Below are 72,089 nucleotides of genomic sequence, written 5' to 3' on the forward strand. Positions count from 1 at the left end.
ACCTCACCATTACCCCAAATTCCTCCAAGATCTTTGTCTTTTTTTTCTTTTTAAAAAAGTTTTTATCGATGTGTTTTATTTTCACATTTCTGACATTTACAACTTACCTTTCCCTCCCAAACCTCACCACAACCATGAAAGTGTTTTGTAACAAAATAAAGCCGTTAAATACAGTAATACAGTGAACTCATTTGAAAGTACATGTAACATTTCACATCTGAACTACCACACAGCTCCAATTCTTCTATTTTTAAAAATTAATAGAGATCTATTTTCTACTCTCCACTTCACTGGAGAAAAAGAAAAAAATTCTTACAGCATATATACATAGTCAAGCAAACAAAACGAATTCTGTCAATTACTGTATGCAAAAACAGATACGTCTCATTTTGTATTCTAAACACATCAGCTCTCTGTAATAGCACGTTTCATCATGAGTCATCAGGAAACATGAATAGTTCTAACAGCTTCAAAGTTGTTTTTTACAAGGGCTGTTACTGTATAAATTATTACAAATTGCTATTTTCCCCACAGACTGTTAGTTCCTTGAAGGAAATGCTTTTTCATTTTTGTCTCTATCCCCAGCACCAGCACCATGTCTAGTACATAGTAAGTGCTTATTAAATGCTTATTAAGTACCTACCATGTTCAAGATATTGAAGGAGACATCAACTATAAAATGGGGATAACGCCAGTGGTACCTTCACAGGATTGCTAAGAGGCTCAAAGCGGCTTTATTTACCTAAAAACACAATATAAATGTGAATTTTTCTCCTATACTTAAAGAGCTGACAGTTACACAATTATCTTACTTTTTTTTGCTACTAACTAGATATCTTTTTGTTTTGGGGGGTAAGTTGAGCTTCAAATTGGTTTTATTTTCAGTCTCTTCTAAGACATCATCTGTGCACTCCCCAAATAAAGTTACCTTTTCCCCTTATATGTCACTCATGATTAGAACAGGATACTGGATTTATAAGTCAGTATGCATGGAGTCATAGTGACTCATTGAGGAAATTTTCATTCTTTTTGTCCTTCATGATAGTCCTTTAAGCTCCTCTAAGCAAGATCCAGAACACACAACCTTTTCATGTCTGTTTCTATCTAATTTTGACATTCGTAATCTGTGTTGGAGACAAAGACCCTTAAGGCACATTCTCTGACGTGGCAGCCCACAGTGAAGGGAACGAAATTTCCCAAAGATTACAGACTTGCAAGGGGATTCTTGACTTTCAATTAAGTTATAGTAATCTAAGTCTAAAAGTATTTATCTGTATGTTTTGAGTCACTTGAAGACTATATGACTGGCCATGTTCTGGGAGCCAATAATCAGCCTTGGAGAACCTCAGGTAACTCAGTCCTGCTAGACCAGGTTCTGATCTGATCAGATAAATGACACACTGGGAAAATTATACCTAAAACTCATCGGAAGGCAATTGTCTATGAATTGGTTATTTGTTGATTCTGTGTTATCTATAAAACAAAACCAGCTGTTTCTCAAGGAGGAAAAAAACTTAATTACCTCAGAATACAGTGGAGGTAGTAGATGAACATGAGCACTGTAAGAGTTGGGGAAACACCTCCCTAGAGAAAGTAACTACAGAGGTCAAAGAAACAGGGTTAAGGAGGCATGTTAATAGATACCTTTAGGCCATGCTTTTTCATATCCCTCCCTCTTTTCCTGTTAACAACAGCAATAAGCCTGACTGAGTCTGTCTTGAAGGAGGACTTCACTGTCTTAAGAGATTTACTCCCAACATAGGATATTCTGATTAAGACCTGACCACAGAGAAAAATATTGTTACATGGCAACAAACCTGATATTTAGTAATTTCTGTAACCCTCAAAGTTTTTGCACACTTCCCCATTTTCTTTTCTATTGATGAATGCTGCTGATTAACTTTGTACTCTAAGAAAGCCTAAAACACTATAAAAACCCAGTGTGTACCCTAAGAAGTTGAAATTGCTACTAGTCCAAGCAGCCCTCCTTAGTACACCAATAAATTTATTTCCCTTTCAGTCTGGCTTCTCACTTTTTGACCTCCCAATCTTGCACACTTCATGGTATACAAGATACTCCCTATGATCTCATGGAAGCCAGGCTGCAAGTTTCCCCAGTGGTACTCTTGCTAAATATATGTATGAGGAGTATGGATCATATACTGCAAATATTAGGGGAAATGGCATTTATTAAGAAGGAATAATGAAAAATGTCAGTGACTTCTTAAGGGATCACTATCTTTCCCAGTCCTAAAAAGAATTGGGGAATAAAGAAACAGAAGACCTTTCTAATGGAAGGCACATGGAAGCAGGAAAGAGATGAGGGAAACTACACTCCAGAAAAAGTCCCCTCCCCACACCTAGCACTCCTCTAGTACCTCTGTGCTCATCCCTCCATTGAACCTGAGGAGGAAGGGGCAGGTTGAAGAATTACTTGGCACTGGTGCAGCCTCCTTTGTCTTTCCCCATAGCAAATAAGACTAAGACTAAGACTTCCTCAAAACAAGGATTTATCCCTCCCCAATTCCTGGTTCAGATAACAACACCCAGAGCAGGAAACCATCTCTGTTTATTTTTCCTAAAAGAGATACCAACTTAGGACAACTGCAAAGAATTTCTCTAAGCCTAAGATGTTCCCAGTTAAATGCTGCTCCATAGTTCATCAACCTTACTGACAAAACCACTCTGAAAAACCTGTAAGGACACGACAAGGACAGAAATACATCTCTGTAGTACATCTACAATTAGAATTCTTACAACTTCTAAAGTCTAAAGAGTCTAGGCAAGCTTTGATTATTCGTATGCTTTCTGGTGGCCATGACTGGTCAGAAAAATATGTATCCTATGAGGAATTCTGTATCAGGTATCTAGTGACTAAGGGAGCACAGTTTAACTACTCTTCAAACTTTTCACTGTCCCTATTCTCCCCATTCCCAGAACTCAAGTGGAAAGCATTAGGACTAAAACTTGAACTGGCCAAATTATGGCACAACTTTTTTCCCTAGTAGAATGTGCTCCAAACTGTCCTTATCATATTCTAACCTACCTCTTGAGAATCAAATTGTTTCCCTAGGAAATAGCTCCGAGCGGGCCAAGGAAGCTCTACCTTTGGTTCTTACCAGTATCCAGACTCTGCTCCAGCGCATTCTGCAGTAACTATTTTGTGGGAAGCTTTCCCAATTTTGTTTAATTCTCAGTCACCTGTCGTCAGGCCCCACCCAGGAGCCCACTCTACTCTTTGAAACCAAGGTATTGGGATTTTTAGGACAAACACTTGCCAAAGGAGCTTAGATGGAAAGGGCTTCATCAGGTACTGTTGACTGCTTCCACTACTGTCAAACTTAGAGATACTGATAACTAGGTCCACATTTTCCAGTGCAAGCAAGTCATCTCTCCAGAGCTTACCCATCAGACCATTCAAAGGGCAAAACACTCAGAAAGAAGCTTCGCCTGAAGCAGACAACTTCCAAGTAGACAAAACTCTTCATGGATAGATGATGGGCCATAACATGGACACCGTGTCTTTCTGCGCACTGTATGTTCTACTTTACAGGCTTTCTACAGGTAATTCCACTAGATCAAAATAATGTGGCAGCTCTTGCCAGTCATGGTTCTACTCAAGAACTTCAGTTCTACTCAAGGTTGCATTAAGACATGTAAAATATTCAGAACAAGTAACAGTTTCATTATATTTTATCTTGGTAAAGTCATATTTAGAGGACATTCTGGAAAAAGATGAGGAAACATTCTAGTAGAGGGTAAGTAGGTAAGAAGACTGGAAAACATCCAGACAAGGACTGGTTAAGGAATGAGGCATGTAGTCAGGAGAATTAAAGCAGCTATAGAAAAGCTACAGAAGGAACATGATTATCTTTCTAATACTGACAGGTTATTATATAGATGAGGGATTCGAGTTGTTTAGTTTGGCCCCATTTGACAGAACTAAGAGAAATGGATGGACACTGCAGACAGCCAAGTTTAAACTTGTTGCACATAAAAAATTCTCTTTTATTTTATTTTATTTTTCATTTTTAACATAGTTCGTATCACATAAAACAATTCCAACTTTTGGTCAGGTGATACTTCTTTTTAAAGCATTTACAATATAGACTACAAAAGAATTTTTTTTAAAACATTAACCAACTGAGGCACAAATAATAGTTATGCATGCTAACTTCACAAGTCCTTGACCTAACTGTCTCCACAGTATTACTAAGAATTAAAGGACCCTAACTTATTGTTGTTGGTCTAAAGTCCTAAGCCTAATAGCTTAATTTTAGACTTAACCTCGGATGTTCCCCTACCAACAATCTATAATTTAATAGATCTGGTATTAAGCTTACAAACCTTTTGACCATAGGAAATTACCAGTAAGAGTAGGGACATTGCAGGGAACCAGTACCTCCCCAACTTCATGTCTATTCCAGGTAGGAGTAGATTGTCAACCTGCATTCAGTTAGGCTTAAAGTCTGCCAGGTGTCAGTGGGGAAAATGAGTCAGGAGAATCCTACCTCAGCCCAGGCTGAATAGCCACTCTCCCACCCTTCCCATGAGATCACCTTTTTCAGTTCATACCAGCATCTCACAGGTTTACCTGCATCATGGATTGGAGGCTCAGACCACCTTTCTTGCTATCTATACCTGGAGCACATAAAAAATTCTTAAGAAGAGTTGGAATGGACTACCTTGGGAGATAGTGGGTTCACTCTTATTAGAGATTTTCATGAAGATGGAAAACTTACTTGTTAGGGATGCTGATCCCTGGTTGGGTAGATAGGACTGGATAGCCTTTAAAGTAGTGGCTAGCTCTTTGGTTCTGTAGTTCTGTTATGAAGCTTGTTTTACTTGGCCCTAGACAACAGAGCTAAGAACAGAGTGCAAACTGTAATCTGATAGTCTATGATTCTGAAAAGGACAAAGAAATCTGAATAAAAATGATGCGTCGTTGCATTGACAAGGTTTCTCTTCATTGCACTTTCTTTTATGCTAGGATGTGCTCTCAGATTAAAACTTTTCTGACCATCGATACTTTCAATAATGTTTCTTTCCAATATGAATTCTCTAATGTTGAGTAGCATGTGCCCTCTGGGTGAATGCTTTACCACAGTCATTACATTTATAGGGCTTCTCTCCAGAATGAATTCTATGATGTCGAGTCAGGTCTGCCTGCTTGGCAAAGGCTTTGTGACACTCATTACATTTGTATGGTTTCTCCCCAGAGGGAATTTTCTGATGTTGATTTAAGTTTCCCCCGCTTAGCAAAGGCTTTTTCACATACATTACATTTATGGGGCTTCTCTCCAGAATGAATTCTTTGATGAAGATTAAGTTGTGAAAGGTAGCTATAGTCTTTTCCACATTCATTACATCTAAATGGTTTAAATCCAATGTGAATATACTGATGTTGAGTAAGGTTTGACTGCTTGGTAAAGGCTTTCCCACATTCATTACATTTAAAGGGTTTCTCTCTAAAATGAGTTTGCTGATGTTGAGTAAGGCTTGACCTCTTAGTAAAGACTTTACTACATTCATTACATTTATAATGATCTGGATTCTCTTCAGCGAACTTTCTGATGTTCATCAATGTTTACCCACTTGTTAAAAGTTTTCCTACATTCATTACATGTACAGGGTTTCTCTCCAGAATGAAGGTCATAATGAAGGTTAAGTTGTGAAATGTGGCTAAAAGCTTTCCCAAATTCATTATACAGAAAAAGTCTCTTTCCTGTGCAGGTTCTTTGACACTTAATTAGCTCTGTATTTTCTTTGAAGTTCTTTCCATAGGTATTATATTTACAGAAATTTTTTACTACAGGACCCTATTCTGTATCTAGGATTGGTCTTAGGTTGAAACTTCTCCCAAACTCATTACTCTCAAAGCCTGTCTCATTACTGGAGATTTCCTCATGTAGGGCAGTTTTTTGCTTCAAATGCTTGTGGTGGTCTTGCTGTCTCACTAATCTCCTGTAACAGTGAAAAACTTCTCTCAGTTTGAAGTTCCAGGAACCATATTTTCTGGGTCTTTCCATTACAGCTCCCTGAGGTGGTCCCTCCACAGATGTTTCCCACTTTCCAAATGACGCCTTGGCTGCAGGACTGATGTCTGGATCTGAAAGAAGTTTAAAAACATAAACATCCCCTGTGGTAGAAGGAAACTGTTGTAGTGGGAGTGGAAGAACAAAATGAGGAAAAAAATACCTATGATGAAATAGTTCACATTTCTATAGCTGCTTTAAGGTTAACAATATACTTTTCTCAAAATAACCCTGTGAAACAGGTAGTAAAAATCATTATAATCACCAGTTTCTAGATGAGTAATGTAAGATTCGCTCAGACCTTGTCAACAGGTCCTAGAAGTTTTGAAAAATTTCTTGGATCAACATTTCCAAAGTGTTTTCTCTCTGACTGACAAAATGAGCTGTTGCTTGTAATGAATTCCTATCTGCTAGTTTTTCATTTATTCAAATAGAAAAGTACCTCTTGGGACTTCACTTTCTAGCATCCATGGCACTTCCCCATGTTCCAACTGGGAGATCACATCTGGTTTGGAAGCTGAAAGTCCTGTTCATGGAAAAGAAAAATGAAATGGATATTTGTGTGGTAGAAAAAATCATTCCAAAATACAATCCAAGAATCTACATTTTTAGAGGAGAGAAGATGCTAATTAACCACAATTTAAAGGACTTCAAGGGCATTCAGTGTTATATCCCAAAGAAATATGGGAGGATGGACCATAGGGCTGAGAATACAAATCTCCCATTTGTGGAAATATTGCATTGGGTTTTTGGCAGAAGATCTAGACACAAAAGGGCAAAAGAAGAGAAAAGGACAGTATCCAGGTTAGTATTTGGGGAAAGAAACTATTTTCAGTTCTATAATACAAAAGGTTTAAGATTCTCTGGCTTCACTAAAAAATAAACTCCATTTAATACTTTCGAAAGTCCATGGTCTTTAAAAATCATTGGTTCTGAGTCATAAGGGGGAAATTTACCAAGAAAAACCAAGTTCCTATAGTTCTCCAGCAACACATCTCTGTACAGGTCCTGTTCAAAAGGGTCCAGCTGTACCAATTCTTCCCAAGTGAAGTCTGGAACAACATCCTTGAATGTGACTGATTCCTGAAACAAATACATTTCTGCTTGTCCAGGACCAGCTAGTTTCCCACATTACTCATAAGGGTGAGGCTGGAAGCACTGAATAAATGAATGAAGTATAAGACACTGATAAAACAGCAAAGTAATAACATATAATCTGTAATCTACTAGATATAGTTACCATATGCATCACTTATGTCAGAAATGGGGCTGGGGGTGGGAAGTACAACAGAAGAATGTGATACGCCTCTTGCTTTTGTGGAACTGAAAATTTTATTGAGAAGCCCTGAATCCTGTTAGACAGCAGGAACTCACCTTTAATAATTAGTCTCACCATTCTTGTTCAGGGACACCCATGGAACACACAGTGTGCTGTTAATTTGCTCAAGGCCATCCTTATTACTTGTTTTCAAAGGAGAGAGGGTGAATTTTAAATGAGATATTCACTAAAACCCAAAGAATAAATTAAACTCACCCTAAGATGGATGTAGTTAACACTAACATTAATCTCGCTCCAAATATTAATTTCCAATTAAATACAACAAAGTTACAACTGTCAAATATTAATCCAAGATTATTTGTTATCCAATAGAATCATTCATACCTCCAATGTTATCAGTCTAATGACAAAATATTCTATATGGTCATTAAAATAACTTCTTACCCATAATTCCTCTCCTACCAACAAGATGTTTTCCTCAAATTTTCCCATTTCTGTCAGGATTAATACATAATAGTGAAGAATATAGACTCAAAAATAATAACACTCCCCATCCCATGCCACCAAAATATAAGGATGAGATCAAAAAGCATGGCTGCTGTATGAGTAAAGAATGAGTCTCTAGTCATTTCTTTCCTTCTGTACATTCCTCCTCAAATTCCAGTCATTCCCAGTACAAATATGTCCTTCAGCTGCCTCCACCTAAACTCTTGTTCTATCCAACTCACCTGAAACAAATGATGAATATGTAATCTCCTATATCCTCCCCTCTGTTGCTGCTTTCCTCTGTGTCCTGTGCCATCTCCACTACTAGGAATTCTGATCAACTACAAACGTTTTCCTCATCTGTTTCCATATTATGGCTGTCCCCAAACCTTACCATATTCTTCAATGCCCTCTCCGGGATTAATCTCAACTTTTTTCCAGACCACCAAATATAATGGAAAAATAAATCTATTCTTTGTCGCTTGGCACCAGGTCTAGGTCACTTCAAAAACCTTCAGAGAGCAAAAATATCATCCATACATACATCCCTTACATAAGAGCAGGCTGCACCCAGACACAGCACTCAATTTGTGTCCAAATATCTCCACAAATCCTCCAAAGAGAACCTATGTAACAGGCTGAAGGATTTCCACTGCTAATGGTAGGATTTCATGCAAACAGCAAAATCTGGGATATCTTCTATGCTTCCCCTATTGCAAAAAGAAAATGGGTATCAAATTGAATAAAGATACTCCAAAGTCTGGGGATTAAGTCAGAAAATGCCCATTATAGAGAAACAGAAATTAGCCTTTCCCAATAAATCAATAAATAAGCATTTACCAAATTCCACCAGGATGGGGTCTTCTAAGTGACACAGTGCACGGACCTGGAGCCAACAAGACTCATCTTCCTGAATTCAGATCTGGCCTTCAATACATACTAGCTGTGTGACCCTGGGCAAGTCACTTAACCTTGTTGGCCTCAGTTCTTCATTTGTAAACTAAGCTAGAGAATGAAATGGTAAACTATTCCAGTAAACTTTGCCAAGAAAACCCCAAAATGGAGTCACAAAGAGTCAGACGTGACTGAAACAACTGAACAACAAATGTGCCAGACACTGATCACCTCAATAGAAGTCTGGCTCTCCTTAAATCACAACACATTCTCCAATGTCTTTATTGTGGAAGAGCCTCAATTTCTCCTACTCCCCCCAGACACAATGGTATCCCTGGCAAACCTATCCGTGTGTCAAGGAGATAAGTATTTCCTGACTGAAAGACTTTCTGGGACCTTCTGGCCTCCTCATAATGGGAATTATTACGTTAGTTAAAACTTCTCCAAGAAATTGTGAAAGACAAAGTCAATATCTTCCCTTTATTATTCACCTTTCAGAGGTCCTTCACATAAATCATTTGAGTTGCTGTACCTCCAAGCAGTATCTTCTTATCTCAGTTTTAGTTCTATATTCACTCCCTTCTAGCTAGAAAAGCTCAACAAATCCTTGCTGACAATAAATATAACAATGTGACTTTACAGTTCCTCAACTTCACTAATTTCCTTTGCAAATCGTGAAAAAAAAGACTATAATTTATGATGTGATGTTCCCTATTTATGGCCCGCACAGGAGAGTATAATGGAAAGTGCATTGGACTGGTAGAGAGATGAGCTGGGTTCTAGGTTTCAGTTCTGCTACTAATTATCTAAGTGATCTAGCATTTACTTTACTTCTCTGGATACCTATTTCTTCATCCATAAAAGGAAAGTGTTAGAATAGATGATCCCCTAAAGCCTCTACCAGTTCAAAAAGTCCAAGAACCAAATTTTTTAAAATATCTATCAATGACCCCTGATGGAGAAAAACCACTTTTGAACTTTGGCTTAATTCACTAGCTGGATAAGCTCACTCTTTTATCCTTTACCATCAACTATATGCACGTGAGTTACCTTATCTACCTGAAGCCTCGAGAAAAATCAACCACTAAACTCCTATTTAGCTCTCAAAAGATATAGGATCACCTATTTAGAAAAGGAAGGAACCTTAGAAATAATCTAGTACATTCCCTTACTTTATAGCTGGGAAAACAGTCTCAGAACAGTTAAGTGACTTGATTAGGATTATATAGGTAATAACAGAGCCTGGAAGAACCCAGGTCCTCTAACTCAAAATCCAGCACTCCTTTCTACTGAACAATGCTAGAGAGGTTGAGTCCCAAATATATATGCTGAATAGCAAATTTCTGCTTTTTCTCCAATTCCCTGTTTCCATCTGTCTACAAAACACCTCTATTTAGAAAGCCCAACACTAAGGGAGACTATATAACTTATCTAAGGTCAGACAGATAGGAAGTATCAGAACCAGGACTCAAAACTCAGAGCTTTTAACTCAAAAATCAGGGTTCTTTATATGGCAAACTGAAATTAGGAGAAATCTGCAAGTTATGACAGACAATGAGAGAAAGGTCATGTGTATGTATGACAGAATAACTATAGTAATACATTTTATTCAAACACCTCTGTGAAATCAACAATTTATAACCCCAGCTTTGAAAATTCCCAACCCCATCCAAGCCCGCACATCCCATGCTACTACTGGTCACATCATGGAATCTGAAAGTTGGAAGGAACCTCAGCAACCAATCTATATTTCTAATCTATATTTGGAACGAGTCCCACTCTAACACACATGACACAGGGTCCTCCAGTCTCTGCTTGCAGCTGTCTGGGGAGCTAACATCCACCACTTCTCAGGGCAGCTCATTACGTTCATGGTTGGCTCTAATTGTTAGGGAGTTTTTCCTGACTTCATGACTAAATCTGCCTCTTTTCAACAAGTCCCCTCTGCTCTTGGTTCTGCCCTTTGAAGATGAGTTGAATTTGATGTTAATACAATCAGATGGATTCATAACTAGTTTTATGGCCTTATTTAACATTAATAGTTCACAGTTAAAAATTAATAATAATAGTTAATAGTTCATTGTCAACTTGGTGGGAGTGGAGCACCCCATGAGTCTCTTCTGGGCCCTGTGATGTTGAATATTTTTACCAGTGACTTAATGGGCCTAACACATGGAGCCTGTGATCATATGAAGCCTGTGGTCACATGGAGAAACATGAAGGTTAAAAATTGTCCTTACATGTAATTGGAAAAAATAAAATACTATAAAAAATTGGGGGTGAGAGGAAGGCTGGTAACAGAAGTTCAATGACAAAAATAAGAATTAGTGCTTGTTTATGAATTTCAAGGACAATATTATCAGTACTGAATATATACACCAAATGTCATAGTTCAATGATTCTCAACAAAACTGCAAATTCCTTAAAAGTGGCAACCATCTCACGTTCCCCTGTTACATATTCCATCATGGCTGACAAATTGCTAGATTCTCAGTAAACAGATAACCATCAGGATGATTTGTCTGAACAGTATCAGAAATCACTTTCCATATTCCCTGCTCATTCTCCAAGGGCTAGCAATATCACTGCTTTGGGTAGCATAGCCCTAGATTGGCTAGTCTTAGACAAGTAGACATAGTTGAAGTTTCAGGAATCCATGACATTCAGGGATGTAACTTCAGATTTTACGTGGAACGGATGGACTCAATTAGACCCTGTTCAGCAGGATCTCTACATGGATGTGCTGCTGGAAAACTATAAGAATTTAGCTTTTCTTCATAAATTTTCTTATGACTCAAAATCTTTAGTTTTTTTAACGTTTTTTAAACAAATTTTTCCAAGGCTGTGGAACTTATGAAGTATGTAGCCAAGTTTTATTTTAGTGTATATAAACCAAAGAAAATCCTAAACCATTTGAGCAAATTAATTGGGTATTTCTTCCTTGTATTCCCAAGTGAAAGCTCCTTGTCCTGGTAGAATTTAAGATATAACAACTTCACTACCCCATTACTACTTTTGGTGCAATTCTTTCTTTATCTTTGTCTTCTGTGTCAAGATTATTCTGCTGAGACTCCAGTGGAAGTACCTCTTTCCTTCAGCTTAAATGAACTTTGTGCCCTAGTCTCCTAATATTTTACATGGGGAAACAGTAAAGAACACGTCAGAAATCCTTTGACCTATTAATATGTTCTGTCTTACCTAAGGCAACATGACATAGTGGCTAGAGAGCCACCAGGAAGACCTGGGTTCCAAGAGACCTTGTTTCTGTGACATAGAGCTGTTCCTGGAGTAAGTCATAACTTCTTACCTTCCTAGGCAGCTCTCTAAGATAATGAAAATATACGGTAAATGTGCTGACTTGCACAGGTATAAGAAGTTTTATCATGTGAGAATTCCCTGAACCAATAAAATCACAGGTTCAGTCTCTCTCCCTCTTCCATAAATATGAAAGGGATCACAAACCCATAGGATAATATGTGTAGAGCTAGAAGAGGCTTCAGTGGCCATCTAAGCCTAAATGGATTGCATTGTGGAGTAACTTCTCCCCAGAACAAATATACATGTTGCTTTTCCTTTCCACAAACAGGAATTTTCAATTTCTAAACGAGATGATATTTTTTCACTTGGGGCATGGGAAAGTGCCATGGATTTTGGAGATCAAATCGCCAAGAAGATTATATTTATGTAAATAAAGACTAGAAGATGGAAATTTATTATTATTACAGGGAATATAGCAGCAGATCTGTCAGGGAGAAACTCCAACTGAAATGTTAGTGCAAGAAGCTCTGCTCAAAACTTTTCGGGCCAAAGGTCTGAAGTTTACTCTCTTAAATTTCTACATATTGTTATAACCAAAATCAAGGTAAACTTGAGGCACACATTTTCCAATAAACAGGGTCTCAGTGCCCTCAGCAAAGCTAAGACCCTAAACAAGGGAGACAGCATGCAGAAGGAGCATTCAGAATAGATGGCAGAATTCTAAATGGGGGAAAACATTGTAATAGGTTACAGTTTGTAGCATCATAGATGTGAGGAACAATATATTTGACTGGAAACTGGGAATTGAATTGGCTAGCAAACAACCTCTCCTTCATCCTGTCGCTAAGAATGTTCATTATTTGAATCTACCTGCAAGGACAGTTTATCAATAATGGACCAGATTTGATAACAGACTAGATTTCCTAAAGTCCACTTGCATCCTTTAAGAATAACAGATTTCTTTGAGGCAAGAATAGAAGAGTGATTAGTAGGAAAACTGAACTTCTAAACTTAACTCAGAAACAATAGGTGCGTTACAGAAAAGCTGAATTTTCAAACTTAACTCTGAGACAAATGAGCCATAGCTTGGGAAGTTACAAAAATGTCAGCAATAATACAGAATGAAATCAATGACAAAAAAAGAGGAGACAGGCAGGGAAACTAACCAGAAGCCTATTGACATAAGCATGAAGTGAAGAAGACCTGCATCATGAAGTGATGACTGTGTCAAAGGAGGGAAGAGGGTGAATACAAGATATGTGGTGAAGGGAGAATTGGCAATACTTGATAATAATTTGGGGAGTGACTGAGATATCTAGGATGACACCTGGACTGTGAGCATGGGTAACTAGGAGGATGATGATGCCCTCCACAGTCATAGGAAAATTAAGAAGAGGGAAGAACTTGTTAAGAGAAGGTGATGAGTTTGACATAGACAGTATTTTAATATAGTGATAATCATTTAAGTTTTTCTGGTTCAGCTTTGTTTGATATGGGTTTTTTTTTCATGTCTTTGTGCTTGTTTTAAAATATTCATCCTGTTGTTTTTAATCCTGAAGTCATATTCCATCCACAAGTCACCTGCAATTTATTCAGTGTTCTCAAAGCAAATGAACTCTTAGGATGTTGTTTTGTATTAAAAAAAAAAAAATTCCCCATTGCAAATAATCAACACTCTATACACAGGTATCTTTAGAACCTTTTTTTTGGTCCTTTTTAAAACGTCGCAGAGGCAGCACATTGTAGTGGTAAACGGTCACAAGAAATGGATGACTTCACATGTATAACTGATACATCGCTTGCCTTCCCAACAGATGGGGGAGGAGCGGGAGAAAGGAAGAGATTTGGGAACTCAATTTAAAAAAAAATGTAAAATGGTTAACGTGGAAATGTTTTGCGTGACCTCGCAGCTATAATCGATATCCAATTGCGTGCCTTCTCAGGAAGGGCTGGGGGGGTGAGGGGGAGAGAATTTGAACTCAACATTTTAAAAAGATTCTCCAAAAATGTACATGTACTTGGAAAATATTTAACGAAATAAAAGTATATTTTAAAATGAATGCAAAAATAAGGATGCAGATAGATAAATGAACGAATGGGCGAATAAAAGAAGAAATCCCACTTCTCACTCCTAATAACTGTGCCACCCGTGGATGTCTCCACTCCTCTGAGCCCTGGTTTCCCTTTGTAAAACGGGGACAAAAATGCCATATTTTTGTTAGTTTTGCACTAACAAAAATTACCATATTAAAGCAGAAAGAGACTTTAGAGATCAGCTGGGACAAGTTCGTCACGAAGAAACTGAGGTTTAGCGGGGTAAAGTAGAATCACGAACTAAGGTGAGAAGCAGGAGCAAAGAACCTGGACCCAAAGTGCTTTCTGAGCGCTTCAGAAGACAGCCTGAAGGGGTCGTGTCCCGAGGCACTCTGGGAATCGTAGTTCCGAGAGCGTGCGTGCCCCGGGGAACTTTGGGAAAAGAAGCTTGGAGAGAGAGTCTGCGCCAGCCGTGGTCACGGACGCGCATGGTTGCGTGCGCATCAGCGTCGCCGTGATTGGGGCAGTTCCCTCCGAAGGGGCGCGGGGATTGCTTCCGGTGTAGTGGGAGGGATTCCCAGGCGCTGCAGCGTGGGAGGGGCAGATGGAAAGGGAAGTTAGAAAACTGTGGTAATTAATGAGAAGCATTTTTGTGGCGCTTTACTTTGCGCAGCGCCGCACTTATTCGCATTGGACCCCACAGCAGTCCGTGTGTGGTAGATACCGTTGTCGTCATTTCGTAGATGAGGAAGCTGAGGCCTAAAGGTAAGTGACTCGCGCAGGGTCTGCATTGGAATTCAGGTCCGAAGAGAGGGAAGAGACGGGGCGCAGATCTGACGGAAGTCGATTTGCTTCGCTCAGAACTAGAGTGTACCTTGTCTTGCGTGCTTCCTTGGAGGCTTAAAGCCTAGACTTTAACCTGAAATAATGGTTGTTTGAGGGATGCATAGAAAGCCAGACATCGCTTTTAAATCAATACCTCCTGAGCTTCAAACACACTTGGGTTTTGTGTGTCTCTGTAGTGCACGGCACGAGGGAGATCTGGACCTGGAATTAGAGCTGGAAGGGGCTGCTGGTATTGCCAGACCATTTAGTGGCCTTAAAACGATCCTCCAAAGGGGGCTTCCATTTTTTTCAAGGCATTTTTTACTTAGGAACGACAAAACTTATTTTTTTCTGGTAAAAGAGATCAGCTTCCCCACTGTCAGTGGGTTTTTAAATTATTAAGGACGGTTTCAAACATACGCCCTATATCCTGTGTGCAGTTATTGAGCACGTTGTGTATTGGTTCATTTGATTGTCTAGCAGATGTTTGCAAGTTGATTCAAGAACCCTTGGCTTTTTGTGGCGTGTGTGCGTGTGTGTTGTGTGGCACGAACGTTGCCACCCCCATTTATCCAACAGACATTTTTGGAGTTCCTGTTTGTGCACAAGGCCATATCTGCCTTGTGCTGTGGCAGATTTAAAGAAGAAAAACTTAGTGTTTCTGTCTTTGTGGAATTTACAGCCCAGGAAAAACATGTATTTTTTCATCTGTGAGCTAGGTTAGTGTGATGGGATGCAGAACTAGTGTTTGTCTGTGTGTGTAGTTTTACACAGAGGCGACATGGTATATAGTGTAAAGCAGGAGTGTTGAACTCACATAGAAGCAAGAAAGCCACAAATTAACTTACCTGTTTTGTACTGGATTTTTATATATTTTGTTAAATATTGTCCAGTTACATCTTAATCTGTTTCCATCACTTGGGTGAATTTGACATCTGTAGTGTAAAGAACACTGGACTAGGAATCATGAGATCTATGTTCCAGTCCTGCTGCTGCTTACTTGTTACTATGTAACTTTTAGTCAGATAATCTATATGAATTTTAGTTTCTTCAACTGTGTAATGCATGTAATAAGATTTCTGTTGCTTATCTCACAAGGGTTGTTGTGGAGATAGGTAAAATGTAATGGAGAATGTGAAATATAGTATCAATCAGTCAGTTAACCAACATTTATTAAGTACTTAGAACAAATTCAAACATGTAGGGGATACCATAAACATCAGTAAGTATAAAATACGTATAAAGTAAGGACAAAATGTATACAATATATAAGTAAAAAAATATGTGTAAATACAAAGTAATTTCTAGGGGGAGGCACTAGCATCTGGAGCAGAGAAGTGAATCAGAAAAGGTCTTATGTATGAGATAGCATTTGAGCTGAGTTTTGAGAGATGGTGGGGATACTTAGCAGGTAAGGGAATACATTCCAGGAGGGACTGCCTGTCACCTGTGAGAAACATCAAGTACTCTGAGTGGTCTTGGAGTATGAAGTAGGTGAAGAGGAGTAATATGTAATGAGTATGGAAAGGTAGATTGGGGCCACATTGTGAAGGGCTTTAAAGGTCAAGCTAAGAATTTGCATTATCAAAGAGGTCATAGGAAGCCACTGGAACTTTTTGAGCTTGAGCTTACCTCTTCCAAACGTCCTTATTTCTTTTGAAAGCACTACTATTCTTATTATATCCTCGGGGTTAGTCTGTCTCTTCCTGTCAATTTAACTCATCTTACTTATCCATATAGTTGCTGAATTTTTCCATTTCTTCTGCCACATCTCTCATAACTAACTACTTCTTAACTGTCACACTTGACCGCACCTTATATTATTACAGTATTCCTCTCTTTCACTGCAACTTTAAGAATCCTTTTCTTCCATCAGGATGCAGTTAAGAAACTACCTTCTATACAACTCCCTCCAACTGCCACTGCCCTCCTTCTCAAACTACCTTGTACTTAACATACTTTTGTATTATCTTTATATTTTTTCTCTACTTAATTAGATAATGTACTTGTCTCTTCCATTAGAATATAAGCTCCATGCAAATAAGGATGTTTTATTCATTATATTGTGTCTACAGTACCTGGCACATACAAGGAAGTATTTGTTGACTATTGGTTTCCTTTACTAACCATGATGTATTTCTTTCCACATTAGTTCTCATGAATGTATGCAGATGTCCAGCCTGAATCCAAAGAGAATTGACTTCTGTCTGCGAATGCAACTCTGAAGCCCAGTGTTATGGTACCAGATGGAGAGATGTTAGCATCTTATTCATAAGATGACCTCCATCCCTCTGGCCCCCCATATTCCGGATATACATGAACAAGATAGCTTACTAAAAGGTTCTCCCAAGGGACAGATGACCATTCTAAGAAGAGAGAAATTCAGCCCTGAGGCTTCTCGGCAGAACTTCAGATGTTTTCCATACCCACAGAAAGCTGGACCCCGTGAGGCTGTGAACCAGCTTTGGGAGTTGTGCCTTCAGTGGCTGAGGCCAGAGATTCACACAAAAGAGCAGATCCTGGAGCTCCTGGTGCTGGAGCAATTCCTGACCATCTTGCCCAGTGAGATCAGGATTTGGGTGAAGTCACAGCACCCGGAGAACATTGAGGAGGTGGTCACCTTGGTGGAGGATTTAACTCAAATGCTTGATGAGGAAGGTGAGACCTATGGAAGGATAGAGGGAAAGAGCAAAGTTTCTTCAGGGTATGAGAATAGAAAACCCGAGAAAGGGTCCTTGGGAAGAATAATAATGAAAGAGGGAAATATCAGAGGTGAAAGAAAGTCTTTGGAATTTTCAGGATGAGAAAGGATGTTCTACATATTCTCTGGAGACAGCAAATGTGAACCTTTTAAATACTGATGTTGTTTCTGTGTCTTGCATCATCCAGCCCACTCCATTCCTTGTAATTTTATTTTATGCAAAGTATGTGGTCCTTTAGTAAGAGAGCATTCTCCATAGACTGTTCTTATGAGGGAACACATATAAGAGGTGGTCAAAAATATTCCTTCCTACAAAACTCTCACAAGGATTCCTTCCAAGGAACTGTGACAATCTATGCATAGATCAATAACTGAGCAGTGGGCTCAACAGTAATATTTTTTAGGTACAATATGTTTTCATCCTGTAAGGCCCTTATGAGGTAAATAAGACAGATGTAATTATTCCTAGTTTTACATATGAGAAAATGAAAGAAAATGATCATTTGACTTGTTTAGTGCTGGAGTGTAAGTAAGCTTGGTTTTGGTCCTAGATTCCTAACTCTCATCCTGCCCCACAGACTACATTTTTCTGGATGATCAATACAAAATACTAATTGTATTTTGGTAAAATTGTAAATTGGTAAATTTGTTCATCCCACATTCTCTATAATCAAGAGTTCTTATTAAATGTAGAAGATTCTATGACAAAGACATTGTATTGAAGGTAGAATTGTGAAATCAACTGTTTGTAGGCTCCTAAACAAAATTCTGACCCTGTGGTCACAGGTACAAAGTCAGAGCTCCAAGTGATCTTGCCATTCTCTCTGAATTTTTCAAAGGCTACATCTGTTCTCATTCTCACCCTTTTTTCTTCCTAGCTTCAAGTTCTCAAGATCTTATTCTTCTCCCAGAGGGAAACATAGAGAAGGAAAAGTCTACTGTGTTCCCAGTAGCCAGATTTCAGGTGAGTTGGAGTATCCTTTCTCTTTCCTAAAATACCATCTTGATTCTCAGTGTAATAATAGCTAGCATTTACTATGTGCCAGATCCTGTGCTAAGCACTTACAAATATTATGTCACCTGATTATCACAGCAGTGCTGGGAAGTAGGTTTTGTTATTATCCCTGTTTTTATTGAGACAAATGTGTGTGTGTGTTCGTTCTTCGTTGCCGAAGAAAACCATGCCATCAGAGAAATAATGACATGACTTGCACTTGACTTTGTTTTGAGGGAGGGAGGGCTGTGCAGGTCACTAGTCTCACTTTCTCCTCCAGAGCCATCTGACTCCAGTGACCAGATATTCATCAGGATGACTGGAGATGACCCAGGATGAGGCAATTGGGGTTAAGTGACTTGCCCAAGGTCACACAGCTAGTGAATGTCAAGTGTCTGAGGTGAGATTTGAACTCAGGTCCTCTTGACTCCTGCACTGGTGCTCTATCCACTGCACCACCTAGCTGCTCCATTGAGACAAATAGAGGTTAAGTGACATGCCCAAATAAATTGTCTAAGGCCAGATTTGAACTCAGGTCTTGCTGACTCTACATCCAGTATTCTATCGACTGGACCACTTTGCTGCCTAAAGTATAGAAAGTTTTCTTTGATTTCTTACATTCATTTTTTGTTAAAGTACAACAGTATATTTTCTAAATATTAATGATGTTCCAAATAGAATAATTTTTTAAAATCCTCAAACTAAGTAGACATAATCCCGTAAAACACATTCATATACTGGCCATGTTCAAATATTCATGTCTGATTCTCTGCTTTAAGTCTTTTACCTCTCTGGCAGTAGGTGGGTGCATAGTTCATTTTTAGTTCTCTGTACTCATGTTCTATCATTGCATTAATTATAATTTTAAAGTCTCTGAAAGTTGCTTTTCTCTATAATTTCATTTTATAAGTTGTTCATCTCACTGCACTCTATAGCAAATCATAGACATCTTCTTAATTTGTTCTGAAATTGTCCGTTTTGTCATTTTTCATGGCCAAATAATGTTATTGCAATTATATACCATAGTTTTTTTAGCCATCACGTCATTGGTGTGCATCCCCTACTTTGCAGTTTTTCACTATTGTGAAAAGAGCTATGATTAACATTTCTTTTTAAAACAAAATTATTTATTTATTTTTAGTTTTCAATATTCACTTCCATAGCTTTTGAGTTTTAAAATTTCTCCACCTCCTTTCCCTCCCCTCTCCCCAAGATGGAGCACAATCTGATGTAGGCTCTATAAATACATTCCTATTAAACATATTTTCTCATTAGTCATGTTATAAAAAGGATTAGAACCAAAGGATTACAACAAGAAAGGAAAAAAGAGAGCAAATAGTATGCTTCGATCTGCATTCAGACTCCATAGGTCCTTTTCTGGTTGTGGACAGCATTCTCCATCATGAGTCTTTGGCACTGTCTTAGATCCTGGCATTGCTGAGGAGAGCTCAGTCTGTCAAGGTTAGTCACCAACAATGTGGCAGTCACTGTGTGCAGTGCTGCACATTTACAGTACTCTTGACTCTGCTCATTTCTCTCAGCATCAGTTCATATAAATCTTTCCAAGTGTTTCTGAAGTCTGCCTGCTCATCATTTCTTAAGTACAATAGTATTTATTCCATTACATTCATATATCACAACTTGTTCAGCCATTCCCCATTTTATGCGTATCCTCTCAATCTCCACTTCTTGGCCAACACAAAAAGAGCTCTTATAAATATTTTTATACATGTGGGTCCTTTTCCCATTTTTATGATCTCTTTGGGATACAGACCTACCAAGTGGTATTGTGGGGTCAAAGGGTATGCACATTTTTATAGCTCTTTGAGCATAGTTCCAAATTGCTCTTCATAATGGTTGGATCAGTTCACAATTCCATCAGCAATGCATTAGTGTTCCAATTTTTCCACATCTTCTCCAGTATTTATAATTTTCCTGTTTTGTCATGTCAGCCAATCTGACAGGTATAATGTAATACCTAAGAGTTGTTTTGATTTGCATTTGCATTTCTGTAATCAGTGGTGACTTAGAGTATTTTTTCTTATGATTGTAGATAGCTTTAATTTCTTCATCTGAAAACTGCCTGTTCATATCCTTTGACTATTTGTCAATTGGGGAATGACTTGTATTCTTATAAATTACTTAGTTCTCTATATATTTTAGAAATGAGCCCTTTATCGGAGACACTGGATGTAAAAATTATTCTTTCCCAATTTTCTGCTTCCCTCCTAATCTTGGTTGCATTGGCTTTATTTGTGTAAGCATTTCTTTACATATGGATCTTTTTCCTCTTTAAATTATGTAGGTGCAGGGATGAGGAACCTGTGACCTTGAAGCTACATGTGGCCTTCTAGGTCCTTGGATATGGATCTTCTGACCGAGTCCAAATTTTACAGAATAAATCCTTTTATTAAAGTGATTTGTTCTGTGAAGTTTGATAAAATTACTTCACAGATTTTTCCTCAGTTACCTGTTTTTCTTCTGATTTTAATTATATTATATTTATGCTAAAATTTTTAAACTTTATCAAAATTGTCCATTTCATTTTCTGTGATCCTCTATCACTTATTCAATCATTCTTTCTCTATAGATTGATTTCTTCCTTACTCCTCTAAAATTTGCTTATGATGTGCACTTTTACGTCTAAGTCATGAATCTATTTAGAGTTTATCTTGGTATATGGTGTGAAATGTTGGTCTGTACCCAGCAGCGTGCCAGATTGCTTTTCAGTTTTCTAGCAGTTTTTGCCAAATAGTGAGTCCTCATCCCAGTAATTATGGTCTTTGGAGATGCCTTTTTTTTTTTTTAATACTCTGCTATTATATTGACATGCTTCTCTGTGTTGCGTACCTAATTTTTCCCCTATTCAGCCTATATGTATTTTAAGTAGTTTCAAATTGTTTTGACAATTACTGCTTTGTAGTGTAGCTTGAGATCTGGTACTGATCTTCCTTCCTTCCTTCTCATTTTTCTTATCAATTCCTTTGAGTTTCTTGATCTTCTGTACCTCCAGCTTAATGGCATTATTATTTTTTTCTAGCCCTATAAGTTGATTTTTTTGAAATTTTGAAATATGACACTGAATAAGTAAATTAATTTAGCATTGTCATTTTCTGATATTCAGCCTACCATAAGCAATTAACATTTTACCAATTATTTATGTCTTTTTTATCCCTCCAAATCTTATTTTATATTTGGATTCATACCATTTTCTGGGTGTATCTTGGTAGACATACTATCATGTATTTTATACCACCTATAGTTATTTTTAATGGAATTTCTCTTTTCATCTCTTCCTGTTGAGTTTTATTGATAATTATGCAAGGATCTGAAGATTTATATGAATTTATTTTATATCCTACAACTTTGCTAAATTTATTGTTTCAATTTATTGGTTGACTACAGTTTCTAAGAAAAATCATATAATTTGCAAAAAGTGATAATTTGGGGGTTTTTTGCCTATACTTACTCCTTTGATTTCTTTTTCTTGTCCTATTACTATAGCAAGCATTTCTAGGACTATGTTAAATAGTAAAAAGTGAAATCTTTTGTTTTCATACTAGGCATTTTCCCTCCATAGAACACTCTTTTACCCCCAGAACCCTTTCTTGTAACAATTAAGCAAAGCCAATCAATACTGCAATTGTGTCTGAGGATGTATATGCAGTTATTTACATCTGCAATCTGCTTTACCGATCAAAGGAATATCAGTTTTTCAGAATTGATTGGTTTTTGCCATTATTAATCTGTTTGATTATCTTTTAGTGTTGTTTACATTTATGATTGTAGTCATTATATGGACCGTTCACTTTGCTATTTCATTGCTTGTAAGTTATTTTCTCTATATTCAGAGATTATTGATTAATTGATTCTTGTGTTTGTCATTACTTATAATGCAATAGCATTCCATTACATTAATGCATCATACTTTGTTTAGCCATTCTTCTCTTTGGGATATATGCCCAGAAGTGATATTGCTGGAATTTTTATTATATTGCTAAAGCATAAGGATGGACAATGAATCTCTTGGCAATTTTTTTATTTGAAAAAAATACAAAATGAGAAAAGGAAAAAAAGTTGCCTTGTCCACAACAGAACTTAGGAAAGGATTCAGTAAAAAAACAATGAATTTCCTTTCCAAGAAAACCTATATAATAAATATTATACATTGTTTTCAAAGCTGCCCAGGTTTCTTTGCTTCCTTGTTTGTTCTCTTTTGTTCTCTCTGTGCACTTTTTACTTTTTTCCTTTCTTTCCACCCTCTCTCTAAGGAAGACTACAATTAAACATGGAGATATATACATATGCTTATTTCTACTTGTCACCTCTTCCTCTGAAGGTGAATAGCATCTTTCTTCATAAGTCAAGTCTTTCCATGTTTTTCTAAATCAGCTAGCTCATCATTTCCTGTACCACAGCAATATTCCAACCCAATCACATCCTCTCTGAAAGATTGTCTTCCCCAATTTTCTGCATTCCTTCTATTCTTGGCTACATAGGCCCTATTTATACAAGAAAATGTTAATTTAAATAATCAAAATTATCCATTTTATACTTCAGCAATGCTTTCACCTTATAATATAGTTTAAGATCTGATGCAGCTAAATCTACTTCCTTTACATCTTTTTTCCTGTTTTTTTTTAATTCCTGACCTTTTGTTCTTCCAAATGAACTTTGTTATTTTTTCTAACTCAGTAAAATAATTTTTTAGTAATTTAATTGGGATGACATTGAATAGATAGATTAGGTAAAATTGAACTTTAAAAATTATCCTGGTTTTACCTACCTATAAACAATAAACACTACTTAAGTTATTTAGATCTCAGTTTATTTATATAAAAAGTTTTATGTTTGAATTCATATAATTCTCATGTCTGTTTTGGCAGGCACATACCATCTAGATATTTTAAATGGGCTAAAACAATAATAATAGTAATACTGAAATAGTGTATTTTCTCTTTTGAATAAATCTTTTTTAACTTTTAACTTTGACTGAGATCATGAATACTATCTCTGCTTTTTTTACATAATAAATTCTACTGCCCTTTATCTTTGTATCTCATTTTTATAATGTTTTCTGAAAGCAACATATTGTTGAATTCATATTTTTAATCTGCTGTTTCCATTTTATGGATAAATTCATACCTTTCACATTCTAAACTATATTTACTTGTGTATTTTCCTCCCTCCTATTTTTCCTCACTATCCTTCTCACCCTATTTACCCGGTCTCTCCTCACTCTTCTGCTTTACTTCCAACCACTACTTTGCCCTTATCCTCTCTCCCTGTCCTATCCCCTTGCCCTCTTATTTCTTTTTGAACATTTTATACCCTTCTAGATATATATGTTGTTCCCTCTTTAACTTATTCCCAGTGAGAGTAAGGTTCTAGTACTACCTGCCCTCTCCCCTACTAGCTTCTTCTGTAACAGTTTTTCCTTTTGTGCCTCATTTGTATGAGAGATCCTTTTTCTCTCTCCCTGCACCATTTTATTTTTTTGAGAATCACCCCATCATATGCTGCTTAGCCCAATTTTTTCTTTCAAACTCCCTAAATAGTGATGACAATCATCAGAGTACTGCTAATATTTTCACATATAAGAAGTAAACAATTTGACCTTTTTGAGTCCTTTATAACTGGTCTTTAACGTTTACCTTATATTTCTCATGGATGTTATATGTACAGTTTTCCCTTAAATTCTGGGGGGTTTTTTTTGACTAATATTTGAAAGTCTTTCAGTTCATTAAATGTCCTTTTTTTCCCATTCAGGATTATACTGAATTTTGCTGAATAAGGTACCCTGAATCATAACCCCAGCTCTTTTGCTCTACGGAATATAGTATTACTATGGTCCTTCAATGCAGTAGCTGCTAGGTTTTGTATAATTCTTATTGTGGCTCTGTTATATTTAAATTGGGTTGGTTTTTGTTGTTGTTCCAATATTTTCTCTTTAACCTCTCCTCTTCTTCAGCTCCTTGCTGTCCCAACTCCAGAAATCTATGGAGTTTAAGAAAGCAGTGGATTTCAGTGGAATTCACTGAAGAATTTTGTGACTGAAGTTTTAAAATAGTAAAGATTCAACAATGTGTGGTGTCTAATAAGTTACTTAGGAAGAGACCATATATTTGTAATATTTGCTTCAAGCATTTTGAAACACCATCAGATTTAGCCAGACATCTTATTCATGCTGCTCAAAAGCCATTTGAGTGCCATGTGTGTTATAAAACTTGTAGGCAACTAGTTCATCTGGAAAGACATCAACTAACTCACAAGCTGCCATTTAAGCATGGTATTTGTGAATGACACTTTAAAAATGTAATTACCTTCTTGAAACATCAGCACCTCCACAATGAAACCTACCAGAGTGATGTAAAGGAAGTCAAAAAATTGGTGGAATCCAAGTAAGAGAAACCAAGTTATGGAGTATACCTTTCTTTTTCAACAGAAGAGAGATGGGTATTACACCTATCCTCCAAGTCAGATCATGTGTATGACACTGCAAGGAGAAGAAAGAAAATCCATGCATATGATATCTGCAGCAAGATGTTTCCATCCCACTCATGGAAAGGAACTTACTTATTCATATTAGCCAGAAACCTTTTAAATGTTCTCTTTGCAGTAAGTCATTTAGACGGTCAGCTCATTTGAAAATCCATCAACTAACACATACAGAAGAGAGAACTTTTCAGTGTTGTTTCTGTCAAAAGGGATTTAAAATTCAGAGTAAACTTTAAAGTATAAACAAATGCATACCAGAAAAAAAAATTTCCAGACTATTTCATTCAAGAAAAAGACTCTTTGAAACTTGGCCATGATATTCCTATAAGTTGCCCTCCTGATATCTTTTTAGGTCGTAATTGGTAGATTTTTTTCTGTTTCTGCTTTGCCTTATTGTTCTAGGTCTTCAGGACAATTTTCCTTGATAATTTCTTTTAATACTGTATCAAGATTTTTTTTTGTTGTAATTTCCAAGTAGCCCAGCCATTCTTAAATTATTTCTCCTTGATCTGTTCTTCACATCAGCTGTTTTTCTGATGTTTCACTTTCTCTTATTTTTTCATTCTTTTCATGTTGTTTTATGATTTCTTGCTATCTTAGAACATTATTAGCTTCCCCTTGCCCAATTCTAGTTTCCAAGGAATCATTTTCTTCCTTAAGTTTTTGATTCTCTATTTCAAGTTTGTTGACTTTCTTTTTATAAATTTTCTTGGATTGTTCTTTTTTTTTCCTAATTTTTCCTCCATCTCTCTTATTTGACTTTAAAAAGTCCTTTTTTAAGTTCTTCTAAGAACTTTTTGTGCTTAAGACCAGTTGACATTTCTTATTGAAAAAGGGGTGGTTTTTTTTATCTCCATTATCTTTCTATGAATGTGAAACCAGATCTTCTCTATCCCCGTAGTAACTATCTGTGGTTGGGGTCTTTCTCCATTGCTTATTCATTTTTATTTGTTTGTTTGTTTGTTTGTTTTATTTTGTCTTTAGCAGCGATTAGTGTAATTAAGTTCCAGTCCCTGGGAACCATGTCCCAAGCCTCACGTTCTTCTTACTGTTATTTTCTGAGGTCTGTCTTAGCCAGCCTTAGGTTTCTCCTTTCCACTCCTAAGTCATGGCTAGGGTCCCCCAGCCACTCTGCCCTGCAAATGATCTTGCACCCCGCTGTCCCTCCATGGCTGCAAACTGCCATAGTCCTCTCTGCTATGGAGCTGGAGCCAGAGACTATGCTCTCCTACTGTTGTTGTTTTTGTTATGTAAATGATGACATGACTTGCACTTGACTTTGTTTTAGAGTGAGGGAAGGCTGTGCAAGGTCACCATATCAAATTTGCAGGTTACTCAAAAAATAAAGGAAAGGCACAGGGTGAATATAATTAGCTTCAGCATCAACAGTAATAGCTAACTGTAAGCAAAAAAAGAGATGTACCAGCCATGTAAGAAGAGAGAATTAATCGAATCAGTATCTCAAAATTTCACTCAAATCAAATTCAATTGCATGTCATGTTACCATCTCCCTGAAGTCCTGGTCTTCTTTGAGAATGAAGGATAAACCACAACCTCAGAGCTGTCATTCATTTCTATGAAATTTCAGAAGAACTAGTGGAAAGCCTCTGATATGTATCAATGCTTTTTATAGATGCTTTTAGGATTTCTGGAGGGATTTGGACAAGTATTACACAGATAGAGAAAGGGTATATAGATGGTTTGCAATCTGCACTATTGTTAAGGAGTGAAATCAGTGAGATAACAGTTGCATTAGAGTTTGAAGAATCATCTTCTGGAGTAACATTAAAAAGTAGGAGTAGGATGTAAGACTCACAAAGAAGTGGGTAGAGTAGAAAAATGGAGAGCCCATGCTTAAGGAATCTAATAAACTCAAATTTGCTTTTTTGTGGTGATAGCTTGATGTCATCAGTTCAGAGAGAGTAATATAGCTTTATAGCATTTACAGGGAATGAAGGTAAATGGAGAGAGGATAATAGGTCAGTGGCTTACACCTGGTACTAGGGAAAAAAGGCAGAATAACTTTCTTATTCTCTTTGGGGTAGTGGGAGAAATCGAGGTTCTCCTAGGAGAAAAGCATTGTATACAGTAGTACAGTTAGATAGAGCCATGCTTCCCCTGAGGCGGTGAGGATAAGGTCAGTGATGAAGGCATTTTACCCCCTTTAGACTAGGAATTCCATAAGCACAGTGAAAGGGGATAATAGAAAAGAGGTGGTGGCGGAGAGCCTGTATATTTATCACTTGTACCAGATGATCTAACTAGATCAAGTTTGAGTGAAATTTTCTTCAGAAGTGGAGGCTATATTTCATTCCTCTTTAAATTTACCACCAAGTCTGATAAAAAGTGAAATAGGGTGAAATAATAACAATACCTAGCATTTACATAGTTCTTCAATCAGCAAATGACTTGGGTTTCTTTTGTATTCTGAATAATGTTAGTATCATCCTCTGCGCACTCCATTCATTTCCTCAGTGCTGCCAACCTTCCCTAAGACTGAGGAGCTAGTCTTCAGAGACACAAATGTGTTTGATGTTTCAGCAATCAGTGACATTCAAAGATGTGGATCCAGATTTCACCTGGGAAGAGTGGGCTCAGCTGGCTCCTATTCAGCAAGACCTCTACAAGGAAGTGCTTCTGGAGAACTATAGGAACCTGGTTTTTATTGGTAAATCCTCTCCATATGACTCAGAGTTTCTATTTAAGGGTTTTTTATGTCCTGCTTCTCTGAAGAATATGGGATATAAGAAGTATCTGAGTTTTGTCTTAAGTTTCAAAACTGGAGATTCTTAATTCCCTCTTAAACTTTTAGATTTTTAAGTCTTTGTCTTGTAGAACTAAAAATGAGGCAGTGTTATTACCTTATTGCTATTCCTGATACTGCCATTTGCCCATCCTGTGCTTCCCTGTGTCTAGGAGTTTTTGCTAACATTCCAATACAAATACCTCTCAAGGTGGGGTACTTGTGGCCTTCTTGCAGACAGGGCAAATGATTTAAGTACCTTTCTGAACCTAAATCAGTTCCATGATCTGTTCTCAATACATTATGTAAACACAATGCCAAATACTCTTCAGAAGTCATTTAAACTATTCTAGGCTTTAGCATATTATCTCTTTAATGATTATGATGAGCCTTGAATTGAATTCTGGAAGGACTCTTTTCCCCTCAGCATAATCCATTTTGCTTTTTTTCCCCCTTGGCAGGACTTTCAGTTCCCAAACCAGATGTGATCTCCCAGTTGGAACGTGGGGAAATGCCATGGATACTGGAGAGTGAAGCCACAAGAGCCATCTGTCCATGTGAGTTAATGAAAAACTAACAGATGGATATTTTCTACAAGCAGTCATTAAGGAAGTCAATCAGGGAGAAAGCATCTTTGAAATTTTGACCCAAGAAGTGCTTTCTTAATGTTTTAGGACAGTGGGAAAGAGTTGAGACTAATTGGCTTGATGCCTGTATATTTTATTGTCATCATATATTGTGTGTCCATTGTCTCCATTTGCTCAATTCCCATTCCTTTCTTAATTTCCTTGAATTTCCTTCAGCTCTCAGTACTTGGTGGAAACTGATTTTATAAATTATTTTTCATTTCTTTTACTTAAATATAGAGGTTTTTCATGGGCTTCATATTCAGTCTGTCTTCCTCATTTGATGGGGTTGAGCAAAATCACAAAATACCAGAATAGAAAGGGATCCAGAGACCCCCTAGTCCAACCTTCACTTGAATAGGAAGGGCAGCTAGATGGCAAAGTGAATAGAGGGCTGGGCCTGGAGTCAGGAAGACCTGAACTCAAATCCAGCCTCAGATATTTTCTAGCTTTGTGATCCTGGGCAAGTCATTTAATCTCTGTTTACCTCTGTTTCTTTATCTGTAAAATGGAGATAATAACACTTAACTTTCCAGGATTGTTGTGAGAGTCAAATAAGTTAATAATTATAGAGCACTTGGCATTTTGCCTAGCACATAATAGACTCTATATAAGTGTTAGTTATTATTACTGAATAAGAAACCTGGCTATGATAGGTAATATGTAACTATTCAGTATATGCTTAAAGATCTCATGTACTACACCAAGTAAAGAGGTTTCTCTTTATTTTTTGGCCAAATATTAGTGCTATAATAAGGTAATTTGGAAAGGACCAGGTGTGAAATAAAGAGATTTTAAATTTAGATTCTATCCCGCTTCCACCTGTGATGTCTGTTTGCTATTTTGTCAGAATTTCCTGTTAAGCCTATGTCCTTGTTTATTCTTTCTTCTTTATTCCAAGTTTGTCTTGAATAGTACAAATGAGGATAACTCCTAGCATTTTAGTTTTCCAAAGCTCTTTCTTTTGTAGTATATAATACAGAATCTATATTTGCAGTTGTGGGAAAGAGCTCTGAGGTCAGTTTGGGAGACTTGTATTCTGATCTCATTTGCTTATTGGCCATAGAGAAAAATCATTTGACTTCTTTGAGCCTTGGTTTAGTCACCTAAAGAATACTGATAATTATATTGGTACTACTGCCCTCACAGTTGTAACTATGAGTTATTTCTGAACAGACATTTTTCCCCTATTCATTTCCACAATTTTCTTCTAGTATAGGAGATATTTTTTTTCATTTATTTCAGATTTTGACATTGAACCTGAAGTAAAGGAACCACTTCCAAAGTTGGAAACTTCTGTAGGAAAACCATCTCAGAGAAGAATAAGAGAAAGACCCATAAGACTTAATTTTTGGAAGTCCAGATTAGGAGAAGACTTTAACTTTCAAGGTCCATTAATGACAGAGCAGGGCCAACAAGAGAATCATTTGAAGCAAATCATGATCATACATGAGGAAACACTAAGTAAGGAAAAAAACTCTGAAAGTAATGAGTTTGGGAGACACTTCAGTTTGAGATCAATCCAAATTACACAACAGAAAGTTCCCATAGTAAATAGTGTCTGTAAATATAATATGCATGGAAAGTGGTTCAAAGATGATTCACAACTAACTAAATGCCCCAAAATCTACACAGGACAGAAATCTTTTACATATAATGAATTTAAGAAACCCTTCAGACATATTTCAGAGTTGAAACTTCACTATACCCATCATTCTGGAGAGAAATCCTATAAGTGTAATGAATGTGGAAAAGCCTTTACCAAGTGGGCAAACCTTACTCGACATCAGAGAATTCATTCTGGAGAGAAGCCTTATAAATGTGATGAATGTGGGAAAGCTTTCACACAAAGGACACACCTTACACAACATCAGCTTACTCATTTTGGAGAGAAACCATTTAAGTGTAATCAATGTGGAAGAGCCTTTTTCCAGAGGACACACCTTACTCAACATCAGCTTACTCATATTGAGGAGAAACCATTTAAGTGTAATGAATGTGGGAAAGCCTATAGTTCCATTTCACAACTTAATCTTCATCAAAGAATTCATTCTGGAGAGAGATCCTATAAATGTAATGAATGTGGAAAAGCCTTTACCAAGTGGGCAAACCTTACTCGACATCAGAGAATTCATTCTGGAGAGAAGCCCTATAAATGTAATGAATGTGGAAAAGCCTTCTCACAGAGAGTGCACCTTACTCAGCATCACCTTATTCATATTGGAGAAAAACCATTTAAATGTAATGAATGTGATAAAGCTTTCATCCAGGTCTCACAGCTTAATCTTCATCAAGTAATTCATTCCGGAGAAAAGCCTTATAAATGCAATGAATGTGGGAAAGCCTTCACTCAACGGACAATTCTAACTCAACATCAGAAAATTCATTCTGGTGAGAAACCCTTTAAATGTAATGAATGTGGGAAAGCCTTTACCAAGCGGTCAAACCTTACTCAACATCAGCATACTCATATTGGAGAGAAACCATTTAAGTGCAATGAATGTGAGAAAGCCTATAGTTATATTTTACAGCTTAATATTCATCAAAGAATTCATTCTGGAGAAAAACCCTATAAATGTAATGAATGTGGGAAAGCCTTTACCAAGCGAGTGATCCTTACTCAACATCAGAAAATTCATTCTGGAGAGAAGCCCTTTAAGTGTAATGAATGTTGTAAAGCTTTTACCAAGCAAGCAAATCTTACTCGACATCAGAGGATTCATTCTGGAGAGAAACCTTATAAATGTAATGACTGTGGCAAAAGCTTTACCCAGAAACCGAACCTTACTCAACATCAAAAAATTCATACTGGAAATAAGGGCCTTGTACATGGTACATGTTTGTTGATTAATTAATTTAGTTAAATTAAGTTAAACAATTTTTGTTGAATTGAAGCAAATTAAAATATTTTGCTGAAATCTAAGTAGTTATGTCTATAGCATCACCCTGACCTACAAGTTCATAGTAAAAAAACAAAAAAGAAAAAAATTTAGTCTGATATGACCTGTTTGTAATGAAGATATTTTCTTTTTTTTAGTTTATTTATTTTTAGTTTTCAACATTCACTTCCAGAAGTTCTAAATTTTCTCCCCCTCCATCCCCTCCCCCTCCCCAAGACAGCATGCAATCTAATATAAACTCTGTACCTACATTTCTATTAAAAACATTTTCGTGTTAGTCATATTGCATAGAATTATAACCAATGGGAGAAACCATGAGAAAGAAAACAAAACAAAAAAGAAAATAGTTTGCTTCATTTTGCATTCTGACTCCATAGTTCCTTCTCTGAATGTGGCATTTTCCATCATGAGTCCTTTGGAATTGTTTTAGGTCCTTGCATTGTGGAGAAGGGCTAAGTCTATTAAAATCAGTCATCGCACACTGAGTCTATTACTGTGTACAATGTTCTCCTAGTTCTGCTCACTTCACTCAGCATCAGTTCATATAAGTCTTCCCAGGTTTTTCTGAAGTATGCCTGTTGGATGAAGATATTTTCACTTTAAATAAGGCTGCTTTTTCAAACTGTTCATAAAGCTAATAATGTGTTCTAGAATTTTGCCAGAGATAGAAGACAGACTCACTAGTTTCCAGACTTTGGCTTTTCAAAACTATTTTTAAGAATATGGTCTATTCCATTTTCTTTTGTATTATGTTTGTTTTGTTTTATGATATCTCCCATTCATTTTAATTCTTTTATGCAACATGACTAAGGTAAAAAAGCATTTAATAGGAATGTATGTATAGAACCTATATAAAATTGTATGCTGTCTCAGGGAGGGAGTGGGGAAGGAGGGGGAGGAAAAGGGAAAAAATCTAAGATATATGAAAGTGATTGTAGAACACTGAAGACAAATAAAATAATTTTAAAAAAAAGAATATGGTCTATTTATGTCTTTTGTCTTTACATCACTGTCATTTTTAGAAAAAAAAATCTCCAGATTGGATATTGTCTTGAGAAAAACAAGCACAAGCTTCTAAAACAGAGACTGCCCTGACAACATATACAATATTCTGCCCTAATAGTCCCCACATCTCTCCTGTGAAAAGAAAAGCGTATTGCATCATTTGTTCTTTTTCATTTATTCAAGGTTCAAATTCCTTTTAGTGGTTTTTTTCATTTATGTTGTTCTTTTGGTCTTCATCTTAACTGTTCTAAAAAATGGAATGTTTGTCCTCTTGTCCTAAGAGTCCTCTCACATTCTTAAGATCTTTCAAATGTCAATGATGGGGCTTAGATCTGTTCTTTTCATATTCTAGGATGACTTTCATCTGTGTCTGGTGACTTGAACTTGTTTAGGATGGCTAGATACTTACCCTTACCTAATCAGTTTCCATTCCCTACTAATCATTTATGTTCTATCCTTCTAAGTCCAAAGATCATTCTCCTTGAAAGAGAAAAGAGGGACAAAGTAAGAACCCAATTACTTCAGCTTTATCTGTTACAGTCAGTCCTTCATGTAGAGGTGCAATGCTATCTTTTCTTCCTTTGCCTCCCACATAGCTAAAGTCCTTTTTTTGTTTTCCTTTTCTTCATCTGAAGCTGGAATCCTAACTGCCAGTCTCAGCTCATTCTTTGCATTATCATTCCTGATATAGTCCTATAGGATCTTGCTACAATTTTTATATTCAACCTCTGCTAAAAGTCAAGTGACTTTGCTTTCATCAGCTGTATTTGTCTTTATTAAAGCCTGCATTGATGTGTTCCTTGTTCATCCATTTTAATCTCTTTACTTTCCACAGAATCTCATTCTCAAGATAACTAACTTTCCCTTCAATGTATTAGAACATCAAGTACTATATATTCTTTCTTTGAACTCAACAAATCTTTTCTCCTAAAATATAAGGTATAAATCAGACTCATGTCTCGCTTTCATTTCCATTACAAAATCCCAAGGTTCTATTTCTGCAACTATTTTTCCTTTTCAGTCAAAATTGTGTCAAGAATACCACTTGCTCCTGTTGCTGCTTCTACTTTTTGAAGGATAATTGAACATGAAGGTAAGTCATAAGTTTGTTGGCTTTTGTCAGAGAGTACCCACAGATGTTCAGTTCCCTGGCATTATTGTACTCTGGTGACAGATTGTAAACTTTTCTAGTCTAATTTTTCTCTCTGCTATTATACACCCTTCAGTTGAGTGATGTACATTACAGGTGATCCATGCCTGCTCATCCTGTGGGATATTTGTCGACACATTCCAACAGATTTGCCACAACTCAGCATGTTGGGCACCTTCTTTAAGCTCTCTGGACATCTCAAGGATAACAGTGGAGCTAGTGGCCTATTTATCAGTTGTCTTTTGTTGTGTTACTTAATCAGGCTGTCTTTTTAGATCTGTTCCTTTGACAACATTCCTCACACTTCTTCTGCATTTGCAATGTGCTTAGCTTACTTGTTTCCACCATGTGTTCACCATTTGGGTGATCCTTAATTTTAGTTCTTTGAAGACTGTAATAATCCATTACTGCCATAAAATATCACCAGAGGAATATTAGTTTTAAAAAGTTGAGTGTTTGTTCATCGAAAGAACTGCAGTTTCCAAGCAGCAATCCAGCCTGTTCATTCTGGTATGCTTTAAAATATCTTTACCTTAATTCATTATGATCAAATACTCTCTGCTATTTTCACCCCCTCAGGATCTTAGATTTCTTTAAAGGTATATTTTCTTAATATGCAATCACCCATTTTTAATCTTTTTTTGTTCCTTTTGGGTACAGCATATCTTTTCAGAGACAAATTTTAGTTTAGCCCTCTGTCTTCGTGTGTTTTATAAATCAAAATTGCCTCAGTGTATTAATATGTGTGACTATAGGTTTTGTCATTAGCTGTCTTTAAATATTTCTCCCATTATTTTTATTGATTCTTCTGATTTTCCTCCTTTGTAGTACCTGTTTGTTGCTTTCTTTGATACTAGGTTTATTAGAAGTATGTGGACATTTTCTCCATTCCCTTTCAGTTTAAATAGCCTTTTGTATTTGATAAGTGTATTTATTACTCATATTTTTAGCTATGGTCTAGCTAAACAAAGTCTTCTTAAATACACCTTAGCTTTTAAATTCCAGATCTACTTTTCTCTTAAGTCAGGCAGTATATGTTTTTTTCCAGTACATTCAGTTAAAATTCATGCAAATTGCTTCCAAAAACAAAATGAAACAGATTATACAGAGGTCTTGCCAATTTAATGACAGTTGGATCACTTTGACCCTCAGGGGTTGATCTACTCAGTATTCCAAATTATGGTACAAAGAAGTCCAGTGTCCAGTAAAATGATAATCCATCACCATAAACATACATATACAGTACAGTGTGGAAAGCTGGTTTGTTACAGTGAGACTGAGGCATATGATATAGGTAAGAGATAGGGGCTAGAATTTTAACCCAAAAGATGTAGACCATGACAACCGTGAGGTTGCATTAGGGCCACTCACTAGAGCAATTTGATGGGTGGTTCTTGTGTGAGTTTTTGGATTTTTGAAATGAAACATGATTATTTTTCCACCCGTATCACTAAACTGGCGGCAAATGCCGTTCCAAATGGATGGTTATGTGGCAGCCCAGCATCTATACTAGAAAAGGGGAAAGGAAGAAACTTTATTAGAGGATGTTCTGTACAGGCCTTGGAGGCAGTTACAAAATTCTAAGAAGTATAAATTTATATAAAATATAATTTTACAACAAATATATACATATCATTTAAAAGGTCATAGAAACCACAAACCAAATACTATGAAATTAATTGCCACCATTAAAGTTTAATGAGTACTTGGTCTTGCAGCTCCGAGTCAAGAAGGACTACTTAAAACTGTCTCCTTGAGAGTGAGATGAGGCAAAAGTTCCAGCAGGCTTATCTCCAACCAATCCATGGTGACTCTAAGCACATGGCCACTTGTCTATATTATTTGTTCTTTTCTGATCATAGGCAAACCACTGTTCAAAGGTGAATGAGTCCATGTCATGACCTAGGAGGTCTGAGAAACAGACATGACAGCCATAGCAGTGACCAATGGTAGTAGAAACGAATGCAAACAACTACTGAAAAAAGTTAACAAGAGTAGTAGTCATTTCAAGGAGTATGGTCCCTCCTGGCAGACAGAAATTCTTGCCTATTATACTCTAAAAAATCACTGACTGTCAGATCCTAGAAGAGAGCTGCATGTAAGGGGAACTGCATGAGGCATCAAGGGAGAAAAGGCCTTGCAGGACCTTGCCAATCACTTTGTTTCCCACCAGAGACCATGCCCTGAGGGTTTCATTCCCTTCATCTTCACAGCTTCTACCTAAGAGCCCCACTATCCTGATTGGTAACTAACCTGGTCTGGTTTTTCACTAAACCTCGGCATGTTTTACTCCCTCTTTGCTGGTTGGTCTCCACACACAGCCTCACCAACTTCCTTACTGCCCTGTGTAATTCCCTTCCACCTCCACCCTTTCCCCCACCATCTTCAGCTGTGGAACCATGATCAAATCAACTTTGCCATTGTTCCTGAACAGTGTGTCAATATATTACCCGTCAATATGGCCTCACCCTCTCAGTGCCATAGTACCCCCTCTCTGGTCACTGATTAGAATGGAAACTCCTTGTGGACAAGGACTATCTGTTTATGTATTTGTATCCCCAACATTCAACACAGTGCTTGCCATACAGTAAGTACATTCATTCATGGATAGAGAAAGACAGTCAGGCCTTACACGGTTCACTAGTAAATTCTGCAGGAGTCGTTTCTCCCACCACTTCTCCAATTATTAGTTTGTTGCTGTAGTTTATTTACTACTAAGCTGGCATGTGCCCTGCTTTTATTTCTCGGTATTATCTCAGAGGGTCTGCCACCCTCTGTGGCAATTAATAATAATAATGAGGGCAGAACAGATCTGCTCCCTTACAGTTGGCATAATTAGCAGCATAGTCTGTCCCCTACAAATCTTGTGTCTTTACCCCCATCTTATCCGCTGTTATAAAAACTGGCAATAACTTAGTTCCATACTATCTGAACTCAAGAGGTTATGATATTTCAGTGGAGTTTGGTGGAGGACAAAACTAGCAAGGCATAGTCAAGGCAAGAAAACAACAGAAGAGAAAATCTATTTTAAGAAAATACAGCACAGAACTTCAGCCAGGAAAATTTCAGAGAGAATTAGTGCTGGCTATGAAATCATCAGTAGACAAAGTTCTCATATATAGTCCCTCTTCTCCCCTCCCACCACTTCTACCTCATTGGTTCTGTCCAAGGTGAACTGTGTTAATCAAAACCAAAACCCAAACCTAAAAAGGTTTATACAAAGAATTTTATTAGTTGTCAGGCAGAGAAGAGAGAATTGGAAAAGATATTTCCTTCCGTGTTTGTGAGTTTTGCATTATTTGCATGAATTCAGACAAAGGCACTAGCTGAAGAGCCCGCATGCAGGCAATTTCCAGCAGGGGTAGTTTCCAAGATAAGGCACATAAGTTATTTGATGTATACATTAGCAGGTAAGTGTAAACATTAAATAAAATTTGAGGAAGTCAAAACCCAAGCTCTTTGTTGTTTTTCACTTGTTTCAGTTATGTCCAACTCTTTATGACCTCATTTGGTGTTTTCTTACAATGATACTTGAGTGGTTTCCCATTTCCTTCTCCAACTCATTTTATAGATGAGGAAACTGAGGCAAACATTTGCCCAGGGTCATGCAACTAGTGTCAGATTCGAACTCAAGAAGATGAGTTTTCCTGACTCCAGGCATTCTACTCACTGTGCTACTGAGACCTCAAACAAGACCTTAGTGAAGTCCAAGCATTTCTTGCAGTAATTTCTGGCTCCCCTGGAGGGTCTCTGGAGGATCAATATGATCTACACATAAGCTTTGGGTTAAATAACATTCAACCATAGAAGGTTAAGTTCAAACAAATAATTGATAAGGTTTCCTAAAAATACAAGAATGCTTTCCCCCAAAGTTTGGACATTAAAAAGGAGCAAAAATGGACCACAGAGGGATAGATCTGCTACAAAAACAGTGTGAGGCAAATATATGAGACAGAAAAATAGTGCCTCATCTTCCTCCCTTCTATTTTCCTGCTACAAGTAACAGTGATGATGAGTCTAAACTATCCTTTTTCATTCTCATACTTGCTTCCAGCCTTTGTCTCTCTTTTAAAATGGGGTTCTATAAGGATGGCAGTTCTTCACCCTGTCTTTTGGAATCCCGTGTAAGGATTGAAAAATGTTGTGGAAATCATATGACTGCTCTTCACCCAACCTGTCATTCTCAGAGGCTGAGCCATGAAGTTTCCAATATATTTTAATGCTCCTAATTTACTTTATTTCCAAAGGCTTGTGGGTACCTAGGACTTTTTTCCCTAACTCCTGTCTTTCTTTGGCCTCTGCAAAAGTCTCTGAGGTGAGTTTGATGTCTAACATTAGATTCTAGCCAAACTGACTAGGTAAAACATCTGGTTCATGCCTTAACTTTTTCTTTTTCATCTTGAATCCTAATCAAGCTTCCTTTTATGGAAAATGAACTGAGATCAACAGAAAGGTTTTTCCAGGTTTTTTGTGGGACTTAAGGTATACTTCACAAAAACCAGTGTAGCCTGGGACTTAAAGTAGTATTAGGGAAGGGGTAATAGTTAGAAGGGATCATAGACTTAGAGTTGGAAAAAACCTTAGAAGTTACCTAATACAATTCTCTTATTTTACATATGAGGGAATTGAGGTTCAAAGGTGAAGTGATTTGCCTAAGGTTACAGATAATAAAGAGGCAGAATTTGAATTTGAGCCCAGACCCTCTGACTATATTAAGCACTCTTTCCACTACAGCACACAGCCTCTAGAAGGCAAGGGAAGTAGGCAGGGTGACATGGTAGTGTGGATGCCAACATGATTATGATCAAGTTGTAAATTAGAAGGTGTCATAACACACTTTGTGGTTTTCCAAGCTGTTCTTGAGAGGTAGATATTGTATGTCTGTTAGGACAGAGAGCTGTTTTGGGTTGTTCAAAGTTGTTTCTGGAAAGAGGAGCATGCCGTACTCAGACTTGAGCTCCAGACGTCACCACAGCAAAAGAAGCTCCAACTATTTCATGGGAGAACTTTCATGTGACCCTGGGCCATTTCTGGCACTATGCCTTTGGTGTTGTTTCTGTATAATTGGTGGCCTAACTTGGGGTTGTTGTGGGGATCCATTTTACATTGCCCTGCTACCACCCACAACTGGTGTCTTGTGAGTGAGCTCCCCCAATTAACCCAAATAAAGTTTATTTACTACTAAACTGGCATGTACCCTGCTTTGCTTTTATTTCTCAGTATTATTTCAGAGTCTGCCACCCTCTGTGGCAATTAATAATAATAATGAGGGCAGAACAGATCTGCTCCCTTACAGTTGGCATAATTAGCAGTATAGTCTGTCCCCTACAAATCGTGTGTCCTTACCCCCATCTTATGTGCTATTATAAAAACTGGCAATAACTTGGCTTCATACTATAGCAACAAACTAATAATTGGAGAAGTGGTGGGAGAAACGACTCTTGCAGAATTTGCCACTGAACCATGTAAGGCTTGAACTATGACCCAGATCCAAGCATGGAAAAAGCAAAATAATCCTGTCTCAGTGTCAGCAAAGAGATCCCTGCAATCCCCCTCTGATCAGCTGCTTGATCCCCCCACTGTCTGTGGGCTGAGAGTTCTGGAAGCAACAGTGCTACCACCCCATAGCCCCACCATGCTCCTCTCTCACTCAGGTCTACCAGACTTTCCTATTGACTTTCTGAGTTGTCTTTGGCATTTGTGGGTTGAGAGTGCATGTAGAGTTTAGTGGAGGACAAAACTAGCAAAGAATAGGCAAGGCAAGAAAACAACAGAATAGAAAATCTATTTTAAGAAAATATAGCACAGAACTTAAGCATGTGGATAGCATTTTCCATCATGAGTTTTTGGAGTTGTCTTAGAATCTTGCATTGCTGAGAAGAGCTAAGTCTATCAAAATTAGTCATCGCACAATGTGGCTGTTACTGTGTACAATGTTCCTTTGGTTTTACTTACTTCACTCAGCATCAGTTCACCTAAGTCTTTCCTGCCTGATCTGCCTGATCATCAGTTCTCATGGCACAATAGTATTCCATTACATTCATATAGCACAACTTGTTCAGCCATTCTCCAATTGATAGGCATCCCCTCAATTTCCAATTCTTGGCCACCACAAAAAGAGCTGCTATAAATGTTTTTGTACATATGGGTCCTTTTCCCATTTTTATGATCTTTTTGGGATACAGACCTAGAAGTGGTATTTCTGGGTCAAAGGATATGCAAGCACTTTGGGCATAGTTCCAAATTGTTCTCCAGAATGGTTGGATCAGTTCACAACTCCATCAACAATGTATTAGTGTTCTAATTTTCCCACATCTTCTCCAAACACTTATCATTTTCCTGTTTTGTCATGTTAGTCAATCTGATAGGTGTGAACACATCATTTCTTAAGGCATAGTAATACTCCAGTACAGTCATGTACCACAATTTGTTTAGCTATTTCATTCCCCAATTGATAAACATCTACTTTGTTTCCAAATCTTTATCACAAAAAGTACTGTTATATATGTGGTTTATATAAGGACTTTTTTCTTATTGATGACTTCCTTGAGGTATAAGCCCAGCCTTGGAATCTCTGGTTCATATGGTATGGACATTTTAGTCTCTTTATTTAGTTCTTCCACCTCAAGTTTGCATCCTAGTTCTACCCAACTCATCCACTGTCTCCTCTGTAATGTTTCATAAGCAATAAACTTCCTTTCATGTTGAATCTATTCCTTTCCCACTCATCCCACTCTAGCTCTTACTGAAACCTGACTTCCTTCCCCTTCCCATCTTCACCCCCCACGATGACACAGCCTCTGTAAACACCCTTACAGCACCCTTTGGATACTCCATGGCTGCAACCTTTACGTGTTCTCCTTGTCTTACTGGTTGAGGCCAATGAGTTGGAATCATCCTTGCTCCCCATTTCCAATCACTCACTTCCTTTGAAGTTCATGCATTAATATCTATCACTTATTCAAAATTCTAGTGGCTGTTATCTACAGATCACTAGGTCACTTTCCTTGCTTCCTCAATAACTTTGATACCTGGCTTATAATTTTTATCTTCTCCCCATCTCTTGCCTTCATACTAGGGAACTTTAATATATACATTGATTCGCCCTCAAATATGCTAAACTCTCAGTCATTAAGCCTACTTACCATGAGTAACCCCTTCTGCCCACCTTAGCCATACACAAAGACAGCCATTTCCTTGATTTTGCCATCACCCACAGATGTACCACTCCATTTTCAAGAATTCCAAATGCCCATATCTGACCATAATCTATTGACTTTTCACATCTCCCTCTGCCTTCTCTTGCACAATCCTACTCTTCATCTATACCATGACCTCCAATCCTTTGAACCCTCAATTTTCTCCCAGGCCATTTCCTCTACACTAACCACTCCTTTCTCTTCTCATCTTGACTCCTTGGTAAACCAGTTTAACTGTACACTATCCTTCTCTCTTGAATCCCTAACCCCCTTATTGTAACACTGATTACACCCAGCCAAACCTCAACCTTAGATCACTTCAACCATTTCAATTCATGATCTCATTCTCCCCAACAGCTCTTCCAAATTTTTTTACAAATCTTTTCACCCCTTCTCAAATCTTCCATGGTTCTCTCTCTCTGTCTCTTTCTCTCTCTCTCTTAAAAACCTTGTCTCATTTTACAGAAAAAAATTTGGGCCAATAGTTATGAACTCCCTCTTCCTCATATCCTATCTCTTCGACTTTTTCCTCCTTCACCCTTGTCTCCCACAATGAAGTGGCCTTACTCCTTACCAAGGCTAGCCCCTCTTCCCGTTCATGCAGTCCCATACCTTTCTGTCTCCTACAACAGACTGCCCCATTGTCACCCCCACACTATCACTTATTTTAATCTCTTCCTATCTACTGAATCATTTTCTATAACCAGCAAACATGGCCAAGTAGGCCCTATTCTGAAAAAAACCCTCACTTGACCCTTCTGCCACTATCATCCTATATTGTCTTCAGTAGTCCTTTGTAACTAAACTCCAATTCATTCACCCTCATGACGTCATTGGTTCTCTTTGATAATGAAGGACAAACAACAATCTGTGAATTGTAGTAGCTTCCTTCTGTTGGGCAATGCTCTTCTCCTCCTCCTCTTCCTTCTTCCTTCATCACATGTGGTCCCTCTGTCCACATAGGGTGTCATACCCTTACATGTGGATGCTCTGTCCAAAGGAATATAATTTTTGCTTGCTTATATTTTATAAGATATTTTGGGATTTGGGGACTAGATTTTTAAAAATTTCCCATTTTTTTTCAAGAAGTTGGGATAATTAACTTTGTGCAGTTTTCAATTATGATTCCTTGAAATATTGCTCTGAAAAAATAGGCTTTGAAAAGGTCCATTGTGATTCAGACAAATCATCCTGGCTTTCTTTTATTGAATGGCCAATAATGGGTCCCACCCCAAGCCTATCTTGCTCATTGATAGCAATTGTTTTCTGTTCTGGTCAGAAACTCTGGGGGTCTTCCCCTCATTGATTGATTCTGTTGTAATGACAAACTAGGCCATCTTTTTTTCTCAATTCTTACCTAGGCCTTCATCATTGAATGGGCATTGCCTCAGACAAACTGAGAACTGGGGAAGACCTTAATTTAAAAAAGGCCAAGATCACTATATTCTGGGCCAGTCATCTTGCGTTTTATCTTGCCACTGGACTCCCTTGCCTCTGGAGGAGACAGTGAGGCTGATGGCTTTGCACACTCTGCCTCATTTAAATCCAAATTATACACAAGACACCACCATCATGATGTTATTGGTCCTATTCAAGGATGAACAACAAACAATGGCACATAATAGGTATTTAATAAATGCTTATTGATTGATGTGCCAAATTTGCAATAGTTGCTTTGCTGAGGACAGCAAGTAGCTAAGAGAGGAGAGTATAATGGAAGTAAATAGGGAGTTCGCCTCCCCCTCCCCCACCCAATCTTTAAGAGCTTGAGACACTTCTGGTGGACCATGTATGGGTTTCAGTTGCAAACCCTGGATATTACCTTGATCTACTCCACCACCCCACCATCCCCCAGCGATAGTAACAATGGTGGAGATAAAGGGTACATCAGTTTTGTTGTTTGTCCTTCATTCTTGAAGGGGACCATGACATGAGGAAAGTGATGCCATGGCTTGTACATGAAATAGATTTAAGGGAGGGAGAGCTATGCAAAGTCACCAGCCTCACTTTTTCCTCTAGAGCCATTTGGGTCCAGTGGCAAGGTATAGATCAGGACAACTGGAGATAGTCCCACTGCAGTGACTCAGTTCTAACTATGCAGCACTGAGTGGCATCCATGTTGCTATACTGCATCATTTTATTTTTTTATCACCACTGTATACACATTATGTCAAAACAAGAAAAAAAGTTTTATTATGAATTTTGGACCTCTCGCCTGGGATTGAAATTCTTCTGAGTAAGAAGAATAGTCCCTAAGCGCTATTTTCAAACAATGAATGGCTTTCCAAGCCAACTTTTGCTGCAGACTTGGTCATGTTTCTTAATGAATTCAACCTAGAATTACAAGGCAAAAGAGTGCCTCCTTATGGCATTTAAGTAAAGTCAACTTGATGACAACTAATGTTTGAATCCCAAGTGAGATCATGTTTTTCTAAAATCATCAAGCTCATCATTTCTTGTAGCTCAATAGTACTCCATCACAACCTATGGCTCAGCGAATAGAATGCTAAGGCTAGAGTCAGGAAGACCTGAGTTCAAATTTGACCTCAAGACACTTATTAGTCATGTGACCCTGGGCAAGTCACATAACTTCTGTTTGCCTTAATCCCCTGGAGAAAGAAATGGCAAACCATTCCAGTATTTTTGTCAAGAAAACCCAGTGGATAGTATGGTCCACAGGTTCACAAAGAGTCAGACACAAATGAACAACTTCCATGTGGTAGCTGGAACAGGTGCTTCAGTCACAATCACAAGGATCTAGTTGCTTCTGCTTTTTCTTTCACTGAGCTCAAGTAACTAAAGAATACTCCTGGTGGAGACCTTCTTAGTCTTTTTCCTAGACATCCTAGTCAGTTCAAGAGGTTGAGAGTCCTTCAGTCAGAGCTGACTAAAGCTCCTGAGTCTTTCACTGCCCATGTGCTAAATTTCCTTTCCATACTATCATTAAATAAACTCATTTCAAGTGTTTTGATGTGTGAATGTCTCCTTTCATTCTAATCTAGAGTCTACACCACTTATGATTAGTCCAAATCCATAGGAAGAAATGAAGGGGAAGCAACTTATCTCTCATTATTAGGATACTAATGAAGTACATAGATATGGAGAATGAGATGGAGTGAGTGGGTATCACTTGAACAAAACTCTTACTGGAACCAAAAGAAGGTGAGACATATACACATAAACACATACACAGAGTTTGATGTAGAAATACATCAAGAAAGAGAAGAGAAAGGGTGGTTTCAAAAAGAAGACAGTGGGGTAGGGAATAAACACAAGCAAAACAAATTTATTTCAAAGGTAGATGATAAAACAAAGATTAAAAGGAGAGAAAAAAGTGATTGATGTATAGGCTAAATAAAAAGATGAGGGGCAAAGGAGAACAAACACTTTGATTAGATTACATCCAACTAGTGTTGATCACATTTCTTGCTTTTTACCATCTCATTCTTCTTTGTAGAGTGGGAAGGGTAACAAATAAAGGAAAAACATATAGGAGGATATGATGGCCAGAAATGCAAAATTAACAATAACCATGAACTTGATGGGATAAATTCACCCATAAAATGGAAGAAGATTGTGATTGGAATAGAAAGCAGAATTCAAAAGTAGTTTATGAGAAACACACTTTAAATATAAAGATTCACACAGAGTTAAAATGAGGGGATATAACAGAATTTATTATAGAATTTATAGAATATTTATTAAAGAATTTGCTCCAGGCAGATTCTAAAAAGCAAGAATGACAATCATGATTTCAGACAAGGCAACAGCAAAAATAGAGATGGATAAAAGAGATAAGCAAAGAAATTACATTATCCTTGAAGGCATTGTAGATAATGAAATATCATAATATATAAGTACCAAATGGCACAGCATCTAAGTAATTAAAAGAAAAACTAATCAATATGGAGCAATAGACAATAAAACTATAATAGCTGGGGACCTTTTAGATCTAGACAAAACAAATAAAAAAATAAACAATAAGGACCTGACTAGAATTTTAGAAAAGTTACATTTCTCTAGCAATTACTGAATGGGAAACTGAAGGAGTATTATGTGTATATACATATACACGTGTATGGTTATGTTTATACTCATATATATATGCATATACACACACACACATATTCACATATGTGTATACTTATTTCTGTATTTCTCTGTATGTTTGTATGTATATGTATATCCCCACTGTACATAGCACTTTTTCAAAAATTAAGCTCATGCTATAAAAACTTTATAAAGAAACGCAGCAAAGCAAAACTATTTAAATGCATCTACTGACCAACAAAAATTATGCTCAATAAAAGGCCATTTGAAGAAAGCAAAAATGGAGAATAAATAAGTTAATCTTAAAGAACTGATAGGCCAAAGAACAAAACACAGAAACAATTATTTCATCAAAGAAAATAATGAGACAACATATACAAACTTTTGGGATGCAGTCAAAGCAATCCTTAAGTGATATTTTAAATCTGGAAACATTTTCATAAACAAGAGAAAGATCAATTAATTGGGTAACTAAAAAAGAAAAACTAGAAAAATCAGAGAGAGACAAAGACCAGGACAGCTTTGAAATTGACACATTGAATTTATTTTTTTTAAAATCCAAGCTATTTACAAAAGAAATTCACAGACACAATCTTTTATTTCTCTTCTTTTTTGTATATGGTTTCTCAAGTTCAGAATAACAAAAATAAAAATTATCAAAAGACAAAAATAAAATTAATTTAAAACTATAAAAGGCACAAATCAGTATCTCTCAACTAAACACAAAAATAGAAATTCTAAAAATTAAATAAGATAAAATTTGTCTTAACTATAAGATAGACAAGCAATTGGTTAATTCAGTTTTTTAAAAGGTAAAATCAAATTGTCAAAAACAAAAGTGAAAAATAAGAATTTCTGACCAATGAAGGAGAAATATGGAAATTATCAGAAAATACTTTGCTCAATTATAATCCTAAAAATTTGATAAGCAAAATGAATAATTAAGGACAAAAATATGGAAAAGATTCATAGAAAAATAATGGAAAAGTTAAGTAACCTAATCTCAGGAAATGAAATTGAATAAGATATAATGAATCTCCCAAAGAAAAAAATTCCAGTAACAGAGGAATTTGCAAATGAATTCTATGAAACATTCAAAGAACAGTTAGTCCCATTATTACAAAAGTTGTTGACAAGCTCTTTCTCTGCCAGAAATATGAGCCTAACATCTAAACCAGAGAAAACTAAAGCTAAAAAAGAAAACCACAGGTCAAAGTCTCTAATGAACTTCAATGTAAATCATATGTAATAAAATATTAGCAAAAAGGCTATAGCAATATGTTTAAAAGAGTATATATATGTGTGTATGTATATATACATACATATGTACACAGATACCCATGTACACATACACACACACATACGCACATATATACTGTGACCAAATTGGATTTATGCCAGGAGTGCAGGGTTGGCTCAATATTAGAAAAATTGTGGACAGACCATATTAACAATAAAAACAATTAAAATCACTATTAAATTAAAATATATGGAAAAAGCTTTTTAATGAACACTTTTAAAAATATTAAAAATAGATGGAAACTTCTTTAAATTTGATAAATAGTATCTAAAACCAAGAATTAACATAATGAAGAAATGCTAGAGGCCTCTTAGAGGATAAAAGAAAGATGTCCATTGAAACCACTATTGTTTGATATAGTTCTAGAAGTATTAGTGATTGCGTTAAGACAAAATAAAGAAACTTAGGGGAAGCACGTGGAAAGATGATAAAAAAATGTTCTTTGCAGATATGGTGGTTTACTTAGAGAACCCTAGAGATTCAACTAAAAATAAATACAATAAAATCCAGTAAAGTAACAGAACGTGACATCAGCAGTCCTACATGTTACCAACAAAACCTTGTAGAAAAAGACAGAAAAAGAAATTCCATTTAAAATAACTATGGAATTTCTAAACATCTTGAGTTCACCTGCCAACATGCACAGGAACTACGTGAATACTGCAAAAATTTCCAGCAAAACTACAAAAAAGAAAATGAAAATTCATCTACTAGAATAACGATCAAAAATCTCAAGGGAAATAATGAAGAATTTGGGAAATTGGCCAATAGTATCAAATCTTAATATATAGCAAAAAGCAGTAAGCATCAGTACTATTTGGTACTAGTATAAATAAGTAAATAAAAGGTTCAGTGGAACATACCAGGTACATAAGACCCAAAAGCAATCAAACATTATAATAGAATAGTGCTTAATAAACGCAAGGACAACAACTAGTAGGTGAATCCTCCCCTGGATGACAAAAAATGCTGGGAAAACTACAAAGTAATCTGGCAGAAATTAGATTTTGTTGTTGAATCATTTTCAGTCAAGTTCAACTCTTCATGACCCCATTTGGGTTTTCTTGGCAAAAATTAAGAGTGGATTGCTATTTCCTTCTCCATCTCATCTTACAAATGAGGAAACTGAGGTAAACACGGTTAAGTGACTTGTCCAGGGTCAGCTAGTAAGTGCCTAAGGCCAGATTTGAACTCAGAAGTTGATGAAGATGAGACTTCCTAATTCCAGGTCTGGCACTCTATCCAGTATATTGCCTAGCTGCCCTCAGAAATTAGAAATGGATGCATGACCTAAATATGATACCATTTTACAAAAAACTGTTAAAGGAAAAGATAAAATTTTCACAATTTCAGATAAAGGCCAAAGGAGTGACAAAGATTATCATAGGAAATAAAATGCTTAATTCTGATATATACAATTGAAAACTTTCTGCAAAAATCAATCCAGTTAGAATTAGAAGGAGAAATAGATGGAGGGAAAAACCATCTTTGGAGGACAGTTTTCCTGATAAAGATCTGCTATTTCATGGATATAACTATGGATATATCCATGGATATGAATTAGGAAGTCCATGGATATAAGGAATTGTAATAAATATGTAAGAACAAGAGTCATTCCCCAATTTTAAAAAATGGCCAACACAAGACTAGATGATTCTCCAAAGAAGATAGTTCTCAAACTACCAACTACAATATGAACAAAATCCCTATATCTTAACTAGTAAATCTAAATCTAATAAGAAAAATGAAAATTAAAACAATTTTGAGGTTCCACTCTAGATCCATTAAACTGGCAAAGACAACCAAAAAAAGAAAATGACAATTGTAGGAGGAGCTATAGGAAAAGAGGCACTCTAATAGAATCTTGGTGGAGCTGTAAATTAGCCCAACCATTCTGGAAAGCAATATGGATTTATGCCCAGGAAGTCATTAAATAAATACCACTACTATGCATAAACAGATCAAAGAAAGTAGAAATGACTTATATAGACAAAGATATTTACAGCAGCATTCTTTATTGTAACATAAGACAGGAAATTAAAGAGAAACTGAAAAATTCACATGAAATATAATAGAATATTACTGAGATATATTAAGTGACAAAAGGTAAGGATTCAGAGAACCCTGGGAAGATCTAGATGAACTAGTGCAGAGTGAAGTGTCATCTTGGCAACAAGGGGACGAGTAGTACCTAATGAGATAAACATTTTCAAATATGGACAATCTATGGATTTATTTTGCTTGACCATACTTTTTATAAGGGAAAGGTCAGTGAGTTGGAACAAATGAAACAGTAGCAAGGATGCCAAAAAGAAGATAAGAGAAAAAAGACAAGCATATCAAGAAAATATTAGGAAAAAATAAACAGAGAAGAAAACTCAGAAAAGGACACAAGACACAAAGGGCTGTGATGGTAGTACAATGTTAAATTTAACATATACTTGATTGGCAGTACTGTTCACAATCTTTTTTTCTTTGCAGTTGGAAAAGTATGCATTTGTCAAATTAATAAAAAAGAACAGGGAAGCAGAAATGATTAAAAGTTCAGCATGGCTTCACCAAACATGCAAGACTAACATTTTCTTTTTTGAAGGTAGCTAGCCTTCTAAATTATGGCAATGCTATTTACACATAGGTTACTTAAAATTTACTTAAAACAAGGCATTTAAATTCAATTTCAATTCAACAAACATTTATTATGTCCTTACTGTGGTAAAAGGTTCTTCTCTCCAGTATGAATCCTATGATGTCGTGTAAGGTGTGTCTTCCGGTTAAAGCCCTTCCCACATTCATTACATTTATACGGTTTTTCTCCAGAATGAATTCTCTGATGAATTTTAAGCTGTGAAATCTGACTGTAGGCTTTCCCACATTCATTACATTTATAGGGTTTCTCTGCAGAATGAACTTTTTGATGAGTATTTAGCTGTGAAATCTGGCTGTAGGCTTTCCCACACTCATTACACCTAAATGGTTTCTCTTGGTTGTGAGTGTGTTGATGTAGAGTAAGGTGTGTACTACGGTTGAAACCCTTCCCACATTCTTTACATTTATAGGGTTTTTCTCCAGAATGAATTCTCTGATGTTGAGTAAGTATTCCCCTCTTAGTAAAGGCCTTCCCACATTCATTGCATTTATAGGGTTTCTCTCCAGAATGAATTCTCTGATGATCAGTAAGTATTCCTCGATTGGTGAAGGCTTTACCACATTCATTACATTTATAGGGTCTTTCTCCACTATGAGTAAGTTGGTGTTGAGTTACATGTGCCCTTTGAGTGAAGGCTTTTCCACATTCGTAACACTTAAATGGTTTTTCTCCACTATGAGTAAGTTGATGTTGAGTAAGTTGTGCCCTCTGGGTGAAGGCTTTCCCACATTCATTACATTTAAAAGGTTTTTCTCCAGAATGAATTCTCTGATGTCGAGTAAGGTTTGCCCACTTAGTGAAGGCTTTCCCACATTCATTACATTTATAGGATTTCTCTCTACAATGACGAGCACGATGGAGATTAAGTTGTAAATCCTGGCTAAAAACTTTCCCAAACCCTTTATACTTCAAAGATTCCTCTACTGCATAGATTCCTGGACATTCAGATAGTTCTGAATTATCTTTGAAGCTCTTGCCATGTGTATCATATTGAGAGAAACTATTTACTAAAGGAATTCTCTGTTGTGTAATTAACATTGAGCTCAGATTGAAGCTTTTCTCAAATTCACTGCTTTCAGAACCTCTAACCTTGCTTGGATTTTCCTCATGAGTGATTGTTCCTAGCTTCAAATGATTTTCCTGTTGGCCTTGTTGCCTCACCAACATGTCATAACATATGAAGGCTTCTCCTAGTTCAGAGTTCCAAGAATTATGTCCTTTTATTGTCTCCCCCTGAGATGACTCTTCTACAGAAGTTTTCCACTTTGGAAATTTCTTAGCATCAGGTCCAGTATCCCAATCTGGAAAAAAATGTTTTGTTTTTTGTAAAGATAAATGTGGCCTTAGCAGGGATAAAAGAATTTATTACCTTAGGAATGTAATAAAATGGGAGTACATGCTTGTGATGAAATAATTAATTTTTCTATAAGTATTATTAGTATGAAAAGGCATTTTCCCAACAACAACCCTGTGAGGTTGGTAGTAGAAGGACTATTATCATCTTTTTGTAGATGAGGGAACTATGAATCGAGACCACTTACACAGCTTTTAAGGAATGGAGTTGGGATTTAAATACAAGTCCTATACCAAATCAAGTTCATGGTTTTTTCTCACTACAGTAAGGAATGCAAGTTTCATTCTATTCATTTCACAAGGAGTTTTGGAAAACGAAAAAGAAGATATATATTATTGTCATTGATAGCTGTCAATAAAGAGTTGCTATCTTGAAGAGCCTCAAAAGGGGGAAGAATAAGCAAAGGAGATACTGATTAAATTTTATGAGCAAGTAAAAGGAAGATAAGATCAAACTGCAAGACCTCCTCCACATATACCTGTACCTTTCTAATATACCATGCATACAACTATCAGATTAAATTTACTATGATAATAATAATAGTATCATATCATATCATGATTCACCCTTCCAACCTATAAAGTAAATCAAAACTTTTGGGTCAAAGAGGAAAATGTGTGTTCGTCTCTCATTGCTGAAGAAGACCCTGCCATCAGAGAAATGATGACATGACTTGCACTTGACTTTGTTTGGAGTGAGGGAGGGCTGTGCAGGTCACCAGCCTCACTTCTCCTCCAGAGTCATCTGAATCCAGTGACCAGATATTCATCAGGAAGACTGGAGATGACCCAGGATGAGGCAACTGAGGTTAAGTGACTTGCCCAAGGTCACACAGCTAGTGAGTGTCAAGCGTCTGAGGTGAGATTTGAACTCAGGTCCTCCTGACTCCTGCACTGGTGCTCTATCTACCGTACCACTAAGCTGCCCTCAAAGAGGAAAATGGGCTGCCTGAAGAGGTAGCATGTTCCTATCAGATCATAAATTCCTTTAGAGTAAAGATTATTTCATTCTTTGTATTTCTATCCCCAATACTTCACACAGTTTAATAATGCTTACTGGTTGACTGACTTAAAGGAAGTCTTCAAGCAGAGGCTGGATGATAATATAGTATGTCAACAGAAGGGATTTTATTCAGGTGTAGACTTAGATCTCATTCAATACTGGCAAGCCGAGATTTGAGTCATACTACTCAATCTATCTTTCTAGCCTCATTATACACAGACAAATTGGACTTATCTCTGTTCCTCACACATGATGTTCCATCTCTTATCTCCATGCCTTTGTACCAGCTGTCCCTCACCCTAGGAATAAACTTTCCCCTCATCTCTGCCTCATAGAAACCTTTCAAGACTCAGCTCAAGCACCAACTTCTACATGAAACTTTTTCTGATTCCCTCAATTGCCAGGGTGCTCTCTCTCAAACTACCTTGTATTTTAACTGCTCTGTTTGTCTCTTTGTAGATTTACACACACACACACACACACACGCGCACACACACACACACACACACACACGCACACACACACCCATCCTCTCTTATTGTTTCCTCCGTTAGAATATAAGTTCCTGTTGAATAAGGACTGTTTCACTCACTGTATTTGTACCCCTAGTGCTAGCATTTGTGCCTAGTACTGCATAGTGCTTGGTATATAGTAAATGGGTAATAAATATTCTGATTGTCACAAGAGGCAGAAAGGCTAACTATGAAAATAATGAAAAGACTGCAGAATTTAAGGATAAGAAATCAGTGGTGACCTTCAAGAGCAGTTTCTGTAAATTAATGAATACTAAAATCAGGTTACAAAGGGAATGGGAACTAAGGAAATGGAAGGCTACAGGCAAACACTACTTGGTGAAAATTGAAAATCTATGCAGGACACAGAGCCAATTAGCCTCTGCCCTTCTCCAAATACCTGGAAGGTTTAGGGAGTGATTCCTGGATCAACATTTCAAAGATGTTTTCTCCCTGACTGACCAGCTGACATATTGCTTGTAGTAAATTCCCAGCTGTTAGCTTTTCATTCACTCACATAGACTGATGTCTCTTGGAGCTTCACTCTCCAGCATCCATGGTACTTCCATATGTTCCATCTGGGAGGTCACATTTGGTTTGGAAGTTGAAAGCCCTGATAATGGGTGAGAAGAGGTAAATGGACATTCATGTTGAAAGGGAAGAAAAGTCATTCTAGAATACTGTCAATCCTTTCGATCATGAGTGAGTAGTGAGGTAAAAATGAACATGCTAAGAAGTCTCAAGAGGTAGCTAAAAGAATTTCTGAAGGAAACACCTACTGTGCTTCCACAGACTACAGGGGAATACATTATGGAGTTCAAGAGGACACATAGGTGTATTCCTCCTAGTGAGAATGTGCAATTCTCAAATACCTGGAAGTATGTGAACTAGGTTCTTGACAAAAAAGGTGGGACAGAGAGCACAGGATGCGTAAAGGACAGAACCATAGAAAGCAGTGAGTAAACAAAGCTACTGTCCAAGGTTCAGTTCTACAGGGTAAAGATCTCTCACTTGGGAATATAGAGCATAAAAAAAAAAGTCCTGTGATTTGATTCAAAAAGGTTTAAGAATCTCTAGTTTCTAGAGACTAAGACAAAATGAACTCTGGCATCCCAGAGTCTTTACAACCAACGATGTTTTAAAAAAAAAAAAGCATAAATTTGGAATCACAAGGGGGAAGAGTTACCAAGAAAAACTAAGTTCCTATAGTTCTCCAACAGCACATCCCTGCAGAGGTCCTGTTGAACAGGTTCCAGTTGTTCCCATTCCTCCCAAGTGAAGTCAGGAGCTACATCCTTGAAAGTCACTGATTCCTAAAACAAATAAACATATTGATGCTTTATAGGGTGATTTTCCTATTTCACTCTTATGAGGGAAAGTGGACAAACGAATAGGGTGTGTGAAAGATTATTCTGATATTGCTAACATTGCCAAGTGATCCCAGATCATTTGTTTCTTGTATATCTACTGTGTGTGTCAGACTTGGTGGGGATCGAAAGAAAAATGTGGACCCCTATTTTTTAAGAACTTAAAATGTTTTGAGAGCCACTGAAGTCCGTGAGCCAACGAGAAACTGCCTCTCCTAATCTGTTCCTGATGCTTCATGTTTTTCAGTGATACCCTGGGATATAAAGCACATACAAGTCCTAGTATCTTGTTTCCTTGTCTTCTAAGGGGGAGCTGTAAGCTTGAAATGAGTATTCACTTTCCTCCTAAACAACTAAAACCTACAGAACTGACAAAACTTTTAACTCATTGATCAATCACACTTCCAATATTAACTTCCAATTGAATACCACACAGAAACTATTTCAGTATGAGTCAAAGATTATTATCCAAGAAACACACTGGAATTTTATGACTACTACTACTACTACAAAAAAACCCCCACCAATTTCTTTTCAGAAATGAAGGAAAATTTAAATAACTGGAAACATACTCATTTATTCAAGGTTGAACCATAAAAATGACAATACTACTAAATTAATTTACCCTTCTAGTATCATACAAATAAAAATATGAAAGTTACTTTGTATAACCATACAAAATAAAAACTAAATTCATCTTCAAGAGCAAAAGGTCAAGAAAATGTAAGGGAAATAATGAAAAAAGTGGGAAGGAAGGGGGTCTATCAGCACCACATCTCAAACTATATTAGAAAGCATTAATCTTCAAAATTCTTTGCTACTAGTTAAAAAATGATATAAATTAAGAAGCAAATGAATATACTGCAGCCACATAGTGTTTGATAAACCCAAGGATGCCAAATACTGGGGTAATGACTCATTATTTGAAAAAAATTGCTGGGAAAACTAGAAAGCAGTCTAGTAGCAGTTAAGTTTAGACCAACATCTCACACAATCTATCACAAAAAGTTCAAACTGGATATGTGACTTAAATGTAAAACATCATTTAATATTTAAATAAAGTTTAAAAGTTATTGTATAGTGATAGATATGAAAAAAGAGCAAAAGAAGGGAGAGGGCATCAATGAAACATTTAAACATACAAAGAAAAGAGCAAAAGAAATTTAGAAGGGGATATAAACAAGCAGTGTAGTTTTTTTTTATAGTGCTAAATTTTATAATTAAAAACATCAAACATGTAAAAGCTTATTTTATATAAGATACTTTTCAATTATTTATTTTATATGTAAATGTTCATGCTAATGTTTTAAGTTTTTGATTTAAAAATTTTTAAAAATAATTACTAAAAGTTGGATCAAGCTGGGAATGCCATCAGAAAATATAGAATATTTAGCCACCTGGATGTGCCCAGTTTCCCAGAAGAAAACAATAGGAATTCCAATCTCTAGAAAGGCCTTTGGTTGAGACAGAAGTCCAAGAAAAAGGGGAAAAAGGTGTCTATGCTGATGACTATAGAGGAAAGGGGAAAAGGCATTGCAGCTTACCAGAAATTTGGTTACTGGGAACATTTCTTCCTTTTCTGTGCTTTCTTCTTGAAGAAGAGGAGAATCACAAGAACATGATGCTGAGGAGAAAGGATGGGAACAAGATCAACCCTAAGGCTCTGACATTTTCTGAGAGAACAGCAGTCAAACCTGAAGATCTGATATTGTTCCAAGGACAGAATTCTGGTTCATGGAAGATGTCAAGATTTAACTATTCAGTCTCCAATTGCCATCTGATGGGTGTAATTCTAGATCTTTCCATGATAATATGCCCATTTAATGAGGAATTATCATTTTTTTCAAATGATAAAATATAGAATGAATCAATTGGCTGACATCCTTGCAGAAAATGACTTTATAGGAAATGAAATATTTCAATCTATTAGAAATCCATTAGATTTCTAAAAGGAGGTTTACTTATATGTAACGTGGAACAAAAAGTAAACTTAATCACTACCTTGCTACGTGACTTTGAGCAAGACAAAGGATCATACTGAGGTTTAATTTTTTCCATCTGTACAAATGGGATAGTTATATATACTTCACTGCTTTGTATTCCCCAGTACCTGGCACACAGTAAGCACTAGTAAATGTTTGTTGCATGACTGACCTCAAAGGGCTCTTAGAAGAGAAAAAGAATTATTAATGCAAAATAATAGGCTGAACACAACACTAAGTTGTTATATTCATGGATGGGGAAGCTATTAAGCCTTTGGAACAAAGATGTCAAATACATAGTCCTAGTAAAATCTGATTAAAATTGGGATTATTTTTAAATATTAAATAATAAAAATATTACTAAAATTGGAAAATATTTAACAAAATAAAAGACACTAGAACACAGATAATGTTAATATGTGGTTTTCTGAGTCAATATGTGGCCTGCAGGAATTCTTATATATCTTTAGGTCCCATTTCTATTTCAGTTTGACATCATTGCTTTGGAAAACACTTTTGTTAAAGTATACAGGAAGAATGAATATCCTGATTGTGCTTGATATCTGTCCACTTAAAAGAATAGTTATAAAAATGTTTCCTATTTTGTGGTCCTGTGCTTTGCATGTAGTGAACCTGTAAGACTCAGAGTTGACTGGATATCATAAGAGGACTAATGTTGGGATTAAAAAGATTATTAATCAATGTCCTCCTGTTTCCTTATCTATTTCACAAACCTGCTTTCTCTCCTTCTGTTTCTTCTCTTTACTACTGTTTCTCCAAGCACCCCTCTGAGAACCTGTGTTGTCTATTCTCTCCACTCACACTCTAAAGAGACTGCTCTTTCCCGCTGTTCTTCTGCAGCTCTCACCTTCTTCCTCAAGGCTTTGAGTCAAATCTTCTACCAAGCAGACCACTTCCTCAATATTCTCTGGATACTGTGACTTGACCCAAATCCTGATCTCACTGGGCAAGATGGTCAGGAATTGCTCCAGCACCAGGAGCTCCAGAATCTGTTCCTTTGAGTGAATCTCTGGCCTCAGCCACTGAAGGCAGAGTTTCCAAAGCTGGTTCACAGCCTCACGGGGTCCAGCTTTCTCTGGGTATGGAAAACATCTGAAGTTCCGGCGAGAAGCCTCTGGATTAAATTTTTTCTCTTTTCCTAGGGTGATTACCTGATCAATGGAGGTTTCTACTTTCAGGATTCTGTTTTCTTCTTGTACATCGAGGTTTTGGGGGTTCAAGGAGATGGTCATCTTATTCAGGGCCAGCATCTTTCTACTGGGTCTATCACAATGGACTTCAAATCTGCATACCCAACAGAGTCAGTTCTCTCCAGATTCAGGTTGAATATCTGCATACATGTCTGGGTAAAGCTGAGGGCATGTATATAATGATTAGCTGGAGGGATCAAGGAGCTCCAGTCCTATCTTCACACCTCAAGGCTCTATAGAGATGGGGACATAAAAATGTCACGAAAAGTTGAGTAGTAGACAGCAATGAAATATTAAATTAAGTAAGATGTTAAGCTTTCAGCATTGGCTCACATTCACACAACAGATCATAGCTATGTAGAGTTTTAATTACACAATGGTATCTTTACAACCACCCTGCCAACTAGGCAGTACAAATCTTATTTATCTGCACTATGTAAGGTTAACTGACTTAACCAAAGCCAGACAAGTAAATTATCAGAACTCGGGCTTAAACATAGATCTCTGCACTCCTGGTACAGTGCTCTTAACACTAAGCCATGCTGCCTCTGTGTTGAAACGCACATGTACAAACAAAAACACAACTGATTACACCTCCCGCCATACCCAAGCTGCCCAGAGCTGAAAAGTATGTCCATTTTACTTGAGTGGTAAACTTTATAAGGGAGGAGGCAATCTTATTTTTCTATGCATCTGCTCTAATCCCCCATGCACAGAAGGTACCAAAAAGTGCCTGAATGTCATTAGTAAAAGACATGCAATACCGTTGTCTGTATGACAGACAGAGGTGAATGATTTAGGAATGGTGTAAAGTACCAAGCTTCTTGGCACGAAAAGGTGCCATGGAGCAGTGAGCTCTGCAGCCCCTAGGGCACACCTCACTGCTTTAGGGCCCGGACTCTAGGTGCAGCCTTTAGACTGGGTCCAAGTCTTACAGCACAAATCCTTTTATTAAGTTTGGGTTCAGCCAAAGGGCCCAGAAGGCCCCATATGGCCTCCAGGGGGGGCCCCGGGGACTCCGGGCACAAACTGCGGAGAAGATGCCCACTGGTGCTGGCGGATGGGCACAAGGTGGGCAGGATCACAGGCCCAGGCCTAGCCCCCATGGGCTCTGACCGCCCCTTCTGCGTCCCCCCCACGCACGTTACAGATGACCACCGGAGACACGCCCAGGATGAAGTAGTCACACGGCCAAGCAGGACTTGAACTCGGGGCCTGTGCGGCCGAGACGCTTACACGAACTAGAACATCTCGAAACCGACGCTAGGCCTCCGAGTCCCAGCCGAGGGCAGGAGCGGCCGCCCTGTCCAGCGGGCTCCGGGGCGGGGGCTGCTCCCCGCAGTCCGTCACGGATGCCCATGCCCCCATCCCCCCGCCTGTCCCCCATCCCCCCCGCCTGCCCTACCCCTGCTCTCTGCGGCCCCTCCGGTCGGGGTGGGTCGTGCCAGTGCGGGGCGATCTCAGGTGGAGACGGCGGCGATCCGCGTACGGAGGGCAGGTGAGGACAAAAGTGTGCGGAGCACAAGCCTCCCCGACTGCCAAAGGCGGCGGCTCCCGGGCTCCTGCGGCCCCCGGGGCAGACCGGAAACACACAGACCCAATCTGCGCGGAGTCCAGGAGCGGCGGCGGACGCTTGGGTCACCCGGCCTGACCGCAGCTTCCAAGCCGTATTGTCAGAACAGGCGCCCCGGGGCGGCTGACTGCCTGAGTCCCGCCCGTCCGAACTACGATTCCCAGAATCCTCCGGGAAGCGTTTCTGAAGCTTGGCCGAATGGAAAGCGTTCCGGGCGGAGTTGGGATGCGGAGAATCCGAGTTCCAGTCTGTGTAGCGGAAGCCCTTGATTGTCAGAAATTCTTTGAGTAGATTGAGGAATGAAAGGGCAAGTGGAGAGGAAGGGATCAGAGGGATAGGATCACAAGGGAGGGAGAGAAGGATAAACAGTGAAGAAAACTAGGATGGAGGGAAGTATACAAGTAGTGATGACAACTTTGTGAATGGGATGAACTCACCCATAAAACAGAAATGCATAGCAGAAAGGATTAGAAAACAGAGTCTGACAGTACGCTGTTTGAAAGAAACACATTTAAAAATCAGAGATGCACATAGAGTGAATATAAAGGGTGGGAGTAGAATTTATTATGCCTGGGCTGATGCAAAAAAAAAAAAAAAAAGCAGAAGCAGCAATCGTGATCTCAGACAAAGTTAAAGCTAAAATAGATTTAATTTAAAAAGACAGGGAAACTATATTATGTTAAAAGGTACCATAGAAAATGAAGCAATATCAGTGCTAAAGCTATATGCACCAAATGCTATAGAATCCAGATTTTAAATGGAAAAGCTAAATTAATTACAGGTGGAAATAGAGAGCAAAACTATAATAGTAAGGGACTTCAACCTTCTCCTCTCAGAACTAGAAAAGTAAATAAGAGAGAAGCCAAGGAGATTAATAGAATCTTAAGTAAGATAGAAATGATAGATGCTGGAGAGAACTGAATGAGAATAGAAAGGAATACATCTTTTTCCTTAGTGGTACCTTTGTAGAGGTACATGATGCCTTTACAAAAATTGACTTTATAGTAGGGCACAAAACTTTATAGGTAAATGCAGAAAAGCAGAGATATTAAATGCATCCTAGTCAGATCATAATGCAATAAAATTATATTTTACAGGGGATCATGGAAACACAGATTAAAAATTAATTGGAGACTTAAAAACCTAATCTTAAAGAGTGAATGAGTTAAGGAACAAGTCATAGAAACAATTAAAAAATATTAAAGTGAATGATAATAATGAGAACATAACAAAATCTATGGAATGCATAAAAGTAGTAATCAGAGGAAAAATTATATTTCCAAATGCTTACAAAAATAAAATAAAGAAAGAACAGACCAGTGAATTGGGTATCCAACTAAAAAACTAGAAAAAGAACATATTTTAAATTCACAATTAGATACCAAATTGGAAATCCTAAAAGTTAAAGGTGAAATTAATCAAATTGAATGTAAGAAAATCATTCAATTAACAAATAAAACTAAGAGTTCATTTTATGAAAAAAATCAATAAAATAGATAAACCATTGGTTAATATGACTGTAAAAGAGAGAGAAGAAAACCAAACACTAGTATCAAAAATGAAAGGGGTGAATACGTCACTAATAAAGATGAAATCAAAGCAATTATTAGGAATTATTTTGCCCAATTACATGCCAATAAATTTGACAATTTAAGTGAAATGGAATATTTACAAAAATGTAAACTGCCTAGATTAATAGAAGAGGAAATGAAATATCTAAATAAATCTATTTTAAAAAAGAAACTGAACAGACCATAAATGAGCTTCTTAAGAAAAAAAGTATCAGGACCAGACGGATTTACAAGTAAATTATGTTAAACATTTAAAGATCAATTAATTCCAATATTAAATAAATTATTTGGAATAATAGTCAAAGAAACTCCTACCAAACTCCTTTTATGAAACAAAAAGGGTGCTGATACTTAAACCAGAAAGAACAAAAACAGAGAAAGAAATTTATAGGTCAATTTCACTAATGAATATGGATGCAAAAATCCTGAATAAAATAGTATCCAGGAGACTACAACAATGTATCACAGAGATTATACATTGTGACCAAGTAGAATTTATACCAGGAATGCAGGGATGGTTTATAAAAGGAAGACTATTAAGATAATTAATTATGTCAATAACAAAAGTAACAAAATCATGTGATTATATCAGTCGATGTAAAAAAAACTCGTTTCTATGCTTGAAAGCATAGCTATAACTGGATTTTTCCTTAAAATGACAAGAAACACCTACCTAAAACCATCAGCAAGTATTATTTGTAATGGGGATAAGCTGGAAGCCTTCCCAATGAGATCAAGAGTGAAACAAGGATGCCCATTATCATGAATATTATTCAATATTGTATTAGAAATGCTAACAATAGCAATGAGAGAAGAAAAAGGAATTGAAATCAGAATGGGCAACGAGGTAATAAAATTATCTCTTTTTAAAAATGATGTGATATTATACTTGGAGAATCCTAGAGATTGGACTAAAATGCTAGTTTAAATAATTATTAATTTTAGCAAAGTAGCAAGATATAAAATAAAGTCACATAAATTATCAGCATTTCTATGTGTCACCCACAAAGCCCCCAAGAGGGGATAGTAAGAGACACCCCATTTAAAATAACTATAGACAGCATAAAATAACCTGGGAGTATATCTGCCAAGACAAACCTAGGAACATAAGCATAATTATAAAGCACTTCTTATACAAATAAAGTCAGATTTAAATAATTGGAGACATTAATTGTTCACAGGTGGGCAGGGACAATATAATAAAAATTTCAATTCTACCTAACCTGCTTAGTCAATGCCATCCCAATTAAATAATAAAAAATTATTTTACTGAGCTAGAAAAATAATAATAAAATTCATTTGGAAGAACAAAAGATCAAGAATATGAAAGGAATTAATGAAAAAATGTAAAAGAGGATCTAGTAGTACCAGATCTTAAACTGTATTCTAAGTTGGTAATTATCAAAACTATCTAGTTCTGGCTAAAAATTAGAAAAGCAGGTCAGTAGAACAGAGTAGACATACAATATATAGTAGTAAATGACTACAAAAACCTTATAAAGATTTAACCTTTTGGGATAAGAATTCACTATTTAGTAAAAAATTTTGGCAAAACTGGAAAGCAGTCTGGCAGAAACTAGGTATAGAACAATATCTTATACCATTTACCAAGAAAAGTCAAAATGGATACATAACCTAGACATAAAGGGAGATATCATAAGTAAATTAGAAGAACATGGAATATATTACCTAACAGACATGGAGAGAGAAGAATTTATGAAGAGGAGATAGGGAGATTGTGAGAAATAAAATGGATAATTTTGATTACATTAAATTAGAGAGGAGTTATAAAAATAAAACCAATCTGGCTGAGATTAGAAGGAAAGCAGAAAACTGGGGGGAAATTTTTTACAGATAGTTTCTTGGACAAAGGCCTCATATTTCAAACATAGAGAACCAAGTCAAATTTTCAAGAATATGAGTCATTCCCCAACTGATATGAACAGAGGATATGAATAGGCAGTTTTTGAATGAAGAAATCAAAGCTAGATATAGTCACACAAGAAATGCTCTAAATCATTATTTATTAGAGGAATGCAAATTAAAACAACTTTGAGATATCAGATTGGCTAAAATGATAGAAGAATAAAATGACAAATGTTGGGGGGGGTTGTGGAAAAACTGGGACACTAATACGTTGTTGTTGGAACTGTAAACTGATTCAATCACTTTGGATTAATGGAATTATGCCCAAAGAATTATAAAACTATGTATGCCCTTTGATCTGCAATATTAGGGCAAAAGGAAAAGAACCTTTATGCTCTAAAATATTTATAGCAGCTCTCTTTGTGGTAGCACAGAACTGGGAGTTGAATGGATGCCCATCAGTTAGGGAGTGGCTAAACAAGGTGTGGCATATGATGGTGATGGAATAATACTGTGCTATACGAAATGATGAGCTGGTTGATTTTTTAAAAGAAAAATGGAAAGAATTGCATGAAATAATGAAGAGTGAGATGAGCAGAGCCAAGAGAACGCTGGATACAATAACAGCAATACTGTTTGAAGAATTACTGTAAATAAGCTATTCTGAGTATTATAACTATTCAAATTAACTCCAGAGGACCTATGAAGGAAGATACTCTACACCTCCAGACAAAAAACTGATAGATAAAAGTATGCAGAGTATCATTTTATATGTGTATAGGCACATATATATATATATATATATATATGCACATACATGTCCATTCTGGGTGTGTGCATGTGTGTGAGTGAAATGGTGGTCTTCTCTAGTGCCAAAAACATTAAATTTTTAAAAGCTTTAAAAAGTGAAAGAAAATATTGTGTATTGTTCTCAGGAAAGACAAGAAGGAAAGAAGAAAAAGCCTCTATTCTCTCCTGCATGATGTTAATCTGGATTTAGGGAGCCTATCCCAGAGAGTAGTGGCAATGAAAAACTTACTTCAGATGGCTGGGAGGCTGAGGGGAAAAAAAAAATCTGAGGAACTAGTGATCTGTAGTCTCTTCCCCTGTCATGACAGTATATTCTTAAAATCTGTTAATAACTACATGTGTCAAATCGAATCTTATGTCTCACAAACACATGTGGTCGACCCTGCCCTTTGCATAATCTTTGTGTTCATTTGCTCTCAGTGTGAGGGCATACAACAGCTCTGGGAGCCACACAAGACTAAGACTGACTCAGCCTGCCTAAGATTATTGGTTTGCCCATGCTAGTTAATTCTAGGTGTATCAGAACAGGAATTAGAGAGGTTTAAGATATGTATGTAGTCCTTCTGGACTACTCCTCCAACTCCAGGCTACTCACCCAACTTCCATTTGCACTTAAAGTTGGTGCCCTGGGGGGACACAACATTCAGGTTCTTGAAGTAACACCATGGAGCTGAGCTCCTAACACTACATTTTACAAGCCCCTACTAATGTGTTTCTCATTAACAATCAGCCAGTAGATCCAGTTAGACCTTAGTGTACTGCTACTAATATGGTCAAGTAAAAACAGTAGCTATAAAATGTTTCCCACTAAACCTGGGGTGCACTCTCCCAAAAATATATGCAGCATCTTTGGGAAGAGTGAGTTCAGACTTAGAGTACAATGCTAGTGGAGCACACATATAGAGAATACATGTGGTCAGGACAACTCACAACTTCTGATACTGTAGGGCTTGAAAAACCCTGCTCTTTTCAGAGTCCTCATGAAACTTCCTCTTAAAAGTGTGTCCCTATTAGGCAGTTTCATCAGATTGGTTGCCAGAGTCTGTTCCTTTCTTGATTTCATAGGTGGTTCCCTTTTCCCTAGGGCTACTGTCTATCTGGAGGGGAGATGGAACAAGAAGAACCACCTAGCATAATAATAGTTCATATTTTTATGCTGTTTTAAAATTCATATAGTACTTCATATACATTGCATTGGATCCTCAGAACACCTTGTGAGCTAGATAGCTATATCATTATTTATATTTTTTATTGTGAACTTAAAGATCATCAGTAAACGTAAACATTCCAAGATACATAGGACAGCAAAGAAAATTTTATATGTATAATAACCCTTCTGGCAAGACTTGTCCCGTGAGGAGACCTAACTTGCTAAAGTCCCTGAGATTTATATTTCTTCCCAGCATAGGAAGAGAGGAAGTTACTGTAAGGTTTTGCTACTGTGGCTACAAATGGTGTTGTAACAGTCTCTTTGTCTTGTGTGGCTCCCAGAGCTGTTGTATGCCCTCACACTGAGAGCAAATGAACACAAAGATTATGCAAAGGGCAGGCTTGACCATATGTGTTTGTGAGACATAAAATTAGATTTGACACATGCAGTTATTAACAGATTTGAAGAATATACTGTAATGACAGGGGAAGACACTACGGATCACTAGTTCCTCAGATTTTTTTTTTTCCCCTCAGCCTCCCAACCATCTTAGTACCAACAATAAAACAAACAAACAAACAAAGCCAGTCATACTTTGCTGCTTTCGTTTTTTTCTCTCCAGGTTCCTTTAGAGGCCCAGGTTGGAGGAGATGAATTGATAATGTTGCCACCACTACTGCTAATGCTACTGCTGTTCCACATGGAAGAAAAGGAGGAAAGAAGGGAAGGAAGAGGCAAAGCTTCCACCTCTCTTCTCTCTTAAGAAAGAATAACTTCTTTTCTTTCTATAAGACACATAGCAGTCTCTAGTGCCTTAGGTCCCTTCACAATGAAACCAATCCAAACTTGCCAAGACTTATATATAAAACTATGAAATTCTATTATCTAAAAAGTTTTTTTTAAAAAGAAACATATGCTGAGCTTAGTGGTCCACATCTATAATCCCTGCAACTGGGAGAAACTCAGGATGATAAGTATCTTAACAGGATTTCTGAGCTACATTAGGTCTAACACATCAAATCTCACACTAATCTGGTGAGCCTTTAGGATGGAGAGGCATCAGGTTGTCAATTAGCCTTGGAACTTCCAGTGAGTAGCTGTGGCACTTTCAGCCCAGGAGACTTAGTCTCCCTCTCCACCAAAAAAAAAAAATTCAAAATTTTAAACAAAGAATGCGATAATCAATTAATACTACTCTATATATGGGTCTTTATCAGAATGTAAGCTTCTTGAGAGTAAGTACTGTTTTTGCCTCTTCCTGGTCTAGGAGATAGTGAACTCTTGTCATGGTCAACTGGTACTCTGGTTCTCTTGTTCAAAGTCTAGTAGTCTATACCTATGTGTATTTTTCTATTCTGTTACACAATCACTATAGGTTGTGTATATGACCTCTGACCTCTGTGATGATGCCTTTTACCAGCATGTCTTTGAAGTAATCCATCACAGAAATGGAATAAGAACCTTCCTAGAAAAGTTGGGAGGTAGTAAGTTGGATTCTTTGGTTTACTTCCTGGGTACATCCCATTCATGCAACAAGAACACACCTGTTCTCTTTTGAGCCTGAATTCCTTTTCTCCTTCCAGTCACCAGAATCTTGGGAGTCACCTAGATCAACTTTCTCAGGCTCTCCATCTTTGGTTGCTGATTACAGTCAATGCTTACTTCTCCTTCTTTTCCTATAAACCTCTGGATAGGCTGCCTGGATAGTGTGTGCATATATTAGAGCCCAGTTTGTAGTATCCTGCTAGTATCTCAATAGGCTGCAACTGGTTCCAATTAGTGATGACATTTCATTGATAGATGATGGACCTAGAAATACTAGACCTAAGGTGTCCACTGCCCATTTGACACAGCAACTTTTGGGGAAAATTTCAAATTCACTTTAGTTTATCCCAGATATAGGTAGTGTTTTACCTCCAAGTCCAGCACATTCAAAAGCTATAAAGATATTTTTCTCATGTCTCTTATAGAATGACTTGGACAGTATACTGATAATGAAGCATACTATGTACTTCCTGACTGAAAGGTGGTAGACTAAAGATGCAAAATGAGACATGCATTTTTGAACATGGTCAATGAGGGAATTGGTTTTGTTTGGCCCTGCATATTTGTTACAAGGGTTTTTATTTCCTTTTCTTTTTATTTGCATAGTAGGAGTAGAAAAGATGGGGGGGAGGGGGGACGCGGCTAGGGACAGTTACCAAAAAAATGAGAAAAGAACAAAGGAGATAAGTGAGACAACTTTGAAAGTTACACGTAAAATTTATTAAGAAAAACAAGTCCTTGCTAATAAGAGTTTCATAGTTTCATGTATAATGCTCTCCTTCTGTTTTACTGTATGTAGCATTCTCATTTTATTTGATTAAAATTGTCTGAATTTGCTAAATTTAGAATTTCAGAAATTAAAAACACTAAGATAGTCAGGTGGGAAAATAAAAGGCATCTGCATTCCATGCTACTTTAAACCAAAGGAAGTCATCCCTGGGAAGTTAAAGTAGATGATGGGATCCCATGGCTTAAGCAACAAACTTGGTCTTTTTCCATCTAGAATGGAAGTAGAGGCCAAAGTATATAATAAGTGACTGGCAATAACTATCCCAGGTTTAAGGAAGTTTGTGGGAAATAGATATTATGGAGATGAGTTTGGTTAGTGTAGGGCAGTAGCCAAGGTTATTCAGGAAGGATTCAGGTAACCTGAGTTAAAAATTCTAAAGATATTTACAGAGGACTGAACATAAGATTTTCAGTATACAGTGGAATTCTCTCCTTAACTTCTCCATACAGAGAAAGCTAGATAATGTAGTAGATAGCACTGAAGTTCTGGAATTAGAAGACCTGATTTTTAGTCCTGCTTCACATACTTACTAGCTGTATGACCCAGGGAGCAAATCCTTTAACCTCAGTCTACCTCATTTTCCTCATCTGTAAAATGGGAATAGTAAAAGGGCTGTTGTGAGGATCAAAGGGAATAACACATGGGAAGATAAAAGATTGTAAAGCCTAAAATGCTGTTCAAGGTCACCAGCCTCACTTCTCCATTGGAGATGACCCAGGGTGCACTGGGAGACTTCTGGAAAAGGATGCACAATGAACCATGCTACCAAATGCCTGGCAGATAGATAATGAATATAAGATGCAGATTGTGATATACATATTTGCATATGGCCTAAGTATGGTTGTAATTATTGTTTTGCATGATGAGGTTTATTTGACACAGGAAAGTGTTTTTTTTTAATTTAGGGGAAGGTTTAGGGATAAGAAGCAGGGTGAATGATAAAGATGAAAGATTAAAAAAACAAGAGAACAGAGGGTGGTGATGAATACATAAATTAGTAAAACAGGTTTGAAACTAACATGATGAATGTATTATATGCTTTTAAAAAAGAGGCAAGCCTGCTCAAAGAAGAGATTCTTGAATATATAATATATGTGCCCACATGGGTTGTCTAAATATATAGATGTAGGTTTTGGATGGCATGAATAGAAATGATCTGGTCTGCTCAACCTTTGTGGACAGAAGGAGCACCAAGGGCCAAGCTCACCACATCAGTACACTAGCTGAAAAAGAAGGGCAAGCAAGCCCTAGATTGTTAAGGCTGAGCATTCTTCCTTCCATTTTCTAAAAGGGACATAGTACCAGAGAAGATAGATAACCACATCAATCTTTCCCTTCAAATAATGGGAGTCTAAGAGATGATTAGTTCAGAACAAAAGCTGCTTCTTTAATTCTCTCAAGAGGGAGGTTAGCTTATATTCAATAACTTAGCACCTTCCCACAAAATAGTGATTACCCAAAATAGCAAATATTGAGTTAACCCATTTATCCAAGCAAAATAGCAAATGGAGAAAAGAAATTTAAATTATTTACCAAAGAATTCAAAGAATGAATGAACCCTTCATCTGAGGGTAAGATAAAGCATTCGCTAAAACCAGGAGAACGAGAACAGTCTTACCTAGATGAAATGCATTGTCAGCAGCCTCTGAAATTTCTAGCAAATCCAGGGACAAAATGGGGCCACCTTCTTATGTGTATCCTTCATTGCAAAGTCAATGTCTCCCTCTCTCCATTGACTCTTTGTCCATGCATTACTTCTGAAAACTGTATGAAGCAACTCAATAAGCCCCTTATGTGTGTATTGGGTGACACGCTCAGCTTTCTCTCTACCAATGAGGAGTCACATCTCCTTGTATAGATGCTGCAATATTTAAAGCATCGCAGGCTTGGGGTCAGATTGGAGTTACATTTGCAATCCCTTTTTTCTGTTCTTCTTTGGATATAGAAAGGCTCATATTCATTGGTGTTTGGTAAATATAGAGTAAAATAAATAAATAAAAACAAATTACTGTTAAAATCTCAGAAGAAGCAGTCTAATAAGTATAATGCAACATAATAGAGTTGAGGAACCCTCTTCCAGTATATAAGGAGTAGGGATTCCTGAAGAATTTGTGACATAGTTTCAGCAGGATTTGATCCAACTCAGGAGAACATCACTCAACTAACTGCTCCTTTTCAGAAAAGAGTGATTAGAGATGAGCCTCTTTCACTCTATGTTCCCTTGTTAATCCTACAAAGTTGTGAGTAGGCAGTGTGGCATAATGCAAAAGGTCCTGGATTTTTTAGACTCACAGGACCTGTGTTCAGTTTTAGTACTTAGTGACTTTAGGCAATCACTTATCTAATTTATTATGTGTCAGATGTAACTTCAAATACATTTTTCTGTAACTTAGACTCTTAAGTTAAATAGAAAAAGTGTTGGACTTGAAGTTGTTAAGATTCAAATTAGAATCTTGCTGTCAGCTCTTACTATCTGTGGGACTCAATGAAAGTTACTTAATCTCTTTCAGAATCAGTTTTTTCATCTATTAAATACGATAATAATAACACCTACCTTGGAGGATTGTCACGATCAAATGAAATAGTATCTGTAAAGTACGTTGCCAACCTTAAAGTAATATATTAATGTTGGGCATAGGGACAAGACCTAGTATTTCACTGGGAACTCCTAGGTGAAGAAACTCCTTCCACCATTACAAATTGGCACCCTCTCTGCAGCTTATGCTCTGAAAGAATCAATCAACAAACATTTATTAAATGCAATTACCAAGTGCCAGTGTCTGTGTTAAGCACTGGGGAGAGAGACAAAAAAACAGTGCCTGACCTCAAGAAACCCACCTTCTAATGAGAAACACAAACCAATGACTATGTCCATACAAGAACTATAAGGTATAAATGGAAGGTAATTTAAGAAGAAAGAGACTAAGGGAGAGGGGAACCTGGGAAGACCTCTTGCAGAAATTGAGAACTGAGTAAAAAGTCTTAAAGGAAGCCAGGGAAGTTAAGCATCACAGATGAGGAGAGAATTACAGGCTTGTGCAAATGCACCATAGGGAAATGAAGGGCCTTGTGTGAGAAGTAGCAAATGGTCCAGGATAGATGGACCATAGTGTGCAAAGAGGAGAGGTGACAAACATGCAGCCTGGTAGACTGAATGCAGTCCACAACATATCCACAATAATCCTGAACCAGATTAAGATGTAATTAGGAAATTTTTAAAATATATATATGTGTATACACACATACACACATACATATATATATAATAAAACATAAGATTATATGACATTTTAAAAACTAAGTCAATATGTGACCTACAGGGACCCTTACATGTGAATTAGTGCCCATTGGTTTCTGTTTGAGTGTTTAATCACTAGCCTAGAATACCAAAGATGACGAGATTTGTCCAGGGCCACACATCCAGTATCTGTCAGAAACAGAACATGAACTTAGGTCTTCCTGGCTACAATTCCAGCATTTTTTTCATTAAACCAAGCTTCTTTTAACTATATAAATGGTAACTGTCATTATTGAAACTTCAAGTCAAGTTTCACTGTGTGGAACATGGAGGAGTAAGAATTGACATTATTATTTTTAGAGAAAAAGAATATTAGGAAACTTCAAGCAATGAGAGAGGAAAGTTAGAGCAACACATCAATGGCATATCCCTGTGATTATCTTGGCAATTCCTGTGGAAAGAGGGAGGAACAGATCAGAAGCTAGAGAAAGCAAGGGTCCCAAGGTTCTGAAATCAAGTTCATCTTGTGATGAGTTTAAAGATAATAATTATGATAGCTAGCATTTCTATTACTTTAAGGTTTGCAAAACACTGCAAATATTATACCATTTTACCCTCACAGAAACCCTGGGAGGGAGTTGCTATTCTTATCCCCCCCCCCCCTTTTTTTTTCTTATCCCCCTTTTAAACCAAAGCAGATAGTGGTTAAGTGACTTGCTCAGGATCACACAGTTAGTAAGAGTCTAAGGTTGGATTTGAACTGAGGTCTTTTTGAACCCAGGTTTAGCTTTCCATCTACAGTGCCACCCTACTTTCTACAAAATGGCGTATATATACTATTGCCAAGGTATATATATTCCATGAATACCAGGTTCTCATTGGCAAAGGTATTTTTTACAATAGTGCAGATAACGCCATCTATACCTATCCCGTACAATTCAAGGTGTCATAGTGGGTAGAGCAATGAGCCTGGGGTTAGGAAAATCTGAGTTAAAATTCAACCTCGTGTGACCCTAGGCAAGTCATTGAATTTATGTCTCAGTTTCCTCATCTGTAAAATGGAGATAATAATAGCACCTGCCTCCCAAAGTCATTGCAAGGATTAAATGAAATTTTAAATAGATAGATACATAGATACTTAGATATAGAATGTATAGTACTTAGCACAGTGCCTGCAGGCACTATTTAAATGATAGCTATTACTATTCTATGTCTTTCAATAAATGTTTTTTCCCACTTATTAGTATTTTATTTTTTTCCAATTACAAGCTTTATTGTTAATGTATTTTTGCTTAACTTGAAGATCTTTCCCACCCATTAATAGGCCTGTATGACCTGCTTAAATCACATGGAAGCCTAAGTCACAGGTGGTGGGAGGAGCTTGCTGAATGGGTGGAACAGGAAGGGTGGAGCAGAGCTGGGAGGAAATTGGTGAGAGAAGTTAGGGTAGAGGAGAGAGAGGGCACAGGCAGGCACACCTAGTCTTTTGAGTGCTTGCTTGTGGGAAGGCCCCTGGCAGTGGGGAGGGGGAAAAAGGCTTGGGAACAGCATTGTCCCCTGCAGTGGTAATGTGCATTGACTTCTTGATTACTATGATGGATTTGGCTTCCTGGTGTTGGGATTTCTCTTTCTGATGTCTGAATAAATATTTTTCTTTTACCTTGTATATTGAGAGTCTGTTAAACTTTGTGATTCAGAACTACACCGGCATATTCATAGTTGCTGTTGGTGCTCTGAATATTGCCTTGGTGTTACACATGCAAAGATATTCAATATTTAGTTTTATAAGATTTTGAGTTCCAAATTTTTTCTCCTCCCTCACCATGATGGCTGCAATCTGATATGGGCTATACATGTACAATCATATTAAACATACTTCCACATCAGTCATGTTGGGAAGGAAGAATCAGAAAGAAAAAAGAGAGAGAGAGAAAAATAGTATGCTTGTCATACTACATAGTTCTTTTTCTGGATGTGTACAGCATTTTCCATCATGAGTCTCTTAGAATTGTCTTAGATCATTGCATTGTGGAGAAGAACTAATTATCTCAAAGTTGGTCAAATCACAATATTACTGTGTTGTTACTGCTGTTACTGTGTACAATGTTCTGGTTCTGCTCACTTCACTCAGCATCAGTTCATGTAAACCTTTTCAGCTTTTTCAGAAATCTGCCTGCTCATCATTTCTTATGAAACAATAGTATTTCATTACATTTATACACTACAATTTGTTCAGCCATTCCCCAATTGATGAGCATTCCTTCAATTTCCAATTTTCTGCCACCACAAAAAGAGTTGCTATAAATATTTTTGTGTATCTCATTTTTATGATCTCTTTGGGATACAGACCTAGAAGTGGTATTGCTGGGTCAAAGGGTATACACATTTTTATAGCCCTTTGAGCATAGTTCCTAATTACTCTCTAGAATGGTTGATCAGTTCACAACTCTACCAACAATGCATTAGTGTTTCAATTTTTCCACATCTTCTCCAACATTTATCATTTTCCTTTTCTGTTATGTTGGTCTAATAAATCTTTTATAGAGGATCTAGCCAATGCATTAGATGCTATTTTTTTTTTTTTTTTTACTATTCAGTGGATAGAACTGTGATACTTATACTGCCCATTTGATCTCACGTGGACTGGGTGAGACATACTCCTTTTTCTGGTTATCCAGAGAAGTAGGTGGAGTTATTTGGAGATTGCAGCAAGGTGAAATAAGGTAAATAGAATTAATAAGATAAATGGACTTTGTCTTGAATCCTTACACCTTGTACTCCTTGTATTTTTGCATATTTTCTCCCTGTATTGTTTACATCTTTCTGCTAAAATAATTAAGCCTTATTATCCTGAGGAAGTAGATTTATTGAAAAAAGACAAGGTTCAATGAAAATGGTAGATCTAACTGTGCCTAACTATATTTGTCTCTATTCTCAGAAACAGGTCATTTAGCATAGCAATTAGCCCCAAGAATTTCCCAAAACAGCTACAAAAAAAAAGGCAAAGTATTTTTGTACCAGACCTTTACACTGAAAAACTCAGAACAAAAAGAGCTAATAGGGAGTTGATAACAGTGGTAATTAAGGAAAGAGATAGCAACAGAGTAGCTAGTTGCCCAGATAAATTTCAGTCATCTAGCTCAGATGGACTACATCCAGGAATGTGCTTGTAAATGTTTTAACAACCAGCTCTCATAATAATTTTAAGTTTAATCACTGTTGTTAACATTTTCTCTGTCATTTTCTTAAGTCTAAGGGGTTGGCAATGACCAGATTCAGTGGCTGCCGGTTTTTTACATAAGCTAAGAACTAAAAATATTTTTTAACATTTTAAAATAAACTATTTTTAGAGAAAAAGAATATTAAGAAACTTTAAGTGATTAGTGGGAAAGTTGGAGCAACACATCAATTATATACATACATATATATATATGATATATACACATGATTGTCTTGGTAATGCCTGGGAAAGGAGAGAAGAACAGACCAGGGTA

The 72,089-nt window shown here is 37.0% G+C and overlaps 2 protein-coding genes and 2 pseudogenes across 2 annotated transcripts; 2 read left to right on the forward strand and 2 right to left on the reverse strand.

Moving 5' to 3' along the window:
* Positions 1-5,031: 5,031 nt before the first annotated feature.
* LOC140532245 (zinc finger protein 713-like) lies at positions 5,032-7,133 on the reverse strand (annotated as a pseudogene).
* A 7,372-nt stretch (positions 7,134-14,505) lies between these two features.
* LOC140497272 (uncharacterized) lies at positions 14,506-31,291 on the forward strand. The gene is made up of 6 exons (XM_072598037.1): positions 14,506-14,751; positions 16,964-17,469; positions 18,391-18,476; positions 27,546-27,672; positions 28,209-28,304; positions 29,619-31,291. The coding sequence occupies exons 2-6, from the start codon at positions 17,088-17,090 to the stop codon at positions 31,226-31,228; spliced, it is 2,301 nt and encodes a 766-aa protein (XP_072454138.1). The 5' UTR covers positions 14,506-14,751; positions 16,964-17,087; the 3' UTR covers positions 31,229-31,291.
* Positions 18,586-27,539, forward strand: LOC140531158 (zinc finger protein 770-like; annotated as a pseudogene).
* Positions 31,292-41,559: 10,268 nt separating the features above from the next.
* Positions 41,560-57,782, reverse strand: LOC140497273 (uncharacterized). Its single transcript, XM_072598038.1, has 6 exons — positions 57,458-57,782; positions 55,710-56,285; positions 54,404-54,483; positions 52,679-52,805; positions 52,010-52,105; positions 41,560-49,925 (listed from the first exon to the last, which is right to left on the reverse strand). Exons 2-6 carry the CDS (start codon positions 56,110-56,112, stop codon positions 48,682-48,684), a joined length of 1,950 nt encoding a protein of 649 aa, XP_072454139.1. The 5' UTR covers positions 56,113-56,285; positions 57,458-57,782; the 3' UTR covers positions 41,560-48,681.
* Positions 57,783-72,089: the final 14,307 nt, after the last annotated feature.

This window comes from Notamacropus eugenii, chromosome 3 (assembly GCF_028372415.1).
Source record: "Notamacropus eugenii isolate mMacEug1 chromosome 3, mMacEug1.pri_v2, whole genome shotgun sequence".
Lineage (NCBI taxonomy): Eukaryota > Metazoa > Chordata > Mammalia > Diprotodontia > Macropodidae > Notamacropus > Notamacropus eugenii.

Excerpts from the sequence above, each read along its gene's own strand:
- LOC140497272 (XM_072598037.1), top strand. The coding sequence starts at position 17,088 with ATGACCTCCATCCCTCTGGCCCCCCATATTCCGGATATACATGAACAA. Across the intron at positions 18,477-27,545 it reads TCCCAGTAGCCAGATTTCAG|CAATCAGTGACATTCAAAGA; the intron begins GTGAGTTGGAGT and ends TTGATGTTTCAG. Across the intron at positions 28,305-29,618 it reads CACAAGAGCCATCTGTCCAT|ATTTTGACATTGAACCTGAA; the intron begins GTGAGTTAATGA and ends CATTTATTTCAG.
- LOC140497273 (XM_072598038.1), bottom strand. The coding sequence starts at position 56,112 with ATGCTGGCCCTGAATAAGATGACCATCTCCTTGAACCCCCAAAACCTC. Across the intron at positions 54,484-55,709 it reads TCAAAGCCTTGAGGAAGAAG|CATCATGTTCTTGTGATTCT; the intron begins GTGAGAGCTGCA and ends CTTTCTCCTCAG. Across the intron at positions 52,106-52,678 it reads TAGGAACTTAGTTTTTCTTG|GGCTTTCAACTTCCAAACCA; the intron begins GTAACTCTTCCC and ends ACCCATTATCAG.